Source organism: Nannospalax galili, unplaced genomic scaffold, assembly GCF_000622305.1.
Source record: "Nannospalax galili isolate Female #2095 unplaced genomic scaffold, S.galili_v1.0 scaffold27, whole genome shotgun sequence".
Classification (NCBI taxonomy): domain Eukaryota; kingdom Metazoa; phylum Chordata; class Mammalia; order Rodentia; family Spalacidae; genus Nannospalax; species Nannospalax galili.
The window spans coordinates 1,511,654-1,570,030 of record NW_008357993.1 but is presented as its reverse complement, the minus strand read 5'-3'; the positions used below and the strand labels follow the sequence as shown (position 1 = coordinate 1,570,030).

At 37.9% G+C, this 58,377-nt stretch overlaps 1 protein-coding gene across 3 annotated transcripts; it reads left to right on the top strand.

Moving 5' to 3' along the window:
- The first annotated feature begins 15,836 nt into the window (after positions 1-15,836).
- Slc25a46 (solute carrier family 25 member 46) lies at positions 15,837-41,012 on the top strand. 3 transcript variants are annotated; one of them, XM_008856010.3, is made up of 8 exons: positions 15,840-16,641; positions 18,873-18,915; positions 20,389-20,446; positions 23,362-23,439; positions 26,123-26,223; positions 31,762-31,818; positions 33,715-33,772; positions 38,910-41,012. In XM_008856010.3, the coding sequence occupies exons 1-8, from the start codon at positions 16,359-16,361 to the stop codon at positions 39,486-39,488; spliced, it is 1,257 nt and encodes a 418-aa protein (XP_008854232.1). In that variant the 5' UTR covers positions 15,840-16,358; the 3' UTR covers positions 39,489-41,012. The 3 variants fall into 3 exon arrangements, with proteins under 3 accessions (XP_029413497.1, XP_008854232.1, XP_029413498.1); XM_029557638.1 differs by having other exon boundaries at positions 16,527-16,641; positions 18,878-18,915; XM_029557637.1 differs by lacking the exon at positions 23,362-23,439 and having other exon boundaries at positions 15,837-16,641.
- The last annotated feature ends 17,365 nt before the right edge of the window (positions 41,013-58,377 follow it).

Below are 58,377 nucleotides of genomic sequence, written 5' to 3'. Positions count from 1 at the left end.
TGAGACAGGGTCTCCCTGTAGCCCTAGCTGTCCTGGAACTCACTATGTAGACAAGGCTGGCCTTGAACTCACAAAGATCTGCCTGCCTCTGCCTCCCGAGTGATGAGATTAAAGGTGTGTGCCACCACACCCAGCCTCATTTTCTTCTTTTAATAATTATGAGACATAATAAGATTAACAAATAAATTTTCCATCTGTTGTGAGAATTCTTTTCCTGGGGATACTAAGCAATGCTTATTCTTTTTAAGGTTCTAGTGTCAAACCAATGTTTGATTAAAGTTTTACTAATTTATTGAACTTACTGAGATAACTAAGGGGTAGCTGAAGTATATGAATGACCTGAGGGTATGCACACTGGAAAGCCTTTACCCAGCATGGGTCAAGCCTTCTCTTCTTTGCCTTCCCCAGACTGTGTACTTTAGCCCTCCCCAAATCCAGGAGACCATGTATGATTAGGGCCAAATTACATACAGTTGGCTGGGAAGAGTGGCTGGATACTCTGGTGAGGGTCCAATGATGCTGCTTGCCCCTCCTTTAATGAAGGAGCACAAACAACAACAAGCCCAATAGTGAAGATTTTTAGCACTCAGGCACTGCTGAAGTTGTGATGATGGTAGTTATTTCAAGCAGAAGAGACTGCTGTACAGTATCATCTTATTAAAAGGACATGGAATTTAAAAGGATATGGTGCTAGGATCCACAAATGAGGGACACCATACATATTTTATTTTTCTGAGTCTGTGCTACTTCACTTAGTATAACAGCTTCTAGATCTATTCACTTATCTGCAAATTTCATTATTTCATCTTTAGAGCTGAATAGAATTCTATTGTGTAAATATACCACATTTTTGTTAACCACTTGTCAGTTGAGGGGCACTTAGGTTGCTTCCATCTCTTAGCTATTGTGAAAAAAGCAGCAACAAACATGGTTGTACAAGTGTCTCTATAGTAGGATGAGTCGTTTGAGTATATGCCAAGGAGTGATATAACCAAGTCACATGATAAATTAATTTTTAGTTTTTTAAGAGTTCTCCACACTGTTTTCCATAGAGTTTGCATGAGTTTGCAATTCCACCAGCAGTGAATGAGCATTCTCCTTTCTCCACACCCTTGACAACATTTAGTATCATTTGTTTTCTTGGTCCTAGCCCCTTTGGTTAGGGTAAGGTGATACCTTAGGGTGGTTTCAGTTTGCATTTCCCTAAGTATTAATGATGTTGAACACTTTTTGAGATGTTTCTTAGCCATCTTTATTTCTTCCTTTTAGAACTTTTTGTTTAGATCTTTAGCCCATCTTTTAATTGGGTCATTTGTTTTCTTGCTTCTTTGTTTTTTGAGTTCTTTATATATTCTAGATGTTAAAACACTGTCAGATGTGTCACTGGTAAAAAAATTTTCTGATTCTGTGTATTTTCTCTTCAACTTTTTATTGTTTCTTTTGCTGTACAGAAGCTTTTTAGTTTAACGAGGTCCCACTTGTTGATTGTTGACCTTAATTCCTGAGCAACTTCTGTCCAATTTAGAAAATCCTTTCCCATACCTATACCTTGTAAGTTACTGCCGATATTTTCTTCTAATAGTTTCAGGATTTCCAGTTTCACATTGAGGTCTTTGATCCATTTAGAGTTGACTTTTGTGCAAGGTGAAGGATAAGGATTTAGTTTCATTCTTCTGCAGGTGACGATCCAGTTTTGACAGCACCATTTGTTGAAGATGCTGTCTTTCCTCCACTTTGTGTTCTTGGCACCTTTGTCAAATATCAGGTGGCTGAAATTGCGTGTACTCAGGTTTGGGTCTTTGGTGATGTTCCATTGATTTATGTGTCTATTTTTGTGCCGGCACCATGCTGTTTTTATGACTACAGCTCTGTAGTATACTTTGAGATCTGATATACTAATCCCCGCAGTGCTGCTCTTTGTGCTCAGGGTTGCTTTGGCTGTCCTGGGTCTCTTGTGCTTCCATACAGTTAAGGATGGTTTTTTTTTCTAATTCTGTGATGTATGTCATGGGGATTTTATTGAGGTTGCATTGAAACTATATATTGCTTTTGGTAGGATGGTCATTTTCACAATATTAACTCTTCCAATCCATGAGCATGGGAGGTACATCCAACTCCTCATGTCTTTCTCAATATCTTTCCTTAACAATTTAAAATTTTCTTTGGAGAGATCTTTGGTGTCTTTGGTCAGATTTTTTCCAAGATTTTTTTTTTTTTTTTTTTGCAGCAATTGTGAATGGGAACATTTCCCCATACTCTTTCTCCAATTGCTTGTTATTGGTATATAGAAAGGCTACTGTTTTTTTGTAGACACTGATTTTATAACCAGACACTATACTGAAAATGTTGATCGCTGCTAGGAGTTATCTGGTTGGACTTGGGGGATCCCTTAGTTATAGTATCATATCATCTGAAAAAAGGGATAGTTTGACCTCTTCTTTTCCAATTAGTACTCCTTTAGTTTCCTTCTCCTGTCTTATTGCTATAGCAAGCATTTCAAGCAATATGCTGAAAAGGAGCAGAGATAGTGGACAGCCTTGTCTGGTTCCTGATTTTAATGGGAATGCTTCCAGTTTTCCTCCATTTAGAATGATGTTGGCTGTGAGTTTGTTGTATATTAATTATGTTGAGATATGTTCCCTCTAGTCCAGTTCCATCTAGGACTTTGAACATAAATTCATGCTGAATTTTGTCAAAAGTGTTTACTGCATCTATTGAGATGACAATGTGTTTTTTTGTCTTTGAGTCCATTTATATGATTAATGACATTTATTGACTTGCATATATTGAACCATCCCTGCATCTCTGGAATAAAGCCTACTTGATCTTGGTGAATTATCTTTTTGATGTGTGTATGTGGTTTGCAGGTATTTTGTTGAGAATTTTTGTATCTATGTTCTTTAAGGATATGAGTGTATAGTTTTCTTTTTTGTGTGTGTCTTTACCAAGTTTGGGTATTAGAGTGCTGCTGGCTTCATAGAAGGAATTTGGGAGTTCTCCCTCCACTTCTATCATTTTGAATAGTTTAAGTAGCATTGGTTGGAGGTCTTCTTTAAATGTCTGGTTGAATTCTACTGTAAATCCATCTGGGCCTGGGCTTTTTTTAGTTGGGAGGTTTTGTATTACTATTTTGACTTCCTTATATGTTATTGGTCTGTTTAAACTGATGATCTCTTCTTGGTTTAACTTTGGTGGTTCCCGTGATTTTAGATATCCATCCATTTCTTTTAGATTTTCAAATTTAGTAGAATATAGGTTCTTCAAATATTTTCTTATAATGGTCTGAATCTCTTGGTTGTCTGTTGTGATGTTTCCCCTTTCATCTCTGATTTTATTGATTTGGATTTGCTCTTTCTTTCTTTTGGTTAACTGGGCTAAGGGTCTGTCTATCTTATTTAGCTTTTCAAAGAACCAGCTCTTAGATTCAATTGATTCTTTGTACTGTTTCCTTTGTTTCTATTTCATTAATTTCTGCTCTGATTTTTGTTATTTCTTTTCTTCTGCTTCGTTTGAGTTTCATTTGTTCTTGCCTTTCCAGCATCTTGAGTTGCAGTGTTAGGTCATTTATTTGGGCTCTTTCTAATTTTTTAATGTGGGCACTTAAAGCTATGAACTTCCCTCTTAGGACTGCTTTTATAGTGTCCCAGAGGTTTTGTTGTGTTGTATTGTTCTTTTTGTTAAATTCCAGGAATTCTTTTTTTTCTTTCTTAATTTCTCCTTTGACCCACTCATTGTTTAGGAGTGTGTTGTTTAATCGCCATGAGTTCATGTAGTGACTAGGGCTTTGTTTAATGTTGATTTTGAGCTTTATTGCATTGTGGTCCAATAGAATGTATGGAATTATTTCAATTTTTTAATATTTGTTGGGGTTTATTTTGTGGCCTAGTGTGTGGTCAATATTTGAAAAAGTTCTATGGGGTGCTAAGTAGAAAGTGTATTCTTTGGTGCTTGTGTGAAATATTCAAAATATGTCTGTTGGGTCCATCTTATGTATGGTATCATTTAATTCAGATGTCTCTGTGTTCTTTGTCCAGTTGACCTGTCTAATGGAGACAGTGGGGTATTGAAGCCCCCTACTATTACTGAGTTGGAGTTAATCTGTGTCTCAAAGTCCTGTAGTATTGTTTTTATGAATTTGGGTGCACCAGAATTTGGTGCATATATGTTAAGGATAGGGTAAGGATATCTTCTTGGTTAATTATTCCTTTGATCAGAATGAAGTGACCCTCCTTATGTCTTCTGACTAGTTTTACTTTGAAGTCGATTTTGTCAGATATTAGAATTGCAGCTCCTGCTTGTTTCTTAGTGCCATTTTCTTGGAATATTCCTTTCCATCCTTTCCCCTTAAGGTAGTGCCTGTCTGTAAAGCTGAGATGGGTTTCTTGTAGACAGCAGAGATGGATTCTGTTTCTTAATCCATTCACTCACCGTGTCTTTTGACTGGGGAGTTCAGTCCATTGATATTTAAGGTTATTATTGAAAGATGTATATTGGTTACCATCATTTTTATTGCTGTTTGTTTTCTCTGTCTAATTTTGTGTTTCCTCGATTATACCTTTCTTTTGTAGCCCCTGAGATATAGTTGTTTCTCTCTCTTCTCTCTGTATTGCTTCAAGTATGGGCTGGTTTTGTGGACATGTATTCTTTCAGGCTATTTGTGTCATGGAAGATCTTTCTCCCCCCCCCCAAACTCTAATAGACATTTTTGGTGGGTAAAGTATTCTGGGCTGGCATCTATTGCCATGTAGAACTGGAAATACCTTGTTCCATACTCTTCAGACTTTCATAGTTTGCACTGATATGTCAGCTGTAATTCTGATGAGCTTTCTATTGTGTGTGACTTGTTCTTTTTCTCTTGCTGCTTTCAGTATTCTCTCTTTGTTCTGTGCATTTAGTGTTTTACTATGATATGTTGTGGGGAGTTTCTTTACTGATCCTGTCTATTTGGTGTTCTATGTGCTTCCTGTATTTGTATGGAGATGTCTTTCCTTAATTTTTGGAAATTCACTTCTACAATCCTGTTTAAGATCTGCTCAATACCATTAACCTGAAACTCTTCTCCTTCCTGTATGCCTATGATACATAGATTTAGCCTTTTCATGCTGTCACATGTGTCTTGCATATTCCATTCCTGTGTTTTTTAAATTTTTCATAATCTTTGCTTGAGTGTTCCAATTCTTCAACTTTATCCTCCAGTGTTGATATTCTGTTTTCCATTTTGTTCTTTATAGCAGTGAGGTTTTCCCCTGTTGTTTCAGGCTGGCTTATTGAGTTTTTCACTTCCTTCTTCATTTCTGCCTGAGTATTCTTCAATGTTTCTATCTCTTTTGTGAATTCATTCAGAAGTTTATCCCTCTCGTCCTTCAGCTCTATGATTACCTTGTTTGTGTGTTCTTTAAATTCACTGAATTCTTTTATCATATTCATCATTGTTCCTTTAAATTCTGTGTCCTGGGTTATCTCTAGGGGGTTCTCCTTGTTGAACTCTTCTACAGGACTGGTGGAGTTTGGTGGGGACATAGTGTTTTGGTTTTCCATTTATTATTCTTTCATTGTGATTTTGGAATGTGAATTTCTTTTGTTGTTCATGAGTTAAGTTGAAGTATGGTTCTGTTTGTATTATTGGTGTGCCTTGGTCCTTTTCTTATTGTTAATGTAAAGCTGGTTGGTCCAGGTTTCAGGTTCTCCCAGGTTTCATTCTTGAGGGAGCTGATGGCTTCAGATCAGCTTCTCAGGAGCACCCAAGAAGCCCAAGTCAGGTTCCAGTCAGGTACACTCAGGCTTCCTTCTAAGGTTTGGGCCCCTACTACTGGGAACTCAGAGCAAACTTTAAGTGCCCTAATGGGATAACCAATTTTGTAACTCTCAGTCAGTCTGCTGAGTTCTCAGCCCCTATACCAAAGGGAGGCTGGAAACAGGCACTCTCTGGTGGTCTGATGAGACCACAATACACAGATGGAGGTCAGAACCTGCCCTCTCAGGCTGTCTGCTAAGATCTCCACTGTGTGTATTTTCATAGTAGATGGAATCCCACTCAAACTGGCCAACAGCCCATGGAAAACAGATGATACAAAGACCCAAAAGTTCAGTGCCTTCCCACAATAGGAAGAAGATCATCCCACACCTACCACTCCCTCCAAGGCTCAGGGACTTTTGCAGAAATGGTTGGCAGAAAGAATGTAAGAGTTGGTGGAAGGGGTAAAGTGTTAACTGGAAATGTCCTCTGACCGCTGTGTAGGAAAGTTATAGTCACGTCTCCTTCCTATGCTCCTTAAGGAGTCAAGGGGGAGTCCATTACCCCATCTCACCTGATCAGTTGACCTAAGCTGCATGTGGGGGGAGTAGCAAAGGATATATAACCCAAGAACTCCAAGAGGCACCTCTCTGACCATTTTGTGCAGCTGTTGGGAGGTCACAGAATCTATATTTGAGTATGCACCATAAATGTGATACACTCACTCTTCTGTAAATAAACCCCTACCTTATGCTCTATTAAAAAATAATAGTAATAAATAAAATATTAAAAGGGGGGAAATCACTTTAAAATGAATCCAAATTAATAACTTTAAAATGTAGCGGTTGTGCCTTGGGAGAACCAATGTCAAGCCAGGAAACCAGATCCAACTGAACAAGATTTCAATGGCAACATGAAATGGCAAAGTCATTGAAAGACCTGTGTGTTTTATAGGTTTTCTAATCCAAGTTATTTAATCAAGCATAAGATATTCCAAATTTTCATAAAAGAGAATGGAATAGTAGAGTTGCTTTATTTGGACTCTGGTCACACTATGCACTAAATGATGGGTCTCAACAAACAGAAAAGGGTAAGACTCTTCTGTGTAAAAACACACATGACAGGTAGATAGGCCTCAGAAAGTGAAATAGTGAGAATTATTGAAGGAAAGACATTATGGAATTTGAAAAAAACTAATCTCTTATGGTTTACAATAGAAATCTTATGTGGCTATTTTAAAATTCCAAGGAGGCATTAAGAGAGAAGAATGAAGTGGTTTTAAAGTTCATTTTCAAAAAATCATGATTTAGGTAAGGAAATTATGAAAAATAAGCAAGGGTACAAGAATTTTGTTCACTACATATTAAAATTTACAGTGAAACACTTTTAAATTCTGCTGGGAGATACATAGCTCAGTCATACAGTGTGTCTAGCATATATGAGGCCCTGGGTTGGATCCCCAGAATCACACAAATGGAAAAATAACATTTAAGTTTTATACTATCTATAAAAGAAAACAAGAGGACAGAAAATTCACACAAATTTGTGTATGACAAAGCTGTCATTTTAATTTAATTTAGTTTAAAAATGGTAGTTTAAATAAAATGAAGGAAAATGTTTGAGCCATTTTCACACATTGTAGTAAAAGGAAATTACAGAGGAAATAAAATTTAAAGTGAAAAATAATTTTAAATGATTTCAAAGCAATATTAGTATATTAGTACAATCTTAGAGTCAAGATATTAAGACAATACAAGATCTATAGACTGAATGAAAAACCAAAAATGCTTAGAAAAGTTGTATGACAACCAAAGTAACAACATCACAGCTTCCCTTTTGTCTCTCTAATCAACTATCCACAATGAACTTTTTGTTCCAATCAAAATCCTGAAATAGTTAATTGCAAATTAATAAAAAGTTGGCATATCAAAATCATCCTGTCCCCTTAATATGACATACTATTTTGGTTTTTTGTTTGTTTGTTTGTTTTTGTCTTTTTGAGACAAGGTTTCCATATAGCCCCAGCTAGCCTGCTAGCCTAGAACTCACTATGTAGACCAGGCTGGCCTTGAACTCACAGAGATCTTCCTGCCTCTGCTTCCTGAGTGCTGGGACTAAAGACATGCACCACCATGCCCGGCTACAACATGTTTTCAAACAAACCAATTACTGCTTACTTATCTGGTTTTATGCCTTTTTAAAAGAAGGCTTTTGAACTGTAATTTTTCTCACATAAATTTCCTTAAGTAAATTTCATTAACATACAATTTCATAAATGTTCACTCTGTTTTGGCATATACTTGCTCTCTCTCTATGTATATATACATACACACATATGTGTGTATGTATATATACATGCATATATAAAACAGGGACACATCCCTATATCAAGTATTCGATAATTGCCACCATCTATCTGTACACCATCCAGTCTTATAGAAACAGAATCCAAGCAACTGAACAATCACTTAAGGAAGGGGAAGTGGTATGGATTTTCTACTGCACAAGACAGAAGAAGTTGATCCTCCTTTCTCAGAACTCTGACAACCAGTGTGCTAGAATATAACATAGCCCTGGGAAAGCTCTGGGCAAGTATTTTAAAATTTGAGAAAATAACATCAAGATAATGGTAGCAATAACCATGTCTCTGAAAATATAATATCTTCATAAGATTTTTCTTGCAAAAAGACAGTGTGAGAGTCTCCTGTTTCTTGCTCCTTCGGAGCCCTATTTGTTCCTGTCTACTTTCAAACCAATCTCCCAGCGCCCCTTCAGCTCCTGTAAACTCTGGTTCTACTTTTTAAAATCCTCTATTCAAAGTAGATTAAATTTATGTAATTTTTCAACAAAGAATCCTCTTGATTCATTCATGTTGGGATCCTTCAACATAATGACTTTCCTATTTCAAGAGAATAGCCTCCATCCATCTCCCACATTTGCCTATCACTGCAAACAACCCTCTTCCACAACACTTATCTAAATTCAATCTGAAGAAAGCGATATAGTGAGCTCATTAAAATTACTAAAGAGCTAAGCTATTAGAAAATCCCTTTAAAAACTTAAAGTACAGAGTTTATGTTTAACCATATTTCTTAAACTGTAAGCTTTGCTCCTTCAGTTTCTTTCCCTTAGATCCCAAATTAGATTGTGCTATATTCTACTTTCAGTCATCAGTATCAATATACTTAATGCTGTATTTCAAACTAATGTATAGTATTGCAATTAGCTTCCTAAATCAGAATTGATTTTCTATGGGGAAAAATCTGACATCAAATGTGAGGCATATGGAAAAAAAATATATCCATGAAAAACTAGTAATTGATTTCAACTGCTACACTAAAATCTATATTTATTTTGTAATTTAATACCTTTCTAGAGAACAATTTAATTTGCTACTAGTTTTGATATTTTATTTTTATGTGTATGAGTGAATTGCCTGCATGTGTATATGTGCACCCGTGTCATGCAATGCCCCCAGAGGCCAGAAAAGGGCATTGGATTCCCCTGGAATTGGAGTTACAGAATTAGAGTTAGTCACCATGTGCAAGCTGACAATTAAACCTGGGTCCTCTTGCAAGAGTATCCAGTGTTCATAATCACTGAGCATCTTTCAGCCCCCAAGAACAATATGCTACTATTTTTGAAGTTTTGTGGTATCAGTATAAGTTGAATGAGCAGTATATATCTTAATGGGATAAATAATTTGTAGTCTATAATTCTCTTCCTGTTGCTTAGCATTTAAGTTTCTTTATAATATTTTAAATGTTCCTGAGAATGAATGGAGTATTAAATGAAATTTTAATCAATCAGAAAGAGAAAGGAAAGGCAATTAACACTCACACGATACTAAACTAGCCATGACTTACAAAACTGATTGAGGTGACAAGACACACCCTAAATCTGGGCAGCACCATCCTACAGGCTGAGGTCCCAGACTGTATGAAAAGAAGAAGGCCATATGAGCACCAGCATTAATTGATTTCGGCTTCCTGACAGCAGAGTCAATGTGACCAGCCACCTCACAATCCTACTCCATGTCTTTCCAGCCATGGTGGACTATATCTTCAAAATGTGATCCAAAATAAATCCTTTCTTCATTAAGTTGCTTTTGCCAGGTATTTTTGTCACAATAATGAAAAAAGTAACTAAGACAATATCCAATTTGCAACTGACAATACTGTTGTTTATGTCCACTCACTGGGAGGGTCAAAACAATCGCTTAGATAGATAGTAAATGTGTAACCACTATGTACCTTTGGAAGGGGCAGGGCTTCATTTATCTGGTAGACTGCCTTCTTAGCTTCTTGGGACCCGCTTGTGCACTGCTTCAAGGGCCCTCCATTCCCTCCATAAGGAAACATTAACAGGACCATTCTGCTGAGTGTTACCCTTGAGTAATCACAACTGTTCTTATTTCAAGATGGTAATGTCCAAGTTGTACTCCAAGAACAGTTCCACATGTGACTTCCATCGAAAACCACTAAATAAATGTTACTTGCTAAACTGTTCAATAAATATGGAGGCAAGTTTTACTTTATCCTGAGTTGAATTCAAGCAATGTCAGAAGTTGAGTCAAATATCAACATGAATGATCTGTTTTTGTTTGGTAGGGTCATAACATTCATGCCAATGCCTGAAAACTGTTAAAATAGTCTGCTCTTCTTTATTTTTAATTCATTTCTAAGTAATAAAGAGTATATATTTTTTATTTTTATTATTTTTATTTTATGTGTATGCATGTATTGCTTGCATGTAGGTAAGTGCACCCATGTCACGCAATTCCCACAGAGATCAGAACAGGCTGTCAGATCCCCTGGGACTGGAGTTACAGACAGTTGTTAGCTGCCATATGGGTGCTGGGATTCGAACCCGGGTCTTCTGCAAGAACAACCAGTGTTCTTAACTGCTGAGCCATCTCTCCAGCCCCAAGAGTATATTTTATTAAGCTATTTGAGGCTTATAAACACTTCTATTGTGACTATATCTGAAGCTGGGTACTTTATTAAGACTTTTGGAGACCAAAAGTTGAATATCAAATGGCCCTCAACATCTGGCCTCTGGTGAGGGCTTCATTGAGTATATTACAAAATGGTGAATAACATCAGGCAGAGATCACATGGAGAGCCACGAAACAAGAGATTTAGAAACTAGCCTTGCCCTTTTTTGCAATAACACACTCTTTGGGGACTCAAGGGGACCCTTCTAGTAACATCTCTGGGACCAAACCACCTTCCACTAGGCCCCAGCTTTTAAAGCTGTACCCCCTTTCCACACTGCTGCATTGTGTCCAGTTTTCTAGCATATGAAATGTTTGGGGAAACACCTAAACCATATTTAAACTACAGCATTATCATACAACTCTCATTAAATAAAATTAATTTCAACCTCACTAAGAAACTTAAATCTATACCATTCTGTTTAGGTGAAAATTTTCCTAATTATTAATTTTGGTGCCTATAAACAACCCCTTCATTATTATACGATAGTTTAATGTAGTGCTTTGAAAATATGAATGCAAACTGCTTGATAATCTTCCCTCCTTTCAAAAGACAAGAGTCAAATCCTTTTCCCTTTCAGTGTGAAGTTGGATTTATTGACTCTCTTCTAAAGAAGAGAACACAGCAAGAGCAACTAGACCAGAGGAGACATCGTGTTCATTCTCGTCTTTCCCCTCTCCTCTCTCCCCTTTCCTCTGAGCCCTCACCCCTTATCCACTCACTCTCCATCTCTGACCTCTTGCTCCAGATGAAGACAGTCCACCATGGCATAAGGTTGTTCAAAGATACCTGTGAGGAGAAAATGTCAATCAGCAAAAAAGGAGGCATTCTTTCCCTGTAATCTGAGTGAAATATCTTACAATGGGATTCTCTAGCCCCAGTGAAAGCCAGTTAAGTTTAAAGTGACCCCATCCAACTTTTGTCTTAACTGAGGCCACACTTATGTGAAACCTGAGCCAAAACCACCTGGCTAAGTCATTCCAAATTCTTTATTGATGGAAAGTATGAGATAATGAACCTTGTTTTGGCCTGTTCAATTTCTTGTGGGAGGTATTTTTTTTAATGTTCCAATAGGGGACTCAGAAAATATATTTTACTACTATTCTCATATGTCAGAAACTTTCTTAAATGTAGTTTCTCAAACTATTTGAAATCTATGAACCCCAGACCATTTCAGTATCATTGTTTTACAAGTAGTTTGAATAAATACAGAATGACAGAACTTTGATGGTACTGTAGTCTGCCAACTAAAAGGTATAAACATTGTTAATAATCCAGAAAGATATTTGTTGCTATGTGTCCTAGTTTGTTTCTCCATTGCTGTGACAAAATACTCTGCCCAATACCAACTTGGGGAGGAAAGGGTTTGTCTTACATCTCCCAGGTCGCAGTTCATCAGGGAGCCCAATGTAGAAACACAGGGCAGGAACCTGGAGGCAGGACCTGGAGCACAGGCCATGGAGGAATGCTGCTTACTGGCTTGCTCCCCTGACCCCTGCTCATCCTGCTTTCTTATGCAACACAGGCCCACCTGCCCAGGGGTGGCACCACCCACAGTGGGCTGGGCCCTCCCACATCACTCAACAATCAAGAAGATGCCCCAAAGACATGGCCACAGGCCAGTTCAATGGAGGAAATTCCTCAATTGAGGCTCCTTCAATCCAGGTGTGTCAAGCTGACGCTAAAGCTATCCAGCACATTATGTCTTCCTATAATTGAATCTGCCTCTTATTTTTGTTTTACCAAAATAGTTATTTTTCTTACTAAAGGTCTAAATTTTTTAGAGCAATTATAATATGCAACCAAAAAGATAAAACCATGCTAACCCATACCCATATCATCTTGGTGTATTCCAACCTATTATATCTTTATTAATACATAACTAAAACAGGAAGCTCATATTGTAGATACTTTAACATGAAATTTTAATGCCACTTAATATCTACTTGTAGTAGAACTGTAAATAGTCCAATTCTAATCTCTTCTTTTAAAAATATGTGTATAAGTATATTGCCTTCATATACGTAGGTACACTCATGTCATTCAACAATGCCCACAGAGGTCAGAAGATGGCATCGGGTCCCCTGAAACTGAGTTACAGTGGGTTGTTAGCCACCAGGTAGATGCTGGGAATCCAGCTTGAGTCCTCTGCAAGAGCAGCCAGTACTCTTAACCACTGACCCATCTCTTCAGTCCCCTAATCTCTTTAAAAAAAAAAAAAATCTGAGCTTTTGTACATTTCATACAACAGTTTTTAACCAGATAAGGGCTTAATCTCTTTTTATATTGCCTTTTTACATTTTAAATATTTTATTTTTATCTTATGTGTATGAGAGTACTGTCTGCATGTGTGAAGTGCACCCAATCATGCAATCATGCAATGCCCATGGAAGTCAGAAGAGGGTGTCAGATCCCCTGAAACTGGAGTTACAGACTGTTTCTAGCTGACATATGGGTGCTGGGGATCAAACTCTGGTCCTCTGCAAGAGCAGCCAGTGCTTGTAACCACCGAGCCACTCTCCAGCCCCTTATATTGCCTTCTTATATTGCCTGTAGATCAACTTACTGGTATATTTTCACAGCTGCTTGTGGAAAACATCCTCTTCTGCCCCATGCTCATGTTGATCAAATATAGCATTAAGGTTGCATCATTTGTCTACTCTCAAGAAAACCTAAATATGTATAGTCTATCTCTACCCATCTTGCCCTGTGAGATCTGGCTCCTCTCCACTTTCAGCCCTCATTTCTTATCACTTTCACCATGCCCAGTTGGCTACCTAGCTTGTTATCTGGGCTGCAGGCTCAGCTCTGCCTGAAAACTTTCCTCCCAGATAGTCACACATGGCTCACTCCTTAGCTTTTCAATTCTCTCTTCAAAGGCCAGTTCTTTAAAAAGGATTCTCTTCTAGGGAATTAAAAAAAAAAAACCCTAATCTATAGTAGGCTATAGTAATACTCGAGTTTTTAAAAAGTGTCATGACATTATATATTTGCTTCATTATCTGACACTGTATATTTTTTTAATCTACTGTTTGTCTTCCTAAACTATAATGCCCACCTTAACAATGCAGGGATTTTTCCTGGCTTATGTAACAATCTCTCCATATTGTTTAAAATTTTATCTAGGGGGCTGAGTCCATGGATAAAGCATGAAGTCAGGAATTCAGATCGCCAGTACCTACATAAGATGGGACACGTGGAGACTATAATCCCAGCATTTAGGAGGCAAAGAGTTTCTTCAAGGCAAACTGGCTACACAGACCAGCTGGAATTGGAAAGCTCTGGGTTCAGTGACAGAACATTTCTCAATAAGTCAAATGAAGAGCAGTTGAGGAAAACACCCAATGTCAACTTTAGACTTCTACACACATGTATGTACACCCACATACATGTGAATATGCACATCACATGCACATACACATGTAAAAAAGACCCACTATCTGCCCCAAGATAGGTGATCAGAAAGTATATTTTAATTACAGGTCTATATTATGTTATTTAACAATCAGTAAATTTGATAGATTTCTGCCAGTTTTTCCTATTGTGGGCAATCAGGCATAAGCATATGCGTAGTGTACAAACTCTAAGCATGTGTAGGGTACAAATGTTATATTTGTTTCCTAAGACTCAAGAATTTAAAAATAGATCCTTCTTACAGTTTTGATAGAAATTAGCAAACTGTTTTAGATAAAAAGTGTTATAGTTTTACATCATTGCTTATGTGAGAGCTACTTTTTTTCTCACCTCAAACAACAACCTACATCTCCCCTCTGAAAGATTTTCATTTATTATTTTGTTTTGGTCTTAGAAAGGGTCTCACCCTGTAACTCAGGCTGGCAATCCTCCTGCCCAGTCTTCTAAATGCTGAGATTACAGGTCTGAGCCACTACACCTGGCCAAGATTACCACTCTAGTGGATGAAAGGTGACTGGGTATATAACATGTTTTAATTACAATAGGGCATATGATTATTATTCATGTTTTTTTTAAATTGCCTCTTCATGTCTTTTACTCATATTTCTACTGATTTACTATTTTTCATTAGCAAAATACATTAAAGATAATGTTCCATTGTCTAAGCCCTGCTAAAATTTCATTTTTTTTTTTGGTTTTTCATGTTATTATTTTTTCTCTGTGACTTTGACATGTGAATTTATTTTGTCGTTTATGGTTCTTGTGTGAGACTCAAGCCTTCCTTTTGAGTTTAGGTCTACTTCTTCTTGTAAACTTTATGTGATATATATGTCTTTTTGAGACAGAATCTCCCTGTAGCCCCAGCTGGCCTGGAGCTCGCTTCGTAGACCAGGCTGGTCTCGAACTCACAGAGATCCACCTGCCTCTGCCTCCCAAGCGCTGGGACTAAAGGTGTACACCACCACGCCCAGCTTCCCAATATTTTTTTTTAAACAAGGAAAACAGTGTATTACAGCTGGAATTTGAAAGTAATGGCTTTTACTGCTTTGCTTCCCACTTAACTGTTTACCCAGGTATGATTCATTCTTTCCCCACTGACAGGGATGAGAAAACCGTGAGGTGCCACATTTTTGTATTAAAGGTCATTCCCTTTCTCCCTTCCTCTCACTCCCCTTTAAAAACAAAAGCCCTTCCTTCAGCATACTGAGAAATATAAATTCTTTTACTACCATGTTCAGTAACATATTTGATATTAGTTGTCTAGTGCTTTGATGCTAGCATTCAAAGAATACCAGATACTTATCATGACTCAGCAGGTTTTGCTAATGGTACAATATATTTTAATTTAAGAATGTCAAGTAAGGGTTCACGTCTTTTTAGGGTCATATGTCAGGGTTCTCTTCTGAATCCCTCGGATTCTAAGAGTCCAGTGGGGAAGAAGGCACACGGGAAGAAGCCATGCAAGAGGTAGTCAGATCCAACAGGCCTCAACAGCCCAAGAGACTAATGAAAACAGGTAGTGGGGTGCCTCAACAAAAGTCCGTTGTTAACAGGGAGTTTGATTTTGAATGACAAATTGAGATTTTGGTATCCAGAGTTATTTAGATACATCAAGAAAAAAAAAAAAAGACAGAAAACTATAGTTGTTTTGTGGCTTTTAAAAAAGTAAAACACTTAATTCCTAAGCCATGGAGGGCAGTCTGTATTCGCGTGTGGGGTTTCTTTACTGACTTGGAACTTTGCTAGTGCCTGCTCTGGGGGTCCACAGCACCTTGGCAGGACCTAATAATAGATTTTATCCCAAGACCAAGAGCGGTAGACGAAGCTCTTATAGCTTCAACCTCTACAGGTTAAAGGAGAGGGACCTCGGGGTGAGGGTCGTTTCCCGGCAGTGCAGGGAATCGCTGCACGGAGCTTCAGCATCCCCGCAAAGGGAGGAAACAGCTTCGCCCCGTCTGGTCCAGGCCACACCTCTGTACTGTGTTTCCTCTACCTAGAAGCATCCTCCCCGCTCCTCCCCAAGGCGCGTCTCCCTAGCAACCACACTGGGCGGGTGAACGGAAGCGGCTGAATCACGTGCTCGAGGGCTTCCGGGTGCCCATCGTGACTTCCGGTTGTCAGAGTCCCGGACGCGGGGCGGCCACTCGGGGGACGCGGCTCGGGCCTGGGCTCCGGAGAGCCAGCCTCGGTAGGCCTTGTCTTCCGCGGCCGAGATGCATCCGCGGCGTCCTGACGGATTCGACGGCCTGGGCTACCGAGGAGGCTCCCGGGACGAGCCGGCCTTCGGCGGCCCCTTCCCCGCGCGTTCCTTCAGCTCCGGCGCCGATCTGGGCCACTGGGTTACGACGCCCCCGGACATCCCGGGCAGCCGGAACCTGCACTGGGGCGAGAAGAGCCCGGCGTACGGTGTGCCGTCCGCGTCCACGCCGCACGAGGGCCCCGCGGAGGAGCCCTTTCCCGGCGGCGGCGATTGCCCGCGGCCAGGCCCAAGCAGCGGTGAGGGACGTGGGGGCCGGGGGCGGGGGGGCCTGCGGAGCCCGGAAGCCGCGTGCAGGGCCCGCCCTGTCCCTCGCGCCACACCCTCTGTCCTCCTCCGTCCTCTGCCCGGCGGGTCTTTCTGCACGCCTTGTGCGCGCTGGGACCTCCTACCGGAATGACATCTGCTTTAGCCTAGGATGCAGGCAGGCAACCTCAGGGTCTGCTGTGTTACAGCCTTGGGCCTGAATCAGGAAAGAATGAAATTGGGTTGTTTACTGTTGCCCGCTTCACTTTGGAGTTTCTTGATTGAATTAATTTATTCATAGCATTGTGCTGTGGAAGAACTTTTTTAGCCTGGGCAGATTTGGGTTCAAGCCTAGTTCAGGACCATTTAACATTAACATCCCTACAGTTTTTTTTCACTTTGGTTTGCGTTCCTTCTGACCTGAAAACCCCACTTAGAAACACTGATAAAATCTCAAGATGGGACTTTATAATCGAGACATAATTATTTGTAGAATGTCCAAGGAGCTTTCTTTTAACTGCATGAGCTACATACTCTCAACGTCCATTTTAATCATAAAATATAAATAACTGCCTATTCTCTGGGAATAAACAGATCAGCAGTTATCATACATTATACACCAGTGTTATGCTTATTTCCTCAGTTTTGACTTGGAAGTGCAATAATATTTGACCTCAAGACCTGCGGTGATTATAAGGGGAAGGAGGGTCAGTGACCAGTGTCACACACTAGCTTTTGTACTATAACCCAGTTCTTAATTTCATTGCGTTATACTGGTCCCAGAACAGTCCTGGAAAGCTTTTTTTTAATGGAAGTTATAAAATGAATGATTCAAAATGCCTGTAAAATTGTACAATTACCTTCATGGGCAATAGAGTTTTTTTGTTTTTGTTTTTGTTTTTTTTCCTAAATTATATTTTGATAGTTCCAGTGAGCAGAAACTTACTGACAAGAAGTTTATTTTGAAGCTGTTCCAAGGAGAACCCTTGAGAAACGACACAGCAACATTAAACTTTCCTAACATCTAGAAATGTCAGGAGGTTTCCTGGCTTATTTGGGAGAGGTCTGTACATACAAAAAGAGGAGGAAAGTACTTCAGTGTGGCAAAGAAGCTTTCTGTATAACTTGCACATCTTTCAAGATGAACTACACAGTTTCCCCAGGAAACTCATGTGCTTCCATGGCCTGTTGTCACTGTAATGGAGTAATAACTCATTGCTGCATTTGAAAGGATGGAAGGAATGAGGGAAGAAGAAAAATAATGTTTTGTGAATATTGATATTTGATGTTTAGTCTCCAGGCTAGTTTATAATTATGGTTTTTGGATTCTTTACTCAGGAGAAAGGCTCTTGTATTTTGATATATAGTGTTTCCAGATGGGAACTTTCCAGTAATGCTGCAGAAGTGCCATTCAGTAATAGCATGTGTGTCCGTAGGATCTTCTCACAAAGACTGAATTATCCAGCTCCTCTCAAAGGCATTTAAAGTTGGAGGTCATAGGGGACACTGTTGGCCTATACCACTGACCCTAAGCACTTTTTCCTAAGGCACTTGTAACTATCAGTTTATTGAGCTACCCAACAGTAGTACTGAATAGCTAATTTTAAAGCACAAGCAGTCAGGTTCACAGTGTATCAATCATGGTGATCCATGAAAAAAATTTTTAAATAATTGCAATCAGAATTTAAAAGTGGTACTGCTTATGTGTAATTTGGATCCTTGTTTGATACGGTCTGTACTGTTTCAGCACTTTTTCAAATAGTTGCCATTGATGGTAATTTAAAATTTAAATTGTTGTTTTTTGAGACAGGGCCTCCCTGAAGCCCCAGCTGACCTGTAGACCAAGCTAGCCTCTCTCTCACAGAGAACCACCTTGCCTCTCTCTGCCTCCTGAGAGCTGGGATTAAAGGTGTGCTCTTCCCCCATGCCCAGGTTTTAAATATTTTTAATAAAGATGAGAGTACTTGTTTTTTCAAAAACAGACACAACTAGAAATATCTGGCCCACCGGCCCTTTTGATAAAATCATTGAACAAACAGCTACGTCTTTAGAGAGCCTTACCTTGTGACTAGTCATAGCTCCAATAGTCATTCACATAGCCACCTTGCCTCCTTCACTCATATTCAGTGTGAGGTTTAAATAAGCAGCATGTAAGTATAAAAATCCTCTGTTTTCACAGGAACTATAAATATTGGTATGAGTAATCTTATTCCTTTTATTTTAGAACAGCTGAATAGATTTGCTGGATTTGGTATTGGACTTGCAAGGTAATATTTTTTCTAAAAATGTTTTAAAATTTAGAGTTTTTTCCTTTAATTATAATATTAAAATGATTAGTGTTTCTTTGCTTAGTGTTTTAAAACATGTTAATTTTGTAAGAATTCATCGTTATTTAAAATCTGTAATTGATTTTCTTCCAGTAGGAGAAGGTATCAGTCATTCAATGTCATAAATACAAAATAATTTTGTAATGACTATTATAGCAACTTTTGTGACTCTGTCTGAATAGAAGGTAATCTTTTTCTCCTCAAAAATTGTCATGGACACAAATGATGAATGACAATGGACTTAATGCCAAAACCTCGTGTTGCAGTGCAATATGCTGCTGAAAAAAAAGAAGTCATGGTGCCAGGCATGGTGCCACATGCCTTTCACGCCAGCACTCAGGAAGCCAGCCTCATCTACATAGTGAGTTCCAGGCCAACTGGGGCTACAGGAGAGACCCTGTCTCAAAATAATCAAGAAAATGTAGTGGAATAGTGAGCCTTCGCTCTAAACATAGGCATATCTAAACATGTGAATGCTACCAAGAGAATTTTGGAGCACAGCAACCAGATCGTGCCCATAGTCATCATTTGATGGTCAGTTTTCTGTTTTGTTTTTGTTGTTTAATTGTGGTCATTTGCGCTAACTACCTTCATCAGTCTTAATTATGGTATTATGAATATGAACTTCCTAGATAATTGAATTTGCACAATGCTTATCTTTCACACCAGAATGATTTTGAACATATATGTTTTAAGCATATATGTATGTATTATATATAGATAGAAATATATATATATATATATTTTTTTTTTTGGTCTTTTTGAGATGGGGTCTCTCTGTAGCCCTGGCTGGACTGGAACTCACTGTGTAGGCCAGGCTGACCTTGAACTCACTGAGATCCGCCTGCTTCTGTCTCCAGAGTGCTGGAATGAAAGGCATGCGCCATCACGCCCAGCTTATTTGTATAAATAAATCTGAGGATGTTAGTATTAATATAAATAAAATTTGTGGTTTCCATTATGCTAGTTATGCTAGTTAATCTTTTTAGCCTCATTCTTTCTTCTTCAATCTTTAGACCATTTTATATAATATTAATATATGTGAATATGTATATGTCATTGTTAGAGCTTAAACATCAGTTGCAATTATTTTCTAAGGTATGTTTTAAAAAGAAATATTTAGTACATAAAGTAGTAATTAACAAGGTCATTTAAAATTCTTTAACTTAAATTACATCAAAATAAAAATTTTTAGAATGAGTATTTTGAAGAGCAGATGACTATTCAGATAGGAATTTTGTTCATAGGACATTTTCTGAAGGAAATGTAGATATATGGTTTCCCCTGTTTATAAGTATGTAAATCTAGTTTTTGCTTCTATTAATTTTTTTATTGGTGGAATAATTTGCATATATTGCAAATAAAATTTGTCTATAGACATACATGTATATATGTATTTTATTTCTATGTTAGTCTATTTACAGAAAATGTACTGGCCCATCCTTGCATTGTTCTACGCCGCCAATGTCAGGTAATAATAATTTCTGGGACCTTCTGAGACAATATTGAACCTTTTTAGAAGTACAGAATTTTGATTAAAATGACATGGAATTTTGTACTTACTAATCTATGTGAAATACTTAAAAATCTGTAATGTAGCAATTCTCCAACATTTTATTCATAATCCTGAAAACCCTTTCTTTATCTGGGTCATATCTCTCTGTATTTACTGTTTCAGGAATTCATACTGGTAACAGTTTTGATCTAGTTATCTTTAAAATAATTCAGCAAATGTTAAATAATATTTATGAAAAATAACCATTTTACGCTTGATATAATCGGCACCTGCTTTTCATACCCGCTTTTCTAGTCACTCTGTTCTAGAATGGTGTTTTGAAAGAAACAAGAGTATGCAGCCTCCTGCACATTATGTCAGAAAACCAGGAATATTTTTATCTTTTTCAGATAATTGTGTTTCCTGAAGTTACACCAAAACTCACTAAGTGGTGGTTTCTTAAAGGTTATTTGCAATGTGAGATCTGAAACAGTGTAAATTTTTTAAACATGTTATTCCATTAAAAAAAAAAAACCTCCATTGATTTGTAATGCTTATTGAATGGTTATTTATACCCACACAGGACTCTCTATCATCTTATAATGGCTACTTTATGTTCTATGTCTTCAGTGTTAAAATATTAAATTTTAAATGATCAAAAATTCATTTTTATTGAAACAACTACTTATTTCACCAGAAAAGCCTTTAATTACTGTATGCGCTTGATGGTGGTTGTACATTCTTCCAAATTATTTTGTTTTAGAGTACATTGTACAATACAGTGGGTTTCAGTATGTTATTTCCATAGCTATATGCCATGCCCTTTGATCATAATCATCCCATTACCTTTCTTCCCTCTCTACTTCCACTGGTCACTTTCTTATTCCCAAATAGTTCACTTGACACTTGTGTCTCTCTCTTCTTTAAACTAGATTGTGCATATGAGAAAGTGTGATATGTGTCTTCTTCCTGAGTCTGGCCTGTTTTGTTTAGCCAGATCTCTAGTTCCTCTTGTTCTTCACGGCTAAGTGTTAATATTCTGATGTGTACATAGACCACGTGTTCTTTAGTCATCTGTTGATGGGCATCTGGACTGGTTCATAATTCAGTTATTGTGAAAAGTGCTGCAGTCTAAATGAGTGTGCAGATCTCTGTTGTGTGCTGATTTAAGTTTTTTTCTGGTACTATCCCAGCAGGTATAGCTGAATACTTATAGTAGCTCTATTTTTAGTTTTCACGAAGAATCTCTGTGCTGGTTTCCATAAGAGACCGCGCTAACTTATATTGCCATCAACAGGGAATATGAGTTCGTTTTTTCTTACAAACTGCCCAGTGTTTGTTTTTATTTTCTTGATGATAGGAATTCTTACTGGGATGAGACAGTATTTCAATATGGCTCTGAATTTACATTTCCCAGATGACTAATGATGTTAAATATTTTTTCTTATATTTATTTGCTATTTATACTTCTTTTGAAAACTGTTTATTCCTTTTTCCACCTACTTATTGGATTATTTTGGGATCTTGGTGTTTAATTTTTTAGTTCTTTCTGTATTCTGGATAGTTAATTCCCTGTCAGATTAATAGGGACTTTCCCATTCTGTAGGCGATCTGTTTACTCTGTTGTTTACTTTTCTGAACCGAAGCTTTGTAATCATGCAATCTACTCATCAGTTATTGCTTTTCTTTCCCAAGTTATTGAAGTCTTTTTCACAAAGTTTTTGCCTTTGCCTATATCTTAACGTATAGTCTGTGTGTTTTCCTTGAGCAGGGTCAAAGTTTTAACTTACATTAAGGTTTCTGACTTACTCTTGAAACCCAAGTTGACAACAAAAATTGATTTTGTTTGTTTCTTTGTCCTACGTTCTAGTCTTAGTACTGGGAGGCTGGTATGGGGGAGGTATATATCCTACGTGGGAAACCTCTAATTTGCCATAGAATTCTTAGAAAAAAAATCATGTTTCATATAAAATAATAGTGGCTAAGTAACTTGCTTTCTCATCATGTAAGAGTTTATGTAACCACAGAATGTTAAAAGATGGTATAAACTTGTGGTTCAGGATTTCACAAAATTAACATTTTTCAGTGCTTCACCAAAGATACTCTTTGAGGAAGATTCTTTTTTCTTCCTATGAATATCTATAGTGAAGAATAAAATAAATTCAAAAAAAGTAATTTGCTGCCGCTGCCTTGATTCATGAGGAAGAGCCAGCAGTTTAATTCATCCTTGGTTTTGTACCATTAGTGCAATATCAAATGATGCCTTAGCATCAGTAAACTAATTTAAACTTGTCAGTCCTCTGGAAGGATGTTGGAGCTCTCAGCCGTCACTGACCTGCACTGTAGTAAATGCTGCTGGTATAGAACTCACCCTTTTCTCAAAATAATTTATTCCACATAGCATCAAAACAATAGTAATCAATAGAAATTAATCCATTCATATTTGTCACTGAAAAATAAGCATGCATGGAGAAGTAACTAGTTAAAGCATTAGAAGTATAGATGCCGCAAACAATATAATTCATTTTGGGGTGATACTACATTGTGATTTAGTTTACTTCATTTTGACCTTTTGAGTGGATTTCATAACTTATTCATTAATTGTAACCTTAGTTTAAAAAACATTTGTTCAAGGTGAGTCTGAATAGGATGTTTAATTTCAGAGTTTAAAAACCTCAGATGTCAAACTGTGGGATCCTCTTTATTATCTAGTCTTTATCACTCCGTGGATTATGCACTGGTCTGCATAGTCTATCACCATATGTGCTGTACTTTTAATGGCTTATTTGAAGCACTTATTATTTAGAATTTAACTTTTGTTTATGCTGTAACTCTACGTTCCTGACCTCGTCATTTCTTGACAAACAAAACAGAAATATGTTGTTTTACAGGTTAATTACCATGCTCGACATTACCATCTTACTCCATTTACAATTATCAACATTATGTATAGCTTCAACAAAACTCAGGTAAAAATTAGTCTATTCTGTTACAGCTGTACATATTTGAATTTGCTAATCATTAAAGTAAGAAGAATTCATTTTAATTTGGTTTATAAAAGTAATGTAGCATAGTAATATTATCTTTTTGAGTGTTCCAAGAATTTATCAACAATTAAGATAACGTCTGTAGTCTCAGGAGCCTTATAATTTAGTCATAGAGACAAAAAGAGCAGATTATGGTGCAGTGGGCTACAATATTAGAAGTATAGAATGCTGTCAGTAAGTCAGTGGGAGATGCCTTGTCAAAACTGGTGTATTAGTTTTCTCACTGCTTTAACAAAATCCCGACAAAAACATCTTAAGGATGGAAGGGTTTGTTTTGATTCAAAATTTGAAGCAATAGTCTATCTGTCCTGGCAGGAAAGGCCTGGAGGCACAAGCTTGAGGTAGCTGGTCACATGAGTCCACAGTCCAGAAGCAGAGAGAGACAAATGCCTTGTGCTCAGCTTGCTGTTTCCTTTTGGCCTTTTCTTCAGCCATAGGATGCTGCTGCCCATATTCAGTATAGATTTTCCCTGTTCAGTTCAATCTCTCTAGAAAACTCACTATACACACATCCAGAGGTGTGCCTTCTAAGTCATTCTAAATCCGATCAGGTTGACAGTGAAGACTAACGACCACAGTTGGGGTTGAGCACAGAGAATGGCTTGGAAAACCTTCGGAAAAAGAGATGCTGGCTTATATACTTGTGTTCTGACTTGTCAGGAAGTCTACTTAATGCTGAAGGTAAAGGTTTTATAAGTATGTGCTCAAAGGCAAAAGAGAAAGAGAGATTATAATATTGGGGGATAGACATAATGCAGTACAGTAGTGCTTGTAGCAGAGGTTGAGGAGTAAGAAAAAGATGGAACGAGAGTTAGAACAGTAAACAATCATAAAAGGCCTTGTGTGGTCTGCACACTTGTTCTTAAAAACAAAAGAACCATTGAAGATGTTTTAGCGGTGGCTAAAGTGTTGTGGACACACTTAGGTTGTTGGGCAGTGTCCATGAACTTAAAATTTGTGTGCCTTAGACTTCTAGGAACTTTTTCTGTCTTTTTTTAATTTAATTTTATTTTATTATTTTTTTAAGTGATGTTATTCCCATGGAGGTCAGAAGAGGGCTTTGCATTCCCCTGGAACTGGAGTTAAGGATGGTTGGTAGCCACCATGTGGGTGCTGGGATTCAAACCCAGGTCTTCTGCAAGAACAACCAGTGTTCTTAACCGCTGAGCCATCTCTCCAGCCCCTAGGAACTTTCTACATAAGTGGGGTGTGTGTCTGTGTGTGTGTGTGTATGTGTGTGTGTGTCTGCAAAAATGTATATGCAAAGGTGTCAACGAAACTATTGCACATAATGAGCTAAGAAATTATCAGATAACTAACAAGAGGGTACCCGTAAAATAACTGATTATTTGTGTGCTAAAAGACCAGGTGGCCTTTAAAAATAAGAAGCAGCCTCTGTATGTACTGACATGAAATGATCTTTGAGTTTTTTATGGTTCAAGATTGTTACATCTGTTAAAAGTTAAAAAAAAGGGGCTGGAGATATGGCTCAGCGGTTAAGAGCACTGACTACTCTTGAAAAGACCCAGGTTCGATTCCCAGCACCCACATGGCAGCTATGAACTGTCCTTAACTCCAGTTCCAGGGGAATCCAAAGCCATCTTCTGACCTCTGCAGCATTGCACAACATGGGTGCACTCACATACATGCAGGCAATACATTCATACACATAAAATAAAAATAATTTTTTAAGTGAAAAAAAGGAAAAAATCTGAACATCTTTCCACGCACACAGATATATGCATGAACAATCTCAGGAAAATGGAAGGGGACAGGGGTGAAAAGGAAACAATTTTCTTTTGATACTCTGCTTCTTTTAATCTTACTGTGTTGATATTATATTTATTCATTCATAACATACAGGTAAATAATGAGAGTAATATCATTTACCACTAACAGAATTATGGAAAGAAGCAAAGCTAAATCCAGTGAAACTGCTGTAACGTTAGATTTGTGTGAGTAATGACATGAGGGCAGAGGAAGGAGCATGGCTTTGTAAGAGGCTTGGAGAAGTCTACATACAGCTGGCTGAGCAGATAAGAATGAGAACTCTATGATTTGGGTACAGGAATGACAAAGCCGCTATTAAGGGGAACAGGAACTTAAGCAGAGAAGGAAAAGAACTGTGATGAGAGTGCATCTGATTGCTCTCGGCTAGGGAAATACAAACTTTGAGATACCAATAGGTCATCCAACCAAATAGCAAGACTAGTAGGAGTTGATTAGATGGATGCTAGAGGTGTTCAGTAAGTAGTCATTCTGGAATACCAGTCATCTTGGCCTAAACTAGGCTACCAATAAGCGTGAATGCTAGAGGCAGTTGTGGTGGTACACTTCTGTAATCCCAGTACTTAGACGCATGGGAACCAGGAGTTCAAGACCAGCTTCAACTACATAGGCATGTGAGGCCAGCCTTAAATGAAATCTTGTGGGAAGAAAATAAAACCAACAACAGAAAGATAGAAATCAATTTATAGTTCTGTAAGATTTCTATTAGAATAATATCTTATTAGAAAATATTAGCAAATAATATTAACTTGTATTAAGATCTTTTATATTTCATATTTAGGCATTAACATAAGTAATTTGTTTGTTTTTATTTTAGGGACCAAGAGCCTTGTGGAAGGGAATGGGAAGTACATTTATTGTCCAGGGAGTCACGCTTGGAGCAGAAGGCATAATTAGTGAATTTACACCTTTACCAAGGTACTTTCGTGGCATTTTTTCGGTGATAGTTTCATATTAAAATTTTGGTTTGTTTTGTTTGAGAATTTTATACAGTGTACTTTTATCATACTTAACTCCCCTCCCCCATCTCTTCCCAGACCCACCCCCCTCTCCAAGCCCCCCAACTTCATGTCTTTTTTTTAAGCCCATGGAATCCAATTTGTGTTCCTCAAATACTCTTGCATCTGGGACCTCCCCTGGCCCAGTAATTGTGACAGCATTCACAAGACCTGTATAAGCTCAAGCCAGGAGCTATTGGCAGTTGAAAGCTGCTGGGAGAGGGAGAGTCAGTTTTCATATTAAATTTTCATAAAATATGAACACTCCTAAATACCTTGAATCTGAAAAGTTGCCTGAAATAGCTAAGAGTGAGACAGTCACTAAAGCTCTTACTGCGTAGCCATGGCCTAGAACCTACTGTGTACATCAGGCTGGCCACAAACTTATAGAAGCTGCCTGCTCTGCTTTCTGAGCACTGGGACTAAAGCCTTATGCTACCATGCCCAACCTTAAAGCTACGTTATTAATTCTACCTTGCTGAATGAGTAACTGGTACAGAAAGTACTTCACATTCTGGTGTCTGTTGAGATGTGTCTTTCACCAGGACCTGCAGCTAAGTAACAAATAGCAGTGTATGAGCAACTGCTAGATTATTCATAGTACATTGTAATGCTAGATTATTCATAGTACATTGTATGATTATGCTACAAGTAAACTCCTTTCACAGTCTCAGGAATACTTTACCTGGAGTTATTGGCAAGCATTTCAAAAAAGTAACTAAAAATTGAGCTAGATCTTGAATTAGAGTAAGAATTGGCAGGAAAGGAGAGCATTCCAAGAAGAGATGACTGTACACTGACGCTGGAGGTCAGGCAGTCTCAGTAATAAGATGCAGTAGGTTGTGCTTGGAATGTTGGGCATGCATCAAGAATATTAGGAAAAGAACTCAAGGCACTGGGGTATGAGTACCTCTTATTTTTCTAAGAATATTTCTCACTTATTAACAATTTTTGTGTATATACAGCGTGTCTGAATCATATCCAACCCAAATCCTTCCACCTTCCTCCCACCCCATGAATGTGTCTTTGTAGTGATTTATATTGTATAGGACTGAGAATTAAAGGTTTTATCTGTTTCTTAATGTGTTTTGATCAAGAATATACCTAAGTGGTTGTGTAAAAATACTGGTACAGACAGACATATAGAAAGCTAATGTAAATCTAGTCCATATTGGGAAAGTTCTGAATTATGGACTAGAATAGAAAAGAACATGTTAGATAGGCATGTCTAATAAAATTGATAGTAGTTGATGTTAGATTAGGAATGGGAGTACCAGGAAGTACGTTGTCAGCAGTGGCTGAGACTTTGTACTTGAAAATGCTAACAAAGGTGAAAAATTCCTTAAGAATAAGTTGGCCTGGAGGAGATAAGGAATTTAATTTTCAGTAAATGAAATTTGAGATTTTTGCCAGTCATTTAGAGGGACATTGACTAATAGGTGACTGGAATTATGGATTAGAATGTCACATAAAATATTTAAGTGGAGACATAGTTAAGTATTAAGGCATAAAGTATCTCTCAAAGCATGTTGCTCAGTGAAATTCAAGTAATGGAGAATGGTAAACTAAATGATATAAAATATACCAAGGGTAGAATCCTGACCCAACGGGTGTGGGGAGCTGTCTCTCTCTCTCTCTCTCTCTCTCTCTCTCTCTCTCTCTCTCTGTTTGTGTGTGTGTGTGTGTGCGTGTCTACATATCTTTGCCCTATGTGGGAATGTGGGGTTGTTAAGAGCAGTTTTGAGAGAGATAGTTAGCGATACCCTGAAAAGAAAAATAGTGGTAAGATTTATGACATAGCTTCTAGAAGCCAAAGCTTATAAACTTCAGTTGTAGATATGTTTGGAGGGAGAAGGCAGAGAAATTTAGGGAAATTGCTGGGTCTCTTCTCTATGATCAGTCTTGAAAGTTACTTGGTGAAGGAAAGCTAGCACTGGACCTATGGAACGGCCTGAGAAGAATAATATTGTAAGTGTCCTATAGTCACAACGATGAGCAACAAGGGCATCTTAGAACTAGCATATGAAAGGGATGTTAATAGATACTAGTAAGAGATTATGATTTGTTAGGTGCTGTTTGGCATGACTGATGCTTTGTTATTGGGACTGTATTTTTCTGTATGAACCTGGATAGCATTAGAGGCTTGGATTGGTTCTGGTTTGTTGATTCAGAGTTAGCCACTAGGGTAAATTGTTTTGCATTGCTAAGAAAGTGAGTCAGTTGAAGGTACAGCAACTAGAATTGCACCTGTGCTCAATATTGGGGTTTAATCTTTGTAGGGAAGGAAATGAAGGCAAGAAGCTGATAGCAAGCTTTTTCCAATGTGATTGCTTTCAAAGGACTTCCTAGGCTGCAGTTCCTTTACTACAGCAGTGCTGAAAGGCTAGAAACAGCAAAGGTAGGTTAGAGACCCTGGCAGCTAAGAGTTTCTTGCCTCATGCTTAAAAGATGGTTTCTGGCTTGGCTAACCTTATTTCCTTTATTGCTTTTTCTGTTACAGGGTTAGTTTGAAAGTAAGGATTTGTCATATATTTTGTTTTTAGAAGTAACTTTAGCTTAGATTAAAAAGAGAAGGAATGGGGGTTGGGGATTTGGCTCAGTGGTAGAGCGCTTGCCTAGCAAGTGCAAGGCCCTAGGTTCGGTCCTCAGCTCCAAAAAAAAAGAGAAAGAATGAGAAATGGAAACTGGAAGGCAACATATTTTATCATCTGACTTTCTCAGTAGACATACAGACCTGTCAGTTGTGAGAATGTATTTTTTTTCATTTTGAATATTAATAAAGAAGGCACAAAAACTATTATATGGATCTACTTGGATAATTCTAGTGATAAATCCTACTCAGTAATTCCCTTATTTCAGCTAGCATTTTCTGAATGCCTACTATTTGTCAGGTCCTGGGCTAAAAATCAGGTTTTATAATGAAAAGAAACAAAACATACCTGTTGCCATGAAGCCTAGAATCTAGTATAGGGGCATATATATTAAGTAAAATAGTCAACACTGATGAGCAATTATAAATTAATTATGTAGGAAAAGAATATATTTCTGTGAGAAGCATAGGGTTAGGAGCAGCATCCCTAGTAACAGCACACTTAAGTTAGGATCTGAATGATGCATAGAAACAATAGGCCAGTTTGTATAAAAATGCTGTGACAGTGGAAAGGATGAAGATATCAAGGAATTAAGAGAAAACTTAAAGGGCTAGAAGGCAGAGGTCAAGGTGGAAAGTGTAGTGTAAAGTAATGCTTGAGAAATTGGAAACCAACTATGCAGTGCCTTGTAGGCACTTTACGAATATTAAAGAGTTTCAGGAAGGGCCAAAGACTAGATGTTCAAGGGTGTCATTGAAGCTATAGATCAAAAGATTGCAGGAGGACCAATAGAAGGAGACCTTTTAATAAACTGTAACAATATCTTTAACAAACTGTAACAATAACTATCTTGCAGTTTTCTCCCAGAAATTCCTCTTAATTCACTTGTTTTAGTATTTGCTATTTTAAATATAGTGAATCTTTCTTTGAATTCCATTAAATCCTTCCTGATTAATAGTTTTGAGGAAGGTAATTAAATAGTTTTGAAAAGTGATAGAACTTGGTAGGTAAGAAATGGCAAGTGAAAGACCAGCTGTGGTGTCATAGGTGACGTCTAGTGTTTTACCTTGTGTAAAATGATGTCAAGTGAAGCTGTTTTCTTAGGAACCATGTAAACATCTTGAGCTTTTTTTTTTTTTTTTTTTTTTTTTTTTTTTAAAAGTTTTTGGGCAGCATTGCCCTTTTTAGGCAGAAAGGATGTCATGGCCAATAAAGGGAGCAAAGGAGTACTTCAGCACTGCCCCCATGGGAAGCATAACCCCCCCCCTTCCTGCTTCCCCCATGTAACTTTTTGCTTTTTTTTCAGTTTCATATGATCATTAGGTAGAGCAGTCATGACAGTGGGATTTAATGTTATTTGGTTTTCTTATACTCATGATATCAGACTGGAAAACAGAAGGTTTGATGCTTGTTCAGTCACCAAGCTTATGGTTTCTCAGTGGTGTTACTTTTCAAGACCATATGCAACCCAAGATGGGATCATATGTGACCTCTTTATTTACTGCCCCACTCCACGTGCCACTCCCTGTATTCTTTCTACAGTTGTATTATGTCAGAACTATTAACTGTTCTACCCCAAAGGATTTTTTATTTACATACAGCTTTTCCCACATTATTAATGTGAAGGAGTAGTTCCTGTAACCAGCACAGGCTGCCTGTCTCTATGAAGACTCTGAAACTCAGGTTGAGATCCAACTTAGTTGTAATGCATCTCACATATGTGATTATACCAGTATAAATACCTTGCAGTTTTCTCCCAGAAATTCCTCTTAATTCACTTGTTTTAGTATTTGCTATTTTAAATATAGTGAATTTTTCTTTGAGTTCAATTAAATCCTTCCTGATTAATAGTTCTCAAGTAGGAAACACTAAAGATTATAGTAGGAAAGAGATATTTTGATTGTTCACAAGTTCAGTTCATTTTCATTATCAAATGCAGGTGGAATTATTAGCAGGCAGTTGATGAGAGGTTGGTCTATAAGTACAAGCCTTGCTAAAGGTAGTAAATTTGGAAGATTTTGAAGCTATAATCTTGGATGAGAATATTCAGGGGAGATTACAGAATAAAATAAGAAGGCTTGAACCTTTAAAATCTCTAACAGTAGGTGGTTCGATGATCCTGCAGAGAGAGTCTGAAAGAGACCAGAAAGGAGGATAAAAACCAGGAGTGCAGGCATGTGACATTCAAGGACAGAGGGCTTTAGGGAGGGCAGAGGAGCTCCAGTGCTGCCATGATGTCAAGTACACATTTAAAATGCCCCTTGGAAAAGATGTAATCCCAGCACTCAGATGGCAGAGATAAGAGTATCCTGGGGTACTGAATGAGTTCCAAGCCATCCTGGGCTATTACATAGTGAGACATTGTCTCAAAAAGCAAGAGTACCTGTTGTATTTAGTGACATGGGAACTAAATAATGGGAACTTTAGCAAAAGCAGTTTCCATAGGACAATAAGGTAGAAGCCTATTTGAAGTGGGTCAGAGGTGAACAGGAGTTAGAAACCAGAAATAGCAAGTTTAGAAATTGACTATGTATTAGTTACTTTTTCAGTACTATGCTAAACTACTTGACAAAAGCAACTCATTATTATAATTTGGTGTTTTTTTTTTTTTGGGGGGGGGGGGGGGGGGGGCTCAAATTTCAGAATATAGTCCATCATAGTGAGCAAGTCGTGGTGGCAGGATTTTTAGACAGCTGATCACATTTCATCTGAGGTCAAGAGGGGACAGGGGCTGGAGGGAAAGAGGGGGAAGAGAGAATGAATACATATATTCTACAGAATGGAAATACATTACTGTTTTGAAAATTAATTTGAAATGTTTTAAATAACATAGATTTTGCTTTGTTACATTTATTTTTACATTTCAGGGAGGTTTCACACAAATGGAATCCTAAACAAATAGGTGAACATCTTCTATTGAAAGGGTAAGTTTCAAAAATGGCACTAGAAAGTTTCATTAACTTATAGTGTTAGAATTGAAAAAATTCTTATTTTTTAATATAGTGAAGGAAATTAGAGTGATAGGGATAGGTCTTCTAAGGACAAGTCACATAGGACTTAGGGGTAAATTCTGAAATACATGTGATATTTAAAATAATTCTTATTCATTTCAAAGGTAAGAATCACGGTTAATTATTTTTACTTTTGACCATAGAAAGTTAGCAGAGGTCTTCAGTTTGTTTTAGCCAGTTGGTGTTGGTATGTGTAAACATATATGTATGTGTGAGTGTTTATGTATTTGGTTTGCATATGGAGGCCAAAGGATGACGTCTGACGTTTCTCCTCAAGTGCCAGCAGCCTTGCTTTTTAAGACAAGGTCTCTCACTGGGACCTGGAGCTCACTGATTAGACTACCAGTAAGCCTCAGAGATCTACCTACTTCCCCCTGCCCAGCACTGAAATTACAAGTGTATGTCACCATGCCTAGCTTTTATATAGGTGCTAGGAATTGAAAACTCAGGTCTGCATGCTTGCATGGCAAGCACTTTACACACTGAACTCTCTCTCCAATCCCTTAACAAAAATTTCTGCTTTGGGTTGAACATCCAAGCCAAACTTGTGAAGTCTTCAAAATCCAAAAGCTTTGAATGCCCAGTATACCTTAAATGCCTTGAATTTCTCTACCCTGACCCTATTTAATGGAAAAGAGAGTGTCAAAATGTAGAGTGTACAAAATACAGAAAATATTTTGTAACATTGTCAGACTATGTGTGTAAAATAAGTGTAACACATAAATTAATGTTGTATCCAGAGTTGGGTCCCAGTATTATTTATATGCAAATATTCCAACATCAAAAGCACATCTACTCTTAAGCATTTCTGATGGAAACGATTCTAAACCTGTATTTTACTATTGAGCAAAGCTGTGAATGTATATGTCAGTGAGGAGCAAACTCCATAGTCACATGAATATGTAGTTAGTCCCAGCACTTGGGAGGCAGAGGCAGGTGGATCTCTGTGAGTTCAAGCCTTCATAGTGAGTTCTAGGCTGGTTGGGCTACAGGGAGACCCTGTCTCAAAAAAAAAAACGGAAAATGTAGTTCTGAAGGTACATGATGGTTTACTCTTTTTAGTTTTTTTTTTTTTTTTGAAGATTGTGAATTGGAAATCCAGGACCTTGCTGGCTCCTTCTATGGAACATTCCAGCACATAATTACTTAGTAATGTTCCATTCACCCTAAAAGCCACTGCTTACCAGAACGTGGCTTCTAAGGGTTAGATAAGTCCCATAGCCTTGATAAGATTTTAGTTAACTATATTTTTCAGGGTTGCAAAATTGTACCATCGCTGTAGTGATGAGGAAACAGTTTTGCAAAGCTGTACAATATTGTTTTTTAATAATAAAAAGGAACTTTGCTCACAGTTGAAGGTTGACTTAGTTCCGCTGGATGGAAAATCTAGAACTAGAAGATGATAAGATAGCGGCATAAAGCATTCTTGCTCAGGTGCCACTAAGACACCAGCCTGTGGAGTGGATTTAAGTCCTAAATTTTAAGAAACACATTTGCAGGCAGCACTATTTACAGATAGATGTCCAAGTCGTGAATTCTAAATGGATAGGCATTCTGCTGGAAATGCAATCTATTTTTTGGCAGACTGGCCTTGTATTATTATTACTTGATTTTTTCATCTCTGTTCAGTAAGGCACTCAATATTTTATGTTTCTGAAGTTCATACTACTAGTCCCAAATTAAGTTGAAAACTTTTTACAAGGATAGTTTTAGCTTAAATGTAAATTATGTGACTATGTTAGAATAGTTCTTAAAGTTTTGATTTAAGCATCTTGTTTTGGTGTGCTGATTTGAATTTAATTTCTACAGCCTTACGTATATGGTGGCCATGCCTTTTTACTCAGCAAGCCTGATTGAAACAGTACAGGTGAGCTATGCCTTTATTGTAATTTGTTTGGTTAAATATTTTTGGAATATTCGATATGCTATGTATAATATATGAAATAATTTAAAATATATACATAAATATGTATAATACTCTATACATAGTATATATAATGATTTAAATGTTTATTTCACAGATGAATATCTTTACCACACATTGCTAGTATGACTGTTTCCATTGCAGACTTTGGTCACACTTTTTGCTTTAATTATTTTTCTCCCTTCCATAAATAATACTTTTCTCTCAGATATCTCAGAACCCAGTCTACAATTTAGAGTACAAAGACTATAACCAGCGTTCTTTTAAGGCACTAAATATAACTCAGATGCTTATGGCTTATCATAGGAGAGGACATGAATAATAATAAGGTAAGTATAATGAGTAATCATCCTGAGCAAGTAGGTGGTACCCACAGGTAATTTACTAACAGCATTCCTTATACATGTGCCTTGTGAACAGTATCCAGTGTTGAAGCCATAAATAAGTACAAAGCAGAAAGCATTTAAATTCTGCTTGCTTGCTTTACTATTTCTAGCCACATGGTGGTGCTTCAAGCACATTGAATTAAATTTCATAGCCTCACCATCCTTCCTTCATTTAAAACTGTAAAATTAGTTTCCAGTTCCTATTGTACAATCCAAAAGGGAAATATTTTAGTCCCCTGGAATTTCAAAATCATTGGCAAACACAAAATTCTACAGCCTGTGTAGCCTCTAAACCCCCATACTAAAACTGTCCATTATATGACCTCCTACTGATGATGCTTTATCACTGTGCTGATTAGTTTTATGTCATCTTGACACAGTCTAGAGTCGCCTGAGCGGAGAGTCTTAAAGAAGGTTTGCACTTCAGGCATGCCTGTGAGGGACTTTTTATTTGGGTTGATGGAAGTGGGAAGGCCCACCCTGGTGTGGATGCCATTGATGAGGAAAAGAAAGATAGGCATGCATTTAGCGTCATGCGTGTAATGTTGCTTTATGGCTGATTTTATCATGTAGAATATGGTAATGACCTTGGCAGTGGTTTTATAAATGCTTACTAAAGTTTATATTGAAAAAAGAATGAAAACTAGAATGGAGAACAAAGTCCTAAGAAATAAATACCACATTTGCCTAGTCGAACACCTGTATGCAACCATTCCTTTTGCTAAAGCACCTGTAATAAAACTCTTGAAAAGAAACTGGAAGATTAAAGTAATTTCAACCACTTACACAGTTCAACTGCTTGTCCACCTTGTCTTCTGTTTTCAGCACGAGATCCTCCAGCAATGGGTGCCCCTTGTGTCTTAGTGCCTGTTCTATATATTGCGTGCTGGGTCAGCCCTCCCCTTTTCTGTTCATCTCTTCTTCATTTTTTGTTCCCCACATTAATCTCTGATTTTGTTATTGTTGTTAGAACTAACTTTGGATGACTGAAATTAATATCTTGTGGCCTAGGCATATCCTTTCCTCTGGCATTTTTTGTGTTTAAATACCATTGTGTGGTATCCTAGTTTACAGAGTCAGCAGTTTAGAAGGTATTCTTATTTTAAAGAGAAGGAAAACATAGCAGAAAGAAAATTGTTTAAGGCAAAATAACTAATATATTGGGAAGCAGTTTTTTCTGGGGACAGAATAACCAAAATCACATTTGCTACTTAAATTAGATCTGTGACTTTAGACAAACTTTTTAACATTTTTAAATCGTAATTTTCCACAAAATAGGAATAATTTTAATAACTGAGTTTTTTACATTATTTATTTCTGTAAGTAACCAGATTGCTGTACTAGATTTTCTGTGTTCTTTTTTCTTTCTCTTCTTTTTTCCTGTGCTTTAACCCATACCCTCATATGTCATCCATGCCTGACTCATTCGCATTCTCCTTTTGACTCCTTGTCTGTTCTTGACAGACTTTTCTGTACTTTCTTAGATTGCCAGCTTGGCGAGTATCACTTTAGTCTCCTCCTTCCATCACTTCTTGCCTTGCACCTAAAGGTTCAGTCCTGGGCACTCTGATTTTCATCTTCCTCTCAGGTCTGGGGAGATTTCATCTCAGCCTCACGTCTTCAAGCAGCCTCATTATCCTGAATCAGCTTCTCCCTTCTATGACTGCTACTTTATTACCTTAGTTTTACTTTTAGGGAAGTTTTGTTGATCTGGAACTCGGTGTATAAACCAGGCTGGCCTCGATCTCATGGAGATCCACCTGCCTCTGCCTCCCAAGTGGACCACCATACTTGGCCTTTTGCTCTATATGTTTGATTGTACTAACTTATCAGTCTCTTCTCACCAGTAGACATTCCTCCTTTCCGCATATGAGCTTGTTACAGTACCTTGTTCCTGCTGTAAGCTCTGTGTTGACAGACTTATGAGGACCCTAGATCTCCTAGAGAACATCGTTTTTTCTTGAAAGTATATACCTCTCCAGAAGAACCCCTAACTTGAAACCCTTGAATAGGGATTCCTAGTGATTTGTTTCTTTATCCGTATCCTGGAGTCCAATCTATGTGTACTTGAAAGGTTAGTGTGAAGTATTGAATAAAGTTCATACTGCCTTGCAGCCCTACAACCATTTTCAGCCTTTTCACCATAGCATTATATCAAGCTTTTTATCAGCTTTTCTTTTTCATCTCATTTTCTTTAATTACATTTAACATTTTTTTAGTTCATCAAATATTTATTGAATGCCAGCCTGTATCAAAGAATGTTATAAATCCTGGGAATACAGTACCAAGCAAACCTGATAAATACTCTGCCTTCAGCAGCACTTATGTGCTTGTACAAAAGATAGAGAAGAAATATCTAAGATATATTAGAAAGTAGTAAGTGTTAAAGAGAGCAAAAATAAAGCAAGGAAAACCTCACTGAGAAGATACTTGAAAAGTGTTGAAGTGAATAAAGACAGAGAACGACATGACTTTCAAAGAATGCTTTCGGCAGGAGGGAAAAGCAAATCCAAAAACCTTTAAATGGGATCATATCACCTGGTTTGAGCAGTAAAAAAGAGAAGTGGTTCTAAGCAAGGGAGGAAACAGGCTAGGATGCTCGTCATTAGAGGGGCCCGATGGTGATAATGGAGGACACTGTGGTTCATTATAAGGATTTAGGACTCTAAAGAGATGGTGGATTTGAGCAGAGCAGTGATGTAGTCTGATTTATCTTTACTAGAATCTCTGTGGCTGTTGTCTTACAAATAAGTGGGAGTAAGAAAGGGCCTACAATCGTCAGCAGCAAAGTGGATGAGTGGGCCAGGTAAACTCATTTTAGCCTCATGATTTTATGTTTTCTGAAGACTAGCACATTTCTCTCTAGCTTGGATCTTTTTCTTATAAACTGGATTGATACTAAAATTCATGAACTCTTGGTTTTCTCTCATCTCTTAATATTTATTATTTTATATGTGAGTATATTGCCTACATGTATGTAAATGCACCTGTGTTGTGCAGTGCCCGTGAAGGACAGAAGAGGGCGTTGGATCCCCTGGAACTGGAGTTACAGATGGTTGTTAGCTGCCATGTGGGTGCTAGGAATCAAACCTGGGTCCTCAGTAATAGCAGCCAGTGCTCTTAACCACAGAGCCATCTCTCCTAGCCATGTTGGTCTTTTCTCTTAAATTGCCATTCTTTCAGTATTTCCTCTACTCAATAAAAGCAGTGCCTTTTACTTTTTTTTTTTTTAAATTTATGTGTATGCATGTTTTGCCTGACGTATTTAAGAGCACTCATGTAATGCAATGCCTGAAGAGGCCAGAAGTAGGCATTGGATCCCCTGGAACTGGAGTTACAGACTGTTGTTAGCCACCATATGAGTGCTGGGAATAGAACTGGGAGCAGCCAGTGCTCTTAACCACTGAGCCATCTCTCTAGCTCCATACTTCCTTTGCCTTTTCTTTGAGAAAAAGTTTTATGTAGCCCAGGCTGGCCTGGATCTCACGATGTAGCCAGGGATGGCCTTGAACTTTTCTGATCCTTCTGTTTCTACCTCCCAAGTGCAGGTATTACAGGTATGCACTACCACGCCTGGACTATGTAGAATTGGAGATCGAATCCAAGGCTATGTTCATGCTAGACAAGCACTCTACATACATACTGTGCTGTATCTCTAGCCCCTTGGTCATCCTTGACTCCTTCCTTTGATGATTCAGTACAGTAGTAATTCTTTGACTCTGATTTTAAAAGCACTGTCAGACTGGCTTACTGCCTTTGCTGCCTTCCAGAAGGCTAAGCCACCACCCATCATCACTGGATCCTCACAGTAACTTTCTGACTACAGATCTCAGTTTCTGCTTTTGTCATTCTTGTACAGTAGACAGCATTATTTTAAAACATAAATTTTATCACATTCTGCTTAAAACTAAGCAGTTATTACCATCTGACCACAAACTAAATCTACGCAGTGGTCGGATCACATAGCATGGCTTTATCTGCCATCTTAACTTCGCATTCCTTGTTCTTTGGTCATTGCTGCAGCCATGTTGGGCATTTAGCTCTTTAGATGCTGTACTCTCTTATCTCATAGACGTTATTCCCAAAAATGAAAGCACAGGTATTTCAGGTGATGTGAGTCTTAACAGTTACTGAGTGCATAGTGGTACAAGACATCTTTTTTATTTAATGTAGCACTGCATACATGATAGATTTGTACTGTCTTCTGTGTTTATAGCATACTGAACTAATGATTAGGAGACCCTAAGTAAATTAACAGCTGCTACACAGCCAGTAAGTAGTGTAGACAGGATTTTAATTCATGCCTTAGGGGTCTTTATGCCCTCTGCTGCCTCCTTAGACATCAGGTTGTTGCTTTGGAGGGAGGGAGGGAAGAAGGGAGGGACGGCGGGCTAAGGAGCTTGTTGAGATTGAGGAGAATGGATGAGCGAGGTGCGCTCCTCCCCATCTCACTTCTGCAATAAGAGCAACTCTCAGCTTCCTTGCTGTCTTTTTTTACAAGATTTCCTTTGGTTTGGTGGGGGGGCTTCCTTTGAAGGAAGCTAATCTAATATTGATCTATTCTGACAGCTGGAGTCTGCAGACCACTGGTGTTTTCCTTCTTGGCAAAAGAATTTAAAAGCGATCTAGTAAATAGTACTTTTAGTTGCAGTTTTTTTAAAGATGTTTGACCTATTTCATCATTTTTGTTTCAGAGTGAGATAATCCGAGATAATACTGGCATACTTGAATGTGTCAAAGAAGGAATTGGAAGAGTGATAGGCTTGGGGGTGCCTCACAGCAAGCGACTCCTTCCGCTGTTTTCCTTGATCTTCCCTACAGTGCTGCATGGAGTTCTCCATTACATCATCAGCTCCATTATTCAGAAGTTTGTCCTACTACTTCTAAAGAGGAAGACTTACAGCAGCCACTTGGCTGAGAACACTAGCCCAGTGCAAAGTATGCTGGATGCTTACTTTCCAGAACTTATCGCTAATTTTGCTGCCAGCCTGTGCTCTGATGTTATCCTTTACCCATTGGAAACAGTTCTGCATCGCCTTCACATTCAAGGAACACGCACAATAATTGACAATACAGACCTTGGCTATGAAGTGCTTCCAATTAATACGCAGTATGAGGGAATGAGAGACTGTATCAATACCATAAAGCAGGAAGAAGGAGTGTTTGGTTTTTATAAAGGGTTTGGAGCTGTTGTGATACAGTATACACTGCATGCAGCTGTCTTACAGATTACCAAAATTATTTACGCTACACTTCTTCAAAATAGCATTTGAGATTTGGTTCTGTCACTGGATGATCTAGAGGACATGATCAGGATAATTTGCTGTGGAATTATAAGGGGTAAAAATGAAATGGCAGAGAAATGGGTAAAAGAAATGGACTGGGACATGTCCATGCTGATTATACCAACTTTTCATTTTTCTTAAGACATAGGGAATATATATGTATATATGTATATAAAAACAAAATTGAAAACTCAATAAAAAGAATTAAGTTTTAGTAAAACACTCATGCTGAAGTAAAATTGATCCTGGGTAGAAACAAAAATTTATCAAGTATAAAATGAAATTGTAATGAGTTGACTCTTCTACCTGACCTTATTCTTTGTTACATGTTTATTTTACCTTCCAGATTCAGGTTGGTATTTTATTTTTCATACAGTGTATGGCATTAGGGGTTTAATTGTATCTTCATTGAAAAAGACTGAGAATTAGATTTGGCAATCTGTAAGCCAAAGTTGAAAGATTTTAAGTTGTATTGTTCATGTATAACTATTTTAGTGGCTGTATATATTATATAAAGCCATTTGTGTGTGCACATTTGGAATTTCCTTCATCCCTGCAAATCCTCATAGACCAGCTTATTGCATAAAATGTTCTTAGACACTTTCTGCTTGAACATCAGTAGAACATCAAAAACACCAAAAAACTTAAGTGTTGCAATGGGAGAAACTTGGAATTTGGCATGTTTGTAAAGTTTGCTTTGCGAGTCTCTGATGTGGATCATCAGACTATTTTTAAAGCCACTTTTAAAGACATAAAATAATCATGACAGCCATTACTGTTTCCACATTTACAAACTGCTTACCTGAGGGATGTCATTTGCCTTTCATTTCTAAGAGACTTATTTTAGAGGAGACAGAACTAATTTTCACCTGGAAATTTGTGCCTCTTGCTTACTTAAGTAATGACTGCAATTTTTTTTCCCCCTAAAGTTTCATTCTCCAGACTACGTACACTGAAGGTAAAATGAGGATATCCTTGTCACTTTTTCTTTAAACTTGTTTGGATGAGTACTAAGAAAAGCTATAAACCTCAAAGGAAATTTGTATTTATGTTTTATGAAGGAAGAGGATAAATAATATATATCAACAAATAAAACTTGTTAATCATTTTAATAAAAAAGTTGGTATTTTCCTAAATTTAATTTAATGGATTAGGCACTGTAATAAGGTGATAGACATTTGACTGACCCACACATCAACCTGGGAAGTTTCATTACTTCACAAGGATGATCAGTTTTACAAACACAAACTGAAGTACAGTGCCTGCACATGTTGTCCAGCCTAGAATGCATGCAGACTGAAACTCATGTTACTTTTTAAATATCACATACATAGTTATTATGACTGACAGTGTTGGAATAAAAAATGGACATCCAAAAAGTATGAAATGACAAATGTAAGTATCACTATGCTCACCATCCTGTGTGTATGACTGACTGAATTATGTGTTTTCTGCTATTAAATAGTTTCTCTAATGGGAAAATAAATGCCATTGATTGTGCTATGTATTTTAGGATGACTCTTGAAACATTTTATTCTGTCCAACCTATGGGACTGAAATTGTTTAATATTAATGCTTTGGGGAAGCTACTTTTGTAGAGATTTATAGTCACCTTCCTAAAAGTCTCATTTTTATGATAAGATGATTTGAGAGGAGAAACCTGAAATTTTTGAATTTCAGAAAACGTATAGAGCAGTTTGAATGCTATCAAGTATTTGCTAGGGATAATACGTAGAATTCTTCATCTACCTACAAGTGAGGTATTTCAAGATTATTTGTTAGGAATGCTTATGAATTTAGTAAAATTTATTTCTTCAGGAGTTATAAGATGGAATTAAGCACAAGATTGGTCTTATTTACTGTTTCATTGCAGAAAGGGGATACAAATAAACTTGAAACCTGAAGTTGAAGAATGTTAAAATATTGTTTTTTTTACTGCCTTTCCAAATTTATTAAAATGTAATTTTTAAAAGTCAAACATATTTTAGCTGGTCAAACATTTCTTAATGAATTCAGAAAATAACAACCACTAGATCCATTCTTCTCTTTACAAAGATTGAAATTTTTCTTATGTGGAGGCCAGAATCTAGTATCTGTAGGTATGTTTCTTAAGATAATAGTAAAACAATAATACTATGTACATTTAATATGACAAATAACATCATGGATGTGATTCTACCATATATGGTTCCACAAGCCAGACTTTGTCTCAGGAACTTGTGAAGTTTTTCTTAGATGGCAGGGTTTCTTAATTTGAGTAAAATAGACTGAAAGTCGTTTAATTAAAAGCTGGTTTACATTATTAATTGATTTACTAAACTGTGTATGTAATCTTTCCTGAGATATCCTTCTGAAATTTATCATGGGTCCTTACAGTCCCTGGGCTTATAAAGTTACTCAAGCCTCTAAATTCTCAACACTATATGTTCGGAAATGCTAAAAGCAGGCTAATTTGTGGAGGGTTCTGGGTTGCTGTGTCTGGTGTCTTAGCCAGTACTTTGCACAGAGAAACTGGAGAGGTGGGGCATCTTGCTCACTTTCCAGATGTGTTTTACTATACATAATGACCTCCGCAACAATGACTTTATTAGAACTTTACAAAACATTCACTTAAAACTGCACAAATTCAAGTTTCTACCAAACAATTTGTGTTTCGAAAAGAAAATGCTTTCAGTTGTTTGTCAGCTGAGATGGTGAGGATGTCTGATAGCTGTTTGGGTATGGGTGTTGCAGAACACAAAACACTATTCTGGCAGCCTTTACAAAGATAACCAGGCTGAAGTATTTTCAAAACCTAGATAAGCAAATAAGACCCTTTGGTGGCAGTTTACATTGCTTTAGAAGTGAGTGCTCTGCTGATGGCATTTCTGCTTCTGGTTGGTACTTGGACATCCATTTTCATGCTCTCCCTCACTTTCCCTTTTCCTCCCTCTCCCATGTCTATCTTCTCCTTCCGCTTCTTCTCCGTCCCCCACTCCCATGCCCCTAAACTGCGGAGGTAATATCCTTGGAGTCATTTTTGTTACTATAGTACCAAATTGTATAGCAGAGTAATAAAAATTTGTGATTGGACAGTGAATCTTACAGGATATTACCTCAGCCAGAGAGGATGTTTAGAAGCGTTTGTCTTTTGGTTTTGGTTTGCTACCATTTTAAATGCTTTAGGTGGTAAATTATGTAATATAAAAAGTTCAATAAATGTTGAAATAAAACCGTATATTTCTCTTTGTTACTAAAGGACTACTTGGGTAGGGATAAAAGATGATTTTTTGAAGTTTTTTGGGGTTTTTTAAGGTAGGAATGAAGATCAAGGAAGAAAAAAATGTATGTGTAGTTGAACTTGCCACACATTTAGGAAAACCTCTAGCATAAAAACAGTAGTCCCAGTGAATGAAATCTTGCAGAGGACCCAGGTTCAATTCCCAGCACCCACATAATGGCTAACAACTGTAACTCCAGTTCCAAGGGATCCAACACTTCATTTTGACCTCTACAGGCAGTGCACAGCACGGGTGCACTTACACACATGCAACAATACACTCACAAAAAAAAATTAAAAAGATTTCATTTAGCCTTAAAATATCCCTTTTAATTCCCTACCCCCAAATAAAGCTGTATTGAGGTTTGGGCTTCAGTGTATGTTTTTCTGTGGGAGAAGGGATGATCTAAAGATGGAATTCAGGGCCTTGCACTGCTGAACTATAATCTTTTTCTTGACTGATTTTTTTTTTTTAAATTTTCAGATAGAATCTTGCTAAGTTGCTTAGACAGGCCTTGAATTTTTGTCCCTTCTGCCTTAGGCTTTGGAGTAACTGGGATCACAAGCCAGAGCTACTATGAATGATCAATGTATGGATTTGGGGGAGGCATGATTCATTCCATAATAAGTGGCAATTTGCCTTGTTAAAAAAAAAATCACTGAGATATGTGGTTTCCTGTTTCCCTCTGCTTTGTGAACTGAAGCCATGAGGGTGGCTGGCTGTTGCTGGGTGTGCTTCTTGGGTTTTGTTTGCTGATTTACGCCAATGAAAACTTGCTTATAGAATATTCTGAATTTTGGTGTCATGTCCAAATTAGAAGAGTACCTTTTGTGGATGAGCTGTTCCCCCAGCTTTGTGAGTTGTATCTAGGGACTGGCTGCTCTGTAAGCAGAATCCTGCCTGACTTCTTTGAATTCATTTATCCTGTTACCTCTTGTGGCATCAGGACACAATTTTTTCCATGGGACACCCTGTTCGAAAGTTCAATCATCTATGAACCAGTGATTTTAAAAATCAGAGGTTATGCTTCAGTATCCTGTTCTGTCCAAAGAAAGCTTATATTCACCTTTACAGAAAAACAGGTGGAAACTAGTTTATATGGGCAAACAAACCAAGGACCATTGCCAATAAACTCAACATCTCAAGCACAAAGTTTGGGGGTTCAACCAGGATGTCCATCGAGGACTCTTGTTTCTTCGTTGGACTATAATTTTTCTTCATCCTAGGTGGATGAATGGAGCTATAAATGTGGATGATTAAGGCAGCCTTAATAACCATGATATCAACTATCTGATGACACCTCTTTAAAGTTGGAGGAATGCCAATGCATGTCCACTTTTTTAACATGAGTTTGCTCTTCTGTATGTTTATTTACTCTTTGGGTATGTAAAAAGAACTTTCTCAAACTTTAAAAATTGTAAACTGGCAATTTTTTTAGAAATGAAGTTTTCGAATTAGAAAAAATACTGAAGCTGCACGTCAACAAAAGGGGCTTTAATGGCATAGCCCTCTTGTAGCGGGGATCTGAAAATGTTATATACCAAATAAATTTTAAAGAGATTTGAAAAAAAAAAGTATAGTTGATGTGGCACACAAGACAAATCTGTTTCCAAAGTAAACATTTACATTATATTTTATAAAAGTCTTATTCCTCTTCACAACAGCCCTGAGGCAGTATTGGAATAGTGCTGTTTGGAAAAATAATTGTAGAAAGTTGTGACTTGCCCCACATTAAGCACTGTCAGATTGACAGCACTGAAATGGCCAATTCCTTAAGGAACTGTGGTATAAAGAGCAGAGACGGGCCTGGAGAGATGGTTCGGGGGTTAAGAACACTGTTCTTGCAGAAGAGGCAGGTTTGAATCCCAGCACCCACATGGCAGCTAACAGCTGTCCTTAACTCCAGTTCCAGGGCTCCAACGGCCTCTTCTGTCCTCCATGGGCATTGCACAGCATGGGTACACTTACCTACAGGCAGGCAATGCACACATACACATAAAATAAAAATAATAAAATATTGTTTAAAAAATAAAGAGCAGAGGGAACTAAAGACCAGCTGAGGGAACGAAATAGACAAGAGCACTGACAGAACATGAGAGCAAAACCAAAAGCTGACTAAAAGTCAAAAATTAAGAAAGGGTACATTGCTACTGACTTAGAAATAAAGCATGAGTTAAAGGAGAGTGCTATAAAAAACCAGATGCCAGATTTGATACCTATGTGAAATGGACAGATTCCTAGAAACAAACTCCAACAGGCACAAGAAGAAATAGAAAATCTGAGTAGACATGATAAGGTTGGATCAGTTTAAAACCTCAGCATAACCCATGACTAGTTTCGTTGGTAAAGTCTACCAAACAATTTTTCTAGGCACATTTGGCCTACTTGAGGATGTGGAGAAAGAGGAATGCTCATTCACTGCTTGTGGAAATGCAAACTTGTGCAACCACTGTGGAAAGCAGTGTGGAAAACTCTTAAAAAATTGGAAATTATCAGCTAACCCTTAGCAGCTAACAACCATCCTAACTTGAGCTCCAGCGGCTCCAATGCCCTCTTCTGATCTCTATGGCATTACACCATACAGGTGCACTTACATACATGCAGGCAATACATTCATACACATAAAATAAAAATAATAAATATAATATTTAAAAAAATTAAAAATCAGCCAGGCATGGTGGTGCACACCTTTAATCCCAGCACTCAGGAGGCAGAGGCAGGCGGATCTGTGTGAGTTCAAGGCCAGCCTGGTCTACATAGTGAGTTCCAGGACAGCTGGGGCTACAGGGAGACCCTGTCTCAAAAAGACCAAAAAAAAAATTAAAAATCAATATACCATATGATCCAGTTGTATCACTCCTTGTCATACACCCAAAGTACACATCCTACTGTATAGAGATACCTGTACATCATGTTTGTTGCTGCTCTTTCCATAATAGATGAAAATGGAAACAACCTAAATTTCCCTCAACTGATGTATGGATAATGAAAATGTGGTACATTTACACAATGAAGTTCTGTTCAGCAGTAAGGAAAGACAAAATTATGAAATTTCCAGGTAAATGGATGGAACTAGAAACTCTCATACTAAGTGAGTCTCATACAGACTCAGAAAAGCAAGTGACATATGTTCTCCCTCATTTGCGGATCTTAGTACTAATCTATATGTAAGTATATATTGTGATATAAGAGCAGGACCCGGGAAAATGGAAAGGAAACATGGAGGTAAAGGGAAAGAAAGAGCCCAAGAAAGGGGGATAGTAAGAAACAGATGTTACCAAGGGGGAAATGGGGGTATTCAACTGGGAAGGGAAGAGGGAAAGACATACATACAAGGAAACATGGGAGTAAAAGGGAAGGAACTCAAGAGAGGGGGGATAATAGATGGGTATTATCAAGGGGAAAATGGGGACACAAACTGGGGAAGAGGGAGGTTAGACAGAGAGAAAGAGAGAGAGGGGAGAGATAAATAAAGCTTAGGTGGCATAAAAAGTCAGAGACAATGTATTAACTCCCCCCCCCCCCGAAAAATACACGTATACTATCTGAACATGAGTGCATGTGTATTCCTGAGGCTAAGTAATAAGGAACACAGTGAGGCAGGAGAAGAGACTCTCAAAATAACACAAGCTATTGACACAGCTCTTGATTACCTCCCAGAATTTGAAGGTAAGACCCTACTACTGAAGACAGGTCATACTTGTAGCAATGTAACTGACCTGGAAGGCTTCTCCCTGAAAACTAGATCTCATAGTTCTAGAGGATGCTATGCAAGTTGCTAAGGGAGAAAATCAGTCAATGGTCCAACCCAACTCCAAAGCCTAATAACCACAACAGCTGGCACAGAAAACTATCTCTATTGGTGCAGTAGTGGCGGCTTTTATCTAGGGGGTAATCAACAGCTATCTAATTAGACTCAAAATCCTCTCAGTGGGAGGAAACTCATGAATGGCACTGTAAACATAGCCAAATACACATTGCTGGAGAGGTCATAGATCCTAGAGAAAACTTTATCTCACGTCTTTAGATAAATTAAATTTCTTACTGTATCCTAAATATGGATCCTTATGTTTACAGACAAATATACCATATACCACTCATCAAAGAAGCTTTTTGCAACAGATGGTGGCTATTACAGAATTTCACAACTGGTCACACACAGAAAATATACATCTGAGAGATGGCCAGCCCTAAGTGGCAATCTACAGTGGTACCTCTGTAACTAAAGCTAATGGAACATAGTGGAACAGCCGGTAGAAAGAATACTAATATATTCCTCAACTTTCACCACTGAAGCTTCCTCATATGTGAGCACAGTGCACACCGAAAGCCACAACCAAGAGACTGCAGAATGCATGTCCCTGATAGAACTCCTATATTAAACCCCACCTACCCACGGCTCAGGGACCATTGCATATGAGGGGACTAGAAGATTGTAAGGGGGGGAAAGATTGTAAGAGCCAGGGTTGGTGCATGAATATAAGGAAACAGAGGTTTTCTGACCAATAGTAATTTGCTCATATGAATTTGCACCAATGGTGAGAACGTGTACAAGACCCATGATATTCAATCAGACAAAAACCCAGCATAGAACAAGGGAAATGGGCAGCAGGCCCCAACCCTAGCTGAAGAACCACTGGCAACTGATTACTACTGAGTGAGGGAGAGTAGATCTTCCTTAAGGAAGTGACTTTAGAGAGGCTGACTAGGCTCCAGTGGATGAATTTGTACCAAGAGATATCTAGGTACAAATCCTTGACTGGATAGGACTTAACATATATGATAGACTGCTGAAATGCAGGGGGGAGATTGGAGGGTGCTGATGTGGGAGGGGGTCTAGACTTGATTAAGATCTGTTGTATGAAATGCACAAAAACAATAAAATTTTTTAAAAATCTAAATAGATCAACAAACAAGGATGTAGGAGATATAAGGACTCAACAAAGAAAAGCTCAAGTCTGGAACTCACAGCAGAATTCTAGCAGAACTTTAAGGGACTAACACCAATATCCTTAAACTACTGCACACAGTAGAAAAAGAAGGAAAGTTTCCATACTCATTTAATGATGTTGAGATTACACTGATTTCAAAACTAGAGGACATTAACAATGGTAGCAAAATAAAGTGATAAACTTGATTGAATGTAAACACAAAAATCATAAATAAAATACCTTCAGACCAAACTGAACAGCATATTAAAATGATCACACACCATAATCAACTTGGTTTCATTCCAGGTGTACAACAGTGGCTAGGTAAACATAATACCACACATAAATACAATCAAAGGCAAACATTAGAGAATCAGCTCAACAGGTACAGAATAAACACGATAAAAACTCAACAACTTTTCATGACAAAAGTACTGAGTAAACTTAAGCATTGATGGGTCATAGCTCAACATAGTAAAGGTTGTATATAACAGACTACTGGTCAATATTCCAAGAAATGGGAAAAATTAATTTAAAAACAGAAGCAAGACAAATGTACTTACTGTCATCATACTTGATAAATACAGTTCTTCAAATTTTAGCCACAGCCACTAGGCAAGAATAATAAATAAAAACAACAAAAATAGGATAGGAGAAATTCCAATTATTACTCTTACAAGATACAAGATATAAGATTTATACAAGATATGAGTCTATACTTTAAAAATACTAACAATTCCACCAAGGTTATTTAGAATATATAAAGAATTCAACATACTAACAGATACAAAATCAGCATACAAAAATCAATAATTTCACAAGAAGACAAGAAGAATATTTACTGAAAAAGACATCAATAAGCAATCTCCTTTACAATAGCCTTAAAAATACCTAGGAACAAACCTAACTGATGAGTCAAATATCTCCACAATGAAAATTATGAAACACTAAAGGGAAAAAACACTAAATGTTAGAAAGGCCTCCCATGCTCATGAATAGAGGGAATTTACATTTCAAAATGGTCTACTATGAAAACCAACCAATAGATGAAATGCATTTTCATTAATATAATAATTATATTTCTTACTAAAATAGAAAAAAATCCTAAGATTCACCTGGAAACACAAAAGACTCTGAGTAGTTGCATCATTAGTTACACAAAACTCTGAGTAGTAGCATTAGGTACCTCTCTCCCTGCTGTGACCAAATACCCGACAAAAAGCAAACTTAAGGCATGAAAGACTTATTTTAGCTCACAGTTTGAGGGTACACAGTCTATCATGGTGGCAAAGTCATGGCAGTAGACACTTAAGGCAGTTTGTCACATCACAACCACAGGAAGCAGAAAGAGATGAAAACTGGTGCTTGGCTAGCTTTCTCCTTTTTATGCAGTCCAGGACCTAACCACAACATGGTGCAACCCACATTTAGAGTGAGTCTTCCCACCTTAATTAACCTAGTTAGAAAAGCCCTCATAGACATACATGAAGGTATATTTCCACAGTTATTTTAAGTCCTGTCAAGCTAACAATATTAATCAACACACTAGCCAAATTTTTCTGAGCAAAAAGTATATCCAGAATATACTGCAAACCATAACAAAAACAGCATGGCACTGGCATGAAAGTGGATGTCTGGATTCATGGAATAGAGGGGACTGCCAAGAAATGAACTGATTCTTAACAAAAGCAATAAATATACAGAGTGGAAAACAACAGCAACAAAAAAGAGCTTTTCTGATAGATAGTGCTAAGAAAACTGGCTATCCACATACAGAAAATAGAAGCTAGATTCCTGTCTCTCACCCTATACAAAAATCAGTTCAAATTGGATTAAATGTAAGCCCTGAAACTTTGAAATTGCTCAGTGCAAACAGGGAAAACAAACAGGCACAGGCAATGGTTTCCTGAAAAAGACTCCAACATCTCAGGGAGTAGTAGTGAGACTTGAAAAAGGGATTATATCAAATTAAAAAGTGGAGACAGCCTACAGAATGGGGGAAAATCTTTGCCAACTGTTCATATCATGAAATATTAATATAGATAATATACAGAGAGAACTTAAAAATCCTAGCAACCAAAGAACAAATAACCCAGTCAATAAATAGGAAATTGAACTGAAAAGACACTTCTCAAAAGAAGTACAAACCTAGAGGGAAAAGTGGTACCCTAGAAACCCTATGAGAAATGCACATAGAGTGTCTGAACATTAATGCCTATATATACCTGGGAGCTTTTAGACAGGGAATGCAGTGCCAGAAAGAAGAGACCTCCCTTAGAGTGGCAAACATTCTATACAGCACTCAACAAAGAAGCTTCTTTTTGCAGCAGATGGAGGCTACTGCAGAGTTGCACATCTGGTCAGGCAAGAGAACATATGCCTGGGAGATGCCCAGTACTAGGTGACACATCTGCAGTTGAATCTCTATAATTAAGGCTCATGGAACATAGAGGAATAAGGGGTAGAGAGAGGGCTAATGCCTAAACTCTCAACAGTGAGGCTTCCTTGTACATCGAAGTGCAATGTACACAGAAGGCCACAAGTGGCCAAATTTTGGAGAATAAGAGACTGCAGAGTGTAGGATGGGACTCCTATATGGAGCCTCACACGCCCACGGCTCAGAGATCATTGTGGAAAAGGAGGCAGGAAGATTGAAAGAGCCAGGACTAGTTCATGAACATAGGGAGGTGTAGGCTTCCAGGTCACTGGAGGCTTGCTCATGTACGAGTCTGTGGCAGCAGTGGTGTGGAATGTGGGACCATGTCAGCTCAATTAAACAAGTGCTCGAAGTGGAGATGAAAATAGGTGGCAGGCCAGCACTAGATTGAGAACTATTTGAGACTGACTGGTGTTGGGTGAGGGAGAGTATGACTTACATATGACCACTGGGTGGGCTGACTAGACTCCAGTGGACACATTTACAATGAAGGACATTTGGGTACAGAACCTGAATGAATAGGACTCAGCATGTATGGCAGAGTGGATAGGGTTGGGTCGGGGAATAAGGAGAGGCATGCATGGGGAAAGGGGTCTGGATCTGAGTGGGAAATGTATGACATTTAGAAAGCTCAATACAAAAAACATAATGTAATGGTCAAACACACACACACAAGGAGTACAAATGGCCAATAAATACATGAAAAAAAATGTTCAACATTTTCAGTCATCAGGGAATTGCAAATCAAAACCATGCTGCAATTCTATCTCATCTGTCAGAAAGAGTATCATCATGAAAACAGATGACAAGTGCTTTGGAGGATGAACAAAGGGAGGATGGCTTCTATATTATGAATGGAAATGGGAATTAGAGCAGCCACTGTGGAAATCAGTATGGAGGATCCTCAAAAGACTAAAAACAGAGCTACCTATGACTAAGTTTTCCAAGTTTGATATATATATGTATATTTTTCATTGTACATTCATGCTTATTGCAGTAATACCAGCAACAGCCAAGTAATGGAATCAGCCTAGATACACATCCACAAATGAATGGATAAAGAAAGCCTGGTATGTAAGCAAACTGAACATTATGAACCATAACAAATAATGAAATTCTGTCATTTGCAAGAAAATGGATGGAACTAGAGGCTGTCATGTTAAGGATAATAAGCCAGGCACAGAAAGACAAGTATTACATGTGTTCTCTCATATGTGAAACCTGGAATGACAATAATTATGATAATAATGATGCGATGATAATAAAACATGATGTGAAAAAGTACAGGGATTAACACAGAGGGAGGGAAGAGTAGTGGATGGTGGATGAGAGAGGAAAGGATAAGAGGATGTTTAGGAGGATGACTATTGCTCAAAACACAATATGTAACTGTAATTAGAGATGTTCAGTGAAGCCCATTAAGATGTACAATTAGGGGCTGGAGAGATGACTCAGCAGTTAAGAACACAGGCTGCACTTGCAGGGGACCTGGGTTTGGTTCCCAGCACCCACATGGCTACTGACAACCATCCATAACTCCAGTTCCAATGGATCCAATGCCCTCTTCTGACCTCTGCAAACATTGCATGCACGTGGTGCACTTACATACACGTGAGTGAAACAGTCATACACATAAAATAAAAGTAATTTTTTAAAAGTTTAAAAGATGTACAACTAATATGCATTAATTATAATTAAAAATTCCTCAGTCACAGCACAGAAAGAAAATTTGATAAAATGGCTTTATGGCAATTTTAAGTCTCTGCTTATCACAATATAGCATTAAGAAAATAGAATATAAGGGCTGGCAAACGGCCCAGGGTATAAAGACGTCTCAGAAACCTGACAATCTGTTTGATCCCTAGAACTCACATACAGGTGAAAGGAGAGAACTGAGTCCACAAAATTGTCTTCTGGCCTCCACATGCATGCCATAGCACATAAACTCACACAGAAACATGTCATAAGCACACACAATGATGATGACAATAATATAAATGTTTAAAAAGAAAACAGTTGATAAGTAGATAAGCCACAGATCCTGTGACAAGAACCTTAGTCAAAAAATCAACAGTAAAAATATTTGCCAATCCAATTACAAAAAACATGCCAATCATGAACAAACACATGAAAAGGTGCTCAGTAATATATACAGGTACTTAGTGAACTGCAAACTCGAACAACAATGAAATGATCCTCAATTCTACTAGAATGGTTGAAATCTAAATCCCTGACCACATCAGATGTTGAAAGTATATAAACCAATGGGGACTCACTGATCATTGCTAGGAGAATGAAAATGTTCGGCTACGAACAGTATTTTACAAGACTAAACATTGTCTTACACATTCAAGCAAACAAACTTGTAGGTATTTATTCAAGAACTTACATCCATATAACAATATTCGTAACTACGCAATGTTCAAGCAACAAACAAGTCCATCCCTAAATGAACGGACAAGCAAACTGGTCCATTTATACAACAGAATACAATGCACGGTTTTCAAAATGAGCTATACTGTCTTGCAAAAACACGGAGGAAGTTAAAATGTCTATTCCTGGGTGGAACAAATTAATCTGAAAAGTCTATACATGATTATAATTATCTGACAATCTAGAAAAGGCAAAAGTTAATACAGCAAAAACGTTGGTGTTTTCCAGGAGCTTGAGTGTGGGAAGATGAGTGGGTGAGCACCCCAGGTTTTAGAACAATGAAGTTGTTCTGCGTGAGATTGTAATTGCTCATTGACATCTTCATTTGACAAAACTCATAGAATTGTGAAGCAAAGAATGAACTCTAATGTAAACTTTGCACTTCGGCTAAATAATACATTAGTAATATGTCAGAATTGGATAAGCGATGCTAACAAATTAGTACTCCAAAGCCAGACGTTTGTAAGGGAAACTGGGAAGGAAGGGAAGAGTAGATGAGAGCTCAGTGCGGATCAATTTTTGTATAAACTAATGCCTATGGAATAGTGTGCTAATTATTTTTTTAAAATTGTAAGTCAGACATAGTGAATTAAAATAAGTATATTTTTATAGAAATTATCATTCTAGGTACTAAAAAGAATTAAGTGTTAATCACATTCTTTATTGAGGTAGCTGTCTTCATCAGAACCCATCTGATGATGTACAGATCACCAGCAGGGCACATTTTTTTTTTTTTTACTGAAAATATTTATTTACATTTGTGTGTAACTTATATTGCAGCATTCTTACCAGTGAATAGTATCTTACAATCTCAAATCATAACATTCTATTTATCACCTAATCTAATCATCTAAAACATTCTATTTTTCATCTAATCATCTCAAAGGCCTTCAAAAATAGAAGCAGTCAAAATAGTCAAATAACAATATACAAATAGCACAAATCAGTTGAATTTATTTAGAATGGAATTTGTGATTTCTGACTTCCAGGCACAGAAGATCAAGGTTTCTTTGACCACTATATACTAAAATATTGAAATGGAATAATGTAGATATACTAGGTAAACATGTTCAGAACATCTTGAACATTATTTGCCAGGTTCTTCAAGAACAAAAAAAAGAACTAGTTGGATGCACATATGTATTTGAGGTTATTCATGCTAATGAAGGCTTACACGTCCCAAGATCTGTAAGCTAGTCAGTAACCTAGAGACTAGAGAGTCAATGGTGGAACTCCAGTCTGAAATCTTCAAAGCTGAGGGCCAAGGGTACAGCTGCAGTCCAGTGTTGACAGAAAGAACTAATGCCTCAGCTAAGTCAGTCAGGTACAAAGAATTCAGTTCCTGTTTAACTGGGTGAGAGTCAGTGCTAATGATCTGGTGACGACTGCCTGCATCAGATAAGGCAATCTCTTTTATACAGTCAACCAACTTAAAAATTAATTTTAAGCTTAATTTTTAAATCTCTCAGAGAAACACTCAAAATGCTGTTTGACTGAGTATCTGAGCACTGTAGACAAGTTGACATGTAAAGTTAATCATTACAAGGCCCTTCAACGGAAGACAACTATACATCAAATGTACCAGAGATGTCTATTCTTGACATCTGGAAAAAGATTTTCATTGTACTTATTCAACACATATGTATTGATCATCATGCCAGGCTCTAGGCTGAAATAAAAACAGTATCGAGTGAAGCATGATAAATGTCCGTGGGCTCAGTTGCATTTGATCTGATTCAATGAAGAACACTATCCTGCACTTGCTGAATGTTGAATAGTTACATGATTTGGGGGAGGCAATGCTGAGGAGCAAACTCAAATGCCAAGTATGCTAGGAATGTGGCCCGCTGTTGAATCAAATTTCCAGCCTTCATGAAGTAAAAACCAAGAAAGACTTCCAAATAACATTGACTGACATCTACAGATACCCAAGGCTTATGCAGTGCTATAGCATGATTCTAATCCTGAGACCGCTTTGGGAGGAGAGTAGCAATTCACTGTCTTTAATTGCCTATATTAACCTGGAGGCCACCAAGAATTGGGTCTTCCTTCTGCAGCACATCTGTGTTTGGTGGACTCCCTGTAACAGCTGAGAGCCACTCTGTGCTAGTTCCCTGTCCTCTGAGAAGAGGCGTTCTGTACTCCAGTGCCTCCCCAGCATTCTCACACCATCCCTCATTCCCAACCCCATGAATTAAGCAGCTTTCAGCATATACCACATCCTCAAGTCACTAGACTATCATACCTCATAAGCCTTTGTTTTTCTAGAGAGTTGTATGAGTCTTAGTGGCATATTATGAAAAGGAAGGAAGGAATGAAAATTTAAAGTAAGTTAGCTTCTTTCCCTTATGCTTTGACTCTCACAAGTGAAAGAGGTTATGGGAGTCCCATTCAGTTCTGAGCTGAGTTCTCCTTCCTCCAATTCTTATCCCCTGTTCACATGTCCCCCAGCATCTTAGCCAACCACCTTTAAACTCTTTCGGAAAACCCTAGCATTTTCACAGGAGTATGCTTCCCATCCTACGTCCTTTCGTAGTTTTCTGGCTATTGGGGCATCAGGGCACCAATCACATGAAGCAGAGCACATGCCCAGCCAGCATGAAGTTACAATGAGAGTGAGACATACCTCTAGTGTGAGTTTCCTAGTAGAACTGTGTGCCTACTGTTTCCCATTCTGAGAAATTACAGTGGGCACCTACTAAACAAACTAGAATTTGCTCTGTACATTTTCTACTGCAGTTGTCAGGGATAATCAGATGGAGAGTGGTACAGAATGCCATTTCAAAGGACAGAGTGTGTAGGTGCTAATTTTGCAAATGAAAAGTGTGCTTTGCTTAGCATTGCTTTTCATTTACCTCTTCATGCAAATGTCATTCAAATTTGCATTTTAATAATACTACAGACTATTTTTGTGAGGATATTAAAAGAACACCTATCCATAAGCTACAGATAGATGATATATTTTGGCTGCTATTATTTGAGTTCAAGGTATCTACAGGGTGTGTCTTATAAGGACCCCTGCCTTTTTGTTGAATATGCAAACCTAGAGTCTTTTTCTATGTATCCTAATCTCATTTTTGAATGACACTGGCCAGACTGCATTTGGCCAGTGCATTGCATTCCAATGGCCTTTTTAAAATTAGCTTTTGAAAAGTGCTATTACCAAATACAATCACATTCTAAGTCCCTGGAGTTAGAGCCTCAAGAATAAGAATTTGGAGGGAGTAGGGTTGAGTACATTAAAACAATACAAAATGAGTTATAATTCAAAGTAATGCATCCAACACACTAGACTTGTCATTGCATTCACGTACTATTAGTGCACAACTCCTTAATACATCTTAAAAATCTATCTTTCCATTTCTTTTTTAAAAATAATTTTTTATTGATTACAAAATTTCATGTAATATATTTTGATCACATTCAGACCCCTTCCCACTTCTCTGGCCTCTCCCCTCCACCACCCTGCCCCCAGATTTCTTGTCTTCTCTTATTATCTCTCCTTTTTTTAATTTAATTTTTGTTTTTCAAATGCCTATCAATTCTAATCTGTGCCTCCCAAGTGCTCTTGGATATGGATCTATGCCCTGGAGTCTGGTTACCAAGTGTCACATCATCAAGGAAAACTGACTCCCCTCCCAGCATCCGTCAGTTGTCAATAGATATCAACTAAACCTGGGGCTTCCTGCCCACCTCCCCCATCCCTGCTGAGTCACTATCTGACTTGGTTTTGTGCATGCTGTCATAAGTGCTGTGGGCTCATATGTGCAATAACCCTGTTGTTTCTAATTCATGGAAGCATATCTTCTTTTTTAGATGTATGATTTTCTGTATTTAGCAATATCTATCTTGTAGTTAAGAATGACTTTCAGGGGCTAGAGAGATGAATGAGTCTTTAAGACTGCTTACTGCTCTTGTAGATAACTCATTTGATTCTCAGCACACCCATCACTCAAGTGGCTCAGAATGGCCTGTCATTGCAGCTCCAGGGGGATCTTATGCATATGGTCTTCACAGGTACCTGCACTCATGCACATACCCATAAACACACATACCCAAAAGTTAAAATAATAAAATCTTAAGAAAAGAATGACTTTTGGATTTTTCTGAAATGAAAACCGGTTTAACTCACTTGTCTCTGTATCAATTGGAAAGAAAATATTTGACAACAAGTATCAGATCAATTCAACCAAGGTTATCTTAAATAATAATGGTAGTTCTCCTCTAGAACCTGAAGTCTGCAGATAGACAAACATGGCCAGTGATCTTTCTAATGTCCCACTTTTGCATATTGGTTTTTACATCATGCTTATTCCCACATGGTGGCCAGGTGGTTGCTGCATCACCGTCCTCATTTCAAACTAAAACAAAAAGGAGTGGGGTGGGGCAGAGGCAGCAGAATGAAAGAATGAAACATTTTTCCTGAAATCACAGATGGTTTTTTTCATTTGTGGAAACTGTATTAAATAGCAACTCTTCACTGCCAAGAATTCTTGGAGAACAAAGAAGTATTTTCAGTTGGGCAGACTGATAGAAGTTTCTGTTACTGAGAAGCAGGAGAGACTGAGGACTGGTTGGGGGCTGCCAGAGTTGTATTCTCTCACAGCGCGCACCTTCTTTCCACAGCCTTCTCTTTGCAAGTATCCCACTGTCTGAATCCAGCTTCTCCAACTTAGAAGACCGAGAGTTTCTATGCGCGTATAGAGACTTTAGATCAGGAAACGAAAGGATATCACAAAATTTATCTTTGATGAAGAACACTCAAAGACGCTTTGATTTTTAGGAACAGTGACAGGGGAGCAGTGTCACTGTCCTGAGCTCTGGGCTCCACTCCCAGTGGTGGCCTATCAGGATCAGTGCTGGAGTCGTGAACAGTTTGACTTACTCATCATTGCTTGCTCTACAGCTCAACTCTTGACTTGTAGAATAACCTAGATATGCTGTAAGGGACATAATTTTACATATTTGTTTTCCATTTAAACTACTTAGAGCGAGTTGTGCTTTTTCCTAGAAACCACAACAGATAAACTGATGCTAGGAGAATTAAACAGAAGAATCTCCTGAACTGAAGTTATTTTCTACAGCACTCCCAACCACAGATATTGTTCCTTTCCTTTCAGCAGGAATCACACTCATTGCAGTACATTATACATGTAAAGCATATGGAAAATATGAGTGTATAAGACACTTGGGCAGCAGCTGCTCTCTGAGTCTCCATTTTCTTTCACAGTCTGACATGGCCTTGAGAAAAATTTACCGGTGAATAAAATGAATGGGAAAGAATATTTTTCCTCTTTGTCCTGGAGGAAATTTAAGAAAGATGTAGATTTATTTAAGGGCAGAACGGTATGAAAGAAATTCTAAATTACATAATTTATTCCGTAGAAAGTAGAGGATATAAAATGAATCTGGTACTTCATGGCTTGGAATGATCATGACATGCATCCATTGTTGACTTGTAAGAGTGAGACCACTGAGGACAAGTCAGCCTTCGGGTTGCAACAGCATAAGGTTTATTTGATACACAGGTACCTGTGGGCACAAAGTCTCCTCGGAGGACTTGCGCACCTACAGGCTGGGGTTTGGCACTTTTATAGAGCAGAAGCAGGGTACAGAAGCAGAAGCGCGGTTATTGGTTAATTCAAAAACACACAGAGTAATTTCAAAAGCACACAGAAATATGGGGTAAGGGTCGGGGCTAAGGGGAAGTGGGATTGCTAAATGGGAGGTGACCTCAGGGACACAGAGGTTTTTCTCCTGATTTCCTGGTATCGAGCCCCAGGGATTGCCAGATGCAGATGGCTTGACCACTACGT

Coding starts and splice junctions, on each gene's coding strand:
- Slc25a46 (XM_008856010.3), top strand. CDS start 16,359: ATGCATCCGCGGCGTCCTGACGGATTCGACGGCCTGGGCTACCGAGGA. Junction 23,440..26,122: donor ATAGCTTCAACAAAACTCAG/GTAAAAATTAGT, acceptor TTTTTATTTTAG/GGACCAAGAGCCTTGTGGAA. Junction 33,773..38,909: donor GCCTGATTGAAACAGTACAG/GTGAGCTATGCC, acceptor TTTTTGTTTCAG/AGTGAGATAATCCGAGATAA.